A 72,089-nucleotide genomic window follows, 5' to 3' on the forward strand; every position below is an offset into this window, starting at 1 on the left:
TGGAATGCTGATTTGGAGCTTAAAAAGATCCTCAAAAATCCATATAAAATCAACAAAAATCAACTAAATATCCACAAAAAATCTCAAGAGTCACCTTCCTCAAATTTTAGAGCATGGCTGTCCCATTTAGTCGAACCGACCCGACATAAAAATGTTAAAAAAAACTATATAAAATCAACAAAAAATAGCCGAAAAATCCAAAAAAAAACCACACTTATTACACAGTAATCCACCTTTAAAGAAAAATAAATAAATAAATAAGTGAATAAATAAATAAATAAAAGTACCTGGTTAGATAAGTGGAGGAAGTTTTCATCAAAAGAGAGGATAGATAAGTGGAATTCCTTCGGGAAGAGGCTTTGAAACAATTGAGTATAAACGAGGAATAAACAAAGAAAAGAGAAAGGATTTCGACCTTGGGGTTTGGAGTGAAAATAAAATAAGAAACCTAGGGGTTTGAAGTGACGGTTCCTCTCATAAAAATGCCACAAAAAAAATCCCTATGTGAAATAGAGAAAGTGGAATGCTGATTTGGAGCTTAAAAAGATCCTCAAAAATCCATATAAAATCAACAAAAATCAACTAAATATCCACAAAAAATCTCAAGAGTCACCTTCCTCAAATTTTAAAGCATGGCGTTTATATATATATATATATATATATATATATATATATATATATATATATATATACACACACACACGTGGGTAAAGTGAATATACCTAACAACCTTATATAAGCTTAGATACCTAATCACATTATACTACATTTTTTTGCATTATATTTCCATTGCAATCATTTAAGGTTTTTAAACTTCAACCCATAACTTGATTTACTTCCAAGATTTGTATACATTCACCATTATATTCCTCCTACACCATTTGATTTGTAAGGGTAGTATATGAAGCCCACCAGGAGGTCTCCGATAGAAAGACGTCATTTGAATGAAGATAATGATGAAAATCTAAAGATTTTGGAAGCAATTAAGTTATGAGGTTGAATTTTAAGAACTTTGGATGATTACAATGCAAATATAATACAAAATTACGTAGTATGATGTGGTTAGGTACCTAAGCTTATATAAGGTTATTAGGTATATTCACTTTACCTTATATATATATACATACATATATATATATATATATATATATATATATATATATATATATATATATATATATATATATATATAGGGTGAGGTTCAATAGAGAACCATAATTAACAAATGAATCAATCGTGAGCGTCAGAAATCATAACGATCAACGGTGAAGGAAATAGATATACACTTTTACATTGGACGCACCCACACCGGATCATACCAAAAAATTCACCTTTTACAAAAAACTCATCACTTTTTTTCGTTTAAATTTTTTTTAGACCATGTTTTTTATTGAAAAAAAACTGAATATACCGTTGTTCACGATTTTTCGTCCTCTTTCCATAGAGATCCATGATGATATATAAAAAACGAACTTCTTTTTTTCGAAAAAAACCCACTTTTTTTCTTTGATGAAAAAAAGTTAAGGTCTATTTTTTTATAGAAAAAAAATTAATAAATATATCAAAATTCATATTTTTGTACTTTTTAAACATAGATTCATATTCATGTTTTAAAAAAAACGATATTTTAGTTAAGATTCACATTGTGAACCTGTTCAGATTTATAATGTAAACCTGTTCAGAATCATATTGTGAACCTCCTCAGATTCACGATGTGCGTAATAATAAGTCAGATTCACAGTGTGAATCTGAACTAATCAGAGTTTTTTCATATTGTGAATGTTAAAATTTGAAATATTTACAGTTTAGATTCACAGTGTCAATCTACACTAAACGAGGTTTTTTTAACGAACCTTATCAGAACTGTTTGAGATTTTTCATATTGTGAATGTTAAAAAAATGAAATATTTATAGTCTAGATTCACAGTGTGAATCTACACTGTTCGAGGTTTTTTTTAATCGATGTTAATGTTTATTAATAGATTACAAAAAAATAATATTTTTGGTATAATTAGTTTTTCTTATATAAATAAACTTAAATATTGAAAAAACTAAGAAAATTAAGTAGGTTTTTTTCGGAAAAAAAAGTTCGTTTTTTATATATCATCATTGATCTCTATGGAAAGATGACGAAAAATCGTGAACAACGATATATTCGGTTTTTTTTCGATAAAAAACTTGGCCTAAAAAAAATTTAAATGAAAAAATGAAGAGAGTTTTGTTATAATCAGATACATTTGCGTCCATTATAAAAGTTTACAACCCTTCCTTTTGCCGTTGATCGTTTTAAATTACGATGTTTTGGATTGGTTCCTTGGTTCCTTGATCAATAATGGTTCTCTATTAAACTTATATATATATATATATATATATATATATATATATATATATATATATATATATATATATATAAGGTTCAATAGAGAACCATAATTAACCACAGAACCAATCGTGAGCGTCAGAAATCATAACGATCAACGGCCAAGGAAATAGATGTACACTTTTACATTGGACGCACACACCGTATTATACCAAAAAATCCACCAGTTTTTTTTTTCTTTTAAAGTTTTTTTTAGACTATGTTTTTTATCGTAAAAAAAACCGAATATACCGTTGTTCACGATTTTTCGTCTTTTTTCCATAGAGATCAATGATGATATATAAAAAACAAATTTTTTTTTTCAAAAAAAAACTCACTTCATTTCTTTGATGAAAAAAAAAGTTAAGGTCTATTTTTTTATAGAAAAAAATTAATAAATATATAAAATTCATATTTTTGTACTTTTTAAATATAGATTTATATTGATGTTAAAAAAACGATATTTTAGTTCAGATTTACATTGTGAACCTGTTCAAATTCATATTGTAAATTTGTTCAGATTTATATTGTTAACCCCTCAGATTCACGATGTGCATAATAATAAGTCAGATTCACAGTGTGAATCTGAACTGATCGGAGCTATTTCACATTATGAATGTTAAAATTTGAAATATTTACAGTTTAGATTCATAATGTGAATCTACACTAAACGAGGTTTTTTTTTAATGAATCTTCTCAGATTCACATTGTTAATCTGAACTGTTCGAGATTTTTCATATTGTGAATGTTAAAAATTGAAATATTTACAGTCTAGATTCACAGTGTGAATCTAAACAGTTCGAGGTTTATTTTTATTTTTATTTTTATTTTTTTTAAATCGGTGTTGATGTTTATTAATAGAGTACAAAAAATTAATATTTTTGGTATAATTAGTTTTTTTTCATAATAATAAACTTAATAATTGAAAAAACTAAGAAAATTAAGTGGGTTTTTTTTGAAAAAAAAAAGTTCGTTTTTTATATATCATCATGGATCTCTATGGAAAGAGGACGAAAAACTGTGATCAACGGTATATTCGGTTTTTTGTTTTGATAAAAAACTTGGCTTAAAAAAATTTTAAATGAAAAAAAGGAAGTGACTTTTTTTATAATTCGGTACATGTGCGTCCATTATAAAAGTTTACAAACCTTCTTTTTGCCGTTGATCGTTTTAAATTACAACGCTTTGGATTGGTTCCTTGGTTCCTTGATTAATAATGGTTCTCTATTGAACTTTTTCATATATATATATATATATATATATATATATATATATATATATATATATATATATATATATATATATATATATACTTTCATTGATGATTTTACTTGGTTTTGCTTTATATATTTGTTTCATTCTACCGAAGAAGTTATATATATATATATATATATATATATATATATATATATATATATATATATATATATATATATATATATATATATATATATATATATATACCAGTAGCAGGTGAAGATTGAAAATCCCGAAGGTTACTATGAATTAAATCCGAAATTCCAGAATTTCGATTAGCATTAGGAAACAGTTGTTTTGTAATTTTCGTTAACAAACAAGTTTTATATTTTTCAACATTAATCTCAATAGTTGCAATTAACCCATCTTTTGATATTTCATCAATTTTACTAAAACTTACAATACCTAAACGAGTTTGTCATAACATGAAGTCTTCAATTCTGTAAGATGTAAACAAAGAAGATTATATTGAAATAGGATTTCTAATATCAACCACAGTTAAACAAAACATTGCAATAATATCTAAAACCAACAAGCATGCCAAATCAAGATAGGATATACCTATCTGATTCATAAACTTGTTTCAAAACAATCAAAATTTAAACAACCGCCAATAACAAGTTTCTTACGAAGCTTAGGAACAAACAAAGCATCATACAACTTAATAGTTTTCCTAGAAGTAAACTTAAGTTTAAGAATTCCAAAACCTTAGATTGATTAACTCCATTCATCACCATCTATCTTTGGATCCATCATCAATTGGTGTCAATTTCTCGAACCATCGAGGGTCCTTGCATATATTGCTTGTAGCACCCGAGTCAACCAATCATGCATAGTCATCATCATGCATATAAAACAACTTAGGAATTACTGAACATAATGTTGAATAGAATTATTAAGGTTATAAATATTCTAGCATCTAATCCTTTTGGTACAACCGAGTCATTGGACCTACTATTTCGACCATCGTTACTATTTCTAGCACCATAATTTCCAACACTATTTATCTTAAGACTCACCCGGTAGTACTTCTTAACATGACCATTCATTTGACATCCCCAACCAACCCGCTCAATTGGTCCTCTATCGGGTCTTGCATTAAATATTTGGAAAACCGGTTTTTTGGCCTTTAATTAAAAACAGGAAGCTAAGGGTAGGTGTATTTCATGTTGACATTAGGAGGCCTTCATTGGGGGTGAAACTTCTTCAAGGGGTTACTAGTAGGCACGACAGTTTTATTAGCGAGTAGGTTTTGAGGAGAGATACTGTAACATCTGGATTCCAGGTACAAGTGTAACATCTTAAAAATCACGACCAAATATTTCATTTTTAACTTACTAATTATAAAACCAAGTGTATGAAATCAACCATAGTAACAACTCATGATGAAACCAAGTATCCATAATCAAAACATGTCATGATAAAACAATGTCAGAGTATAAATCCCGAGGAACATAAGTGCAGAAATCATGGTATGATGTGCTGAAGACAAACCGACTTCTTTCCCTTCGAAGAGGAAGTACTTGATACCAAAACTAAAAACCGTAAGCACGAAGCTTAGTGAGTTCCCTCATCATACCACATAACATACAATAACATACTGCTAAGCATATCCGGGTGCTGGCCTAATCCTTCTGTATCTTTCAACTGGTAACCACCAAGCATATCTGGGTGCCGGTCTACCCCTTCGGTATCTTTCAACTGATAACTGACTAACGTACCTAGTTATTGTCCTACCCCTTCGGTCTCTTTTAACCACTAACTGCCTAGCATATCTGGGTGCTGGCCTACCTCTTCGGTCCTTTCGGCCGGATCCGGAGACTATTTCACCACTTACCACTACCACATAACATACTAGCATATAAAACGTAAATCACATACTGCCTAGCATATCTGGGTGCTAGCCTAACCCTTCGGTCCTATCGACCGGATACAAGACTATTCCCCTAATATCACTATTACATAATATCAAACCATGCTAGCACATAAAACATAACAGATAGTCGCATACCAGACAATTATCACAAAGACAATCATCTAACAAACAACTCCTACTAGTGGGCCGACATTGTGGCCTTAGACCCACATTTACTGGAAGGAAACTCACCTCAATCTCTAGAAGTAGTTGTGAAAACTCCGTCTCTAAACTCACGTAAAGTTTCTAACTTTACGTTCATGCACATATTATTTAGCTCATAAGGCTCTATAAATTGGTTTACAAGATGCATGGGACTCCCATGGCCATAAAGTTGGCACTATTATGCCATGGAGTCCCTCACAGGCTCTGGATCTGAAGTTACAACTTCATCATACACTCAAATATCGTCCAAAATGTAGCTTGAACTCTAGATCTACTGACTTTCTCTTAAATCTCCAAGCCTTTCCTCCCTTCTTTAAGCTTCATATCACAAAGAATGGCACAAAATAACTCAAAACACTCAAAAGTTTATTAGAGTTTCGTGGCTAAGGTTTGGGACAAAGGAGACTGAAGGTGATGCCAAGTTATGGGTGTTAAGGAGATTAAATAAGGTGCCAAACCCTTAAAATTAGGGTTTCATTCTGGCAGTCCTACTCGTCGAATCGGGGCTCCCCAACTCGTCGAGTAGACTTCATCACCCGCGTCCACATCCATTATCTACTCGACGAGTTTGGGGCCTCCAACTCGTCGAGTACCCGCACAAAAATGAGTAAATTTTTAATTAAATACATACCAGGAACTAGGCGTTACAAATCTACCCCACTTATTTTAGACTTCATCCTCGAAGTTTGTTGCGACTGAAAATAGCTCAGGGTAGTGCTCTCTCATCTCATCATCCGACTCCCATGTCCACTCCGAGCTCTTGCGGTCTTACCATTGCACCTTCACCAGCTCAACCCTCTTATTCCTCAGTTCCTTTGTCTTCTTGTCGAGAATAGCTACCGGTCTCTCGATGTAGCTCATGCTGTCATCCACGTGAATATCCTCTAAAGGCATTACTGCGAAGTCATCTACCAAACAATTCTGTAGCTGGGAGACGTGAAAGGTGCTGTGGATCTAACTAAGCTCGACTGGCAGATCCAGCCGATAGGCAACCTTGCCCACCCGGGCTACAATCCTGAAGGTTCGATGTATCTGGGGACCAACTTGCCCCGCTTGCTAAACCTGATGACACCTTTCCAAGGTAAAACTTTCAGGAGGACCATATCTCCTACCTGAAACTCCAGGTCCAATCGGCGTCTGTCGGCATAGCTCTTTTGCCGACTCTGAGCAGTCTAGAGCTTGCTTCTGACCTGTTGGATCATCTCAGTAGTCTTGAGTACCACTTCGGTACTCCCCATGACTCTCTGTCCAACCTCTCCCCAATATATCAGGGCTTGCACTTCCTCCCATAAAGCATCTCGAAGGGTGGACGGTCGATGCTGGCGTAGTAGCTATTATTGTAGGAAAACTCTGCCAGGGGAAGGTAGGTATCCGACTTACCACCAAAGTCAAAGATAGACGCCCACAACATATCCTCCAAGGTTTGGATGGTCCGCTCGCTTTGATCGTCCATCTGTGGGTGAAACGTCGTGCTAAAATACAGACGGGTACCTAACTCGTCATTAAAATTCTTCCAGAATCTAGAAGTAAACCGTACATCTCGGTCCAAAATCACTGAAACTGGAACTCCATGCCGAGCTACTACCTCCCTGACGTACATTTCTGCCAACTTCTCAGCCGAAATGCTCTCCTGAAACGGAATGAAATGGGCACTCTTGGTCAATCGATCCACGATGACCCAAATCGAATCCACTCCCTGTGCGGTCCTAGGAAGCTTCTTGATGAAATCCATAGTAATATCCTCCCATTTCCACACCGGGATACTCAATGGTTGCGTATTGTCGCGGGGTCTCTGGTCCTTGGCCTTGACCTTCCTGCAGGTCAAGCAACTCTCCACGTACCAGGCAACGTCCCCCTTCATGCAGGGCACCAGTAATCAGGACGAAGATCTCTATACATCTTCATAGCCCCAGGATGGATGGGAAACCTGGATTTATGCGTCTCCTCCATCAGAACCTGGCGTACGCCACCCGCGTACAGAACCCACACCCTGTGATGGAGTGTCAACAATCCGCGGCTATCATAGTCAAAGGAGGAAATCTGGCCCATGATACTCTCACTTTTCCGGTGTTCCCCCTTCATAGCCTCCTGCTGGGCCTCTCAGATCCACTCCAAAAGCGGATTCACTATTGTCGTCTTCAGGCAGATGTCTCTGATCGGGGCTGTGAAAGCCTTGTGGCTAAGTGCATCGGCCACAATATTGGCCCTCCCCGGGTGGTAGAGGATCTCACCGTCGTAATCCTTCACCACGTCCAACCATTGTCGCTGCCTCATGTTCAAATTTGGGTATTGTCCTACCCCTTTGGTCTCTTTCAACCACTAACTGCCTAGCATATCTGGGTGCTGGCCTACCTCTTCGGTCCTTTCGGCCGAATCCGGAGACTATTTCACCACCTACCACTACCATATAACATACTAGCATATAAAACATAAATCACATACTGCCTAGCATATCTAGGTGCTGGCCTAACCCTTCGGTACTATCCACCGGATACAAGACTATTCCCCTAATATCACTATTACATAATATCAAACCATGCTACCACATAAAACATAAAAGATAGTCGCATACCAGAAAATTATAACAAAGACAATCATCTAACAAACAACTCCTACTAGTGGGCCGAAATTGTGGCCTTAGACCCACATTTACTGGAAGGCAACTCACCTCAATCTCTGGAAGTAGTTGCGAAAACTTCGGCTCTAAACTTATGTAAAGTTTCTAACTTTACATTAATGCACATATTATTTAGCTCATAAGGCTCTATAAAGTAGTTTACAAGATGCATGGGACTCCCATGGCCATAAAGATGGCACTATTATGCCATGGAGTCCCTCACAGGCTCTGGATCTGAAGTTACAACTTCATCATACACTCAAATATCGAAAATGACTTTAATATGGCCTAAAAAGGGTAAAATACAACCCTAAACGAAGATCTAAATAATAGAAAGCAACGGTATAAGCTTTATACCTCAAAATTAGTCCAAAATGTATCTTGGACTCTAGATCTACTGACTTTCTGTTAAATCTCCAAGCCTTTCCTCCCTTCTTAAAGCTTGATATCACAAAGAATGGCACAAAATAACTCAAAACACTCAAAAGTTGATTAGAGTTTCGTGGCTAGGGTTTGGGACAAAGGAGACTGAAGGTGAGGCCAAGTTATGGGTGTTAAGGAGATTAAATAAGGTGCCAAACCCTTAAAATTAGGGTTTCATTCTGCCAGTCCTACTCGTCGAATCGGGGCTCCCCAACTCGTCGAGTAAACTTCATCACCCGCGCCCAAATCCATTAACTACTCGACGAGTTTGGGGCCTCCAACTCGTCGAGTCTCGACACAAAAATGAGTAAATTTTTAATTAAATACATACCAGGAACTGGGCGTTACAAATCTCCCCCACTTATTTTAGACTTCATCCTCGAAGTCTGTTGCGCCTGAAAATAGCTCAGGGTAGTGCTCTCTCATCTCATCCTCTGACTCCCATGTCTACTCTGAGCTCTTGCGGTCCTACCATTGCACCTTTACCAGCTCAACCCTCTTATTCCTCAGATCCTTTGTCTTATTGTCGAGAATAGCTACCGGTCTCTCGATGTAGTTCATTTTGTCATCCACGTGAATATCATCTAAAGGCATTACTGCGGAGTTATCTACCAAAAAATTCTGTAGTTGGGAGACGTGAAATGTGTTGTGGATCTGACTAAGCTCGGCTAACAGATCCAGTCGATACGCAACCTTGCCCACCCGGGCTACAACCCTGAAGGTTCGATGTATCTGGGTCCCAACTTGCCCCTCTTGCTGAACCTAATGACACCTTTCCAAGGTAAAACCTTTAGGAGGACCATATCTCCTACCCGAAACTCCAGGTCCAATCGGCGTCTGTCGGCGTAGCTCTTTTGCCGACTCTGAGAAGTCTGGAGCCTGCTTCTGACCTGCTGGATCATCTCACTAGTCTTGAGTACCACTTCGGTACTCCCCATGACTCTCTGTACAACCTCTCCCCAATGTAATAGGGCCTTGCACTTCCTCCCATAAAGCATCTCGAAGGGAGGACGGTCGATGCTGGCGTAGTAGCTATTCTTGTAAGAAAACTCTGCCAGGGGAAGGTAGGTATCCGACTTACCACCAAAGTCTAAGATAGATGCCCACAACATATCCTCCAAGTTTTGGATGGTGCGCTCGCTTTTATCATCCATCTGTGGGTGAAACGTTGTGCTAAAATACAGATGAGTACCGAACTCGTCATGTAACTTCTTCTAGAATCTAGAAGTAAACCGTACATCTCGGTCCAAAATCACTGAAACTGGAACTCCATGTCGAGCTACTACCTCCCTGACGTAGATGTCGGCCAACTTCTCGGCCGAAATGCTCTCCTGAAACGGAATGAAATGAGCACTCTTGGTCAATCGATCCACGATGACCCAAATCGAAACCACTCCCCGTGCGGGCCTGGGAAGCTTCTTGATGAAATCCATAGTAATATCCTCCCATTTCCACATCGGGTTACTCAATGGTTGCGTATTGCTGCGGGGTCTTTGGTGCTCGGCCATGACCTTCCTGTAGGTCAAGCACCTCTCCACGTACCAGGCTACGTCCTGCTTCATGCAGGGCCACCAGTAATTAGGAAAAAGATCTCTATACATCTTCCTAGCCCCGGGATGGATAGGAAACGTGGATTTGTGCGTCTCCTCCATCAGAACCTGGCGTATGCCACCCGCGTACAGAACCCACACCATGCGATGGACTGTCAACAATCTGCGGCTATCATAGTCAAAGGAGGAAATCTGACCCATGATACTCTCACTTTTCCGGTGTTCCCCCTTCATAGTCTCCTGCTGGGCCTCTCGGATCCGCTCCAAAAGCGAAGTCACTACTGTCGTCCTCAAACAAATGCTTCTGATCGGGTCTGTGAAAGCCTTGTGGCTAAGTGCATCGGCCACAATATTGGCCTTCCTCGGGTGGTAGAGAATCTCACAGTCGTAATCCTTCACCACGTCCAACCATTGTCGCTGCCTCATGTTCAGATTTGGATAATCCATCAGATACCTCAGGCTCTTGTGGTCCGTGTAAATGGTACAACGGACCCTATAGAGGTAGTGACACCAAATCTTGAGGGCGAATTTTTTTTGATTAGGTGTCTAAGCCTATAACTATTTTGGTATGTACATGACCCGATTATGAGCATGGTCCTTTTGGGTTGCCTTCACCATAGAAACTGATAGGATGAATTAAGGAGAAAGAGGATTAATTATGATTTATTAATATATTATGTGAATAATATATTAAAATAGAAATCATATTGTTTAATTAATATTAGTCTAGAATTAATTATTAATTAATTTTGTGGCTAAAAGAGATTAATTAAATAAAGGGGACTGATATTGTAATTATATGATAGCTACAAAGTTGGGCTTAGGATCCATAAAGGAAGCATGGACGAATTCAATATGTAAGTCCATATAGAAATTGTCCAACAGCCTTCTGGAAGGATCCTATGAGCTGCTTAAGGCCTAACGTGGCTAAGCTTTCTCTAGGATCCATAAGGAACCCTTTAGGCTCCAAAAATGTGGCTAAGCTTTCTCTAGAAGATCTTGGACATTTTTGGAGCTCGTCCTCCCTCTCCTAAGTCATCTTGTTGCTTATGGTGTTTGTGATTCCATTAGAGGTGCAACACTTGAGGCACTAAGCTTTCAGAATTCAAGATCAAGAAGGTTTATGATTGTTATTGCTACATAACAATCAAAGCTAAGATCTAAACCCTAAATCATATGTGATTTTCAGATTTGTATGCTAGATCCAGGGTTATTGCTTTGGTATTCAATGTTGTTGTGTTCATAGTAGAAAAACTTAGATCAAAGCAATTAGGGTTGCATTAACACCATAGGAATGATGTTATGCTCATAACCAGACAAAAACAACCTCCCCCAGCTCCAGATCATGCATCGAGTAATTCGCCTCGTGAGGCTTCAGCCGCCTCGAGGCGTAGGCGATGACGTGCCCCCTCTTTATAATTACTGCTCCCAAACCCAATATAGACGCATCACAGTATAATACAAATTCCTCAACACCCTCTAGAAGGGATAAGATCGACTCCTTGCACAACCTCTGTCTCAATGTCTAGAATGTTGCCTGCTACTCAGGCCCCCGATGGAAAGTCACCGACTTCTTGGTTAGTCGGGTCAATGGGACAGCTATCTTGGAGAAATCTTGGATGAATCTCCGATAGTATCTCGCTAAACCAAGTAAACTCCGAATCTCAGATGGAGAACTCGGAACCTCTCATCTTATCACGACCTCCATCTTGGCCGGGTTGACCAGAATACCATTCTGGTTAACAAGGTGCCCCGTAAAGTGCACCTCGCGTAACCAGAAATTGTACTTGGAGAACTTGGTGTACAAGCTCTCCCTCCTCAGGGTATCCAACACCTCTCGCAAGTGCTCCTCGTGCTGCTCATGCGTCTTACAATAAACCAAGATGTTGTCGATGAAGACTATCATAGACCTATCCAAGATCAGTCTACATATGTGGTTCATGAGGGCAAGGAACGCGACAGGAGCATTGGTGAGCCCAAACGGAATCACCACGAACTCGTAATGACCATAGCGATTTCGGAAAGCAGTCTTCTATACATCACCTTCTCTGAGCCTTATCTGGTGGTAGCCTGAACGCAAGTCAATCTTGGAAAACCAAGATGCACTCTGTAGCTAGTCAAACATATCATCAATCCTCGGGAGGGGGTAACGGTTCTACACCGTTATCTTGTTCAACTCTCGGTAGTCCATACACATCCGATAGGACCCGTCCTTCTTCTTCACAAACAGGATCGGGGCTCCTCAGGGTGAACTGCTCGCTCTAATAAATTCCTTTTCTAACAGCTCCTGCAGCTGTGTAGACAACTCCTACATCTCGGGAGGAGCCAACCAATACGGTGCCTTAGCTATCGGAGCCACACCAGGAACCAAATAAATCTAAAACTCCACCTATCTCTCCGGAGGTATCCTAGGCAAATCCTCTAGAAATACATCCAGGTACACCCGCACAACTGGCACATCACTCACGGTCATCTTACCCGCCTCCCGAGTATCCATAACGTAGACGACATAACCGGCACAACCCTACTGAAGGTTACGCCTAGCCCTCGCTGTTGAGCACAAAGTTGGTCCATGCTGCGGTCTCTTGCCCTGAATTACTAGCTCTCACCCTCTTAGGGTCATGGCACGCACCAGCTGCTGCACACAGTTGATCACCGCCCCATTAGGGCTCAACTAATCCATGTCGATGATGACCTTGTTCCCCCACAACAGAATAGGGACCAAATCCATGAGATATCGCTCATCGTACATCCTTAGAACACAATACCTATAAACCTTTGATGCCCGAACGGACCGATCGTCTGTAATCTCGACCTCCAAAGGACGATCTATCATGCTCGTAGGCTCGTCAAACCTCTTACAGAGCGCAAGGGAATCGAAAGATCAGGTAGCCCCCGAGTCAAATAACACCAATACTAGGATACCGTTCATGTGGAACAATCCTATAACAGAGTACATGAAACATGAAACATAAGTATCCAGACTGACAATATCATGAAATAAGGAGAAGAAACATACTCGTCACCACATCGGGTGTAGCGCGTGCCTCCTCAGTAGTCAACTAGAAGACTCGATTCCTCACCACTGGATTTCCCTATCAGCCATCTGTGATCCGCAGGGTCGATTGAGCTGGCGCCGCCACTGGCACTGCCGGTACCAATCTCGGGCAATTGGCGTTTTTATGGTCCTTCTGATTGTAATGGAAGAAAATCAGGTCTGATGGATGAACAATGGGGGTAGGAGTAGTACAATCACTGCCATAGTGTCCTAACTTTCTGCATTTATAGCAGCCCGATCCCCCCACATTGCACGCTCCCTCGTGTGTGTTGTTGAATTTCCCACAGCGGCTCTATCCCTACATGCCCTTCAACCTTGAGTCAAATCCCCTGGGCTTCTTCACAGAAACCCCAGTCACCTGCCCCGTCTCCGGGTTCCTCTTCCTGAGGTGCTCTATATCAATCTCCTTCTCCCTCGTCCTCACTATCATGTCATCCACAGTCGGGCATGCCAAATAGCTGACATACTTCTGAATTTCAGCCCTCAACATGTCGTGCTACCGAGTGTTCTTCATCTCCTCAACCCCCACGTACCAAGGCACCAACAAGGCCCTCTCCCTAAACTTGGCGTTAATCTCCATCACCATCTCCGTAGTCTGTCTCATGTTCAAAAATTCCCTGGCCAGCTGCCGAACCTCGACAGCTGGCACAAACTCAGCCCGAAACCTGGACACAAAGTCCGTCTAGGTCATATCCTCAATGGCTGGAGCTCCCAATGAGTCACTGACTTCCTCCCACCAGTCTCTAGCCCTCTCTTTGAAACATCCAGCTGCAAACCTGAACTTCGACTCCTTCGAGCAGAAGCTTGTCACCTGCACAGACTCAATGTCTGCGATCCACTGTCTCACCACAATGGGGTCCTTCACCTCGCAAAAATCTGGCGCCCCGCATCCCCTGAAATCCTTGAAGGAGAGAGTGTGCGAACCTGACTGGATGGATGCCATGTCGCTACTGAATGCCCTGAAACACTCCTCCATCAGCTCAATGATCCCTTCCTTGATCGACGGGAAAATCACCGAGGTCACCTCAAGGATGCCTCTCGTAATCTCGGATGCGATTAACTCACGCAATCCATCATCGAATGGCTTGGAACTCGCACCCAAACCTGAACCAGACCCTGAACCTGGACCTCTTATTCCAAGACGTGTCACCACCATTCTGAAACAAAACTCACAATCATCAGAGTCATACATAACATCGAGAGGTCTCACATTCTGCCACTCTTGGTTCCCCGCAGCTCCCCAAGATTCAAGTATGGATCCTCTTCTTTCAGTATTACGAGCCCATACTACCTTCCACATCTATCCGTATTGTCCCCTTGGTTTTCCTTGGTTTCCCAAAGCCGCTTCCTATCCATTCATACGATTCTCAATCAAATATCATCTGATACTAATCTCATCCTAGGTTTTCCCTAGGGAAATCTCCAACATACTCTACACCATCAGCTACATAAGAAATACCTGCTACCCTTCCCTAACTAGCTCGTGAATACAATTACATATTACTCAGACCAGATAATTCTTTGAATGAGAGGTCTCTCCCTACAACGCTTAAGACCCAGAAGAGAGCTGCGCAATAGGGCTAAACCTAACCTTCTGAAATTATTTAGTACTTGTGATATGTAACTTTAACATATTCGTTTACTAGTTAGCTAAGGATAGCTAGAACTCCAATAAGCACAAAGCAAGCAACATTGGTGAATTGAGTAACTATAACCAGACATGACCTAATCAGGCTATCATACCACTGAATAATTAGTCCTAGCATACAGTTCAATAAGCTCATACAACTGACATATAAGGCATCCTTCCTAGATCCCTAGCCCTATCTAGCATGCAGTTCTGATAATCATATCATATAACATAACATAACATAACATGTATGGGTATCTTGGGGAAAACTTACTTGAGCTCGGTCGATTGCACGCATCACACACCTTGTTCTTTCTCGAAAACCCTTTATTTTAAAGTTTTAGAAAATTATTTTCTTGTGAAAACTGTTCAAATCTTTGATTTGAGTTCAGACACCCCCGAAGGTGTATCTGAATCCCTCAAACCAGGGCCCTGATACCAACCTGTAACATCCCAAAAATCACGACCAAAAATTTCATTTTTAATTTATTAATTATAAAACCAATTGTCTGAAATCAACCATAGTAACAACTCATGATGAAACCAAGTATCCATAATCAAAACATGTCATGATAAAACAATGTCAGAGTATAAATCTCGAGGAACATAAGTACGGAAATCTTCGTGTGCGGCGCTGCAGTCATGCCGACTCCTTTCCCTTCGAAGAGGAAGTACCTGAAACCAAAACTAAAAACCATAAGCAGGAAGCTTAGTGAGTTCCTCCATCATACCATATACCATACAATAACATACTGCCAAGCATATCTGGGTGCTGGCCTACCCCTTCGGTCTCTTTTAACCGGTAACCACCGAGCATATCTAGGTACCGATCTACCCCTTCGGTATCTTTCAACTGGTAACTGCCTAACGTACCCAGGTATTGTCTTACCCCTTTGTTCTCTTCCAACCGGTAACTTCCTAGCATATCTAGGTGCTGGCCTACCTCTTCGGTCCTTTCGGCTGGGTCCATGGACTATTTCACCCCTACCACTACCACACAAAGTACTAGCATATAAAACATAAATCACATACTGCCTAGCGTATCTGGGTGCTGGCCTACCCCTTCGGTCCTATTGACCGGATACGGGACTATTCCCCTACTATCACTATCACATAATATCAAACCATGCTAGCACATAAAACATAAGACATAGTGGCATACCCGACAATTATCACAAAGACAATCATCTAGCAAACAACTCCTACTAGTGGGACGACAATATAACCTTAGACCCACTTCTACTAGAAGGTAACTCACCTCTATATCTGGAAGTAGTTGCGAAAACTCTAGCTATGAACTTGATCCCAGTCAAAAATCCTACACATAAACATTCCTTCAATTATCCTTTCCAGATTCATGACCCTTGAAGGTCAACATTGGTCAAAGTCCAAGTCAATGTAACTCTCTAGTCAAAGTCAACATTCTGGGTTGACTCAACTCGCTAAGTTGGTTCATCAACTCATCGAGTTTCATATATCAGAAAACTCTAAAATTGCAATCCAACTCGACGAGTTCTTTAGCGAATCGTTGAGTTCCTCTTATCAACAACATCAGGACTTTTCCATTCAGCTCGTCGAGTCCTTCTTTGAACTCGTCGACTCCTTCCTTTACAGAATCGTGACATTTTGCTCACAACTTGCCGAGTCACTCTTTGAAATTGTCGAGTTCTTCAATCTCCAAGCCCTAAAATCCATGTCCAACTCGCTGACTCATCTCCCAGACTCAACGAGTTTACGCAGTAACAGGAAAGGTTGTGGGACCACGGCCCAACTTGCCCGAGTCGTATGAACAATTTGGTGAGTCCACCATATTCTAAATCCATACAATCAATTTTAGTTGGGTTCAATGCATGCAAAACATAGATCTGGTTCCCTAGGGTCGATATATCACGTAAAGTTTCTAACTTTACGTTCATGCATGGATTAGTTAGCTCAAAAGGCTCTATAAGTGGTTTACAAGATGCATGGGACTCCCATGGCCATAGAGTTGGCAACTTTATGCCATGGAGTCCCTCAAAGGCTCTGGATCTAAAGTTACAACTTCATGATGCACTCAAATCTTGAAAATGACTTTAATATGACCTAAAAAGGGTAAAATACCACCCTAAACAAAGATCTAAACAATAGAAAGCAAAGGTATAAGCTTTATACCTCAAATGAGTCCAAAATGTAGATTGAACTCTGGATCTTCTGACTTTCTCTTGAATCTCCAAGGCTTTCCTTCCTTCTTCAAGCTTCAAATCACAAAGAATGGCACAAAATAGCTCAAAGCACTCAAATGTTGATTAGGGTTTCGTGGCTAGGGTTTAGGACAAAGGAGCCTGAAGGTGAGACCAAGTTATGGCTGTTAAGGAGATTAAATAGGGTGCCAAACCCTTAAAATTAGGGTTTCATTCTGGCAGTCCTACTCATCAAGTTGGGGCTCCCCAACTCGTCGAGTAGACTTCATCACCCGCGTCCAAATCCACTCTCTACTCGACGAGTTTGGGGCCTCCAACTCGTCGAGTCTCGACACAAAAATAAGTAAATTTTTAATTAAATTCATACCAGGAACCGGGCGTTACAACAAGTTTTAATTAAATTTTGCAATGTTGTGATTTTGGGATTTTCCCTACACCTCGACATGGTAGGCCCTGGACCACAGCGCGATACATGTTATTTAATGAGCACGGCGTAATCATCCCCTCATCACGATACAGTGGCGGCTAGGGTTCAAAACCATAGATCTCGGGCCTTGAGCCCTAACTATTTAAAGGATGTGATGGTTAGGGTTTCGCACACCCTTAACCATAATCACCTTCGAGAGCATAATACCAAACCCTTGCCTCATCTTGATGTTTTTGAGCTAATTTTGCTTACTTGGTGTCCATTGAAGGGAGAAGGGATCCTTTGTAGTTAATCGAGCCTTCTATCAAGCTCAAGCAATTCTCTCCAGCATCTCCTAGACCATTTTAAGTCTTCAAGGCTCAATCTCTATGATTTAATTCCTTTTGATCTAGACTTTGAGCTAGTTTAGTACATTTGATGAGTTTTGAGTGAGTGGTCGCAATAATGATGCAACTTTATTGATCACTGAGGCCCCAAGAGTATTATATGTTTCAGATCTGGACTCGTATGTTGTCTCGGTGCCATGCGTGAAGTTTTAACCCTATTTTGTCACCAATTTTGACCTAGTTTGGGGAAGGACATGTACTGGACATGCATATCCATAAAGTTACTATTTTTATGGACCATTAAGGTGCCCTGGTGCTTTCTGGAAGGTATTAGTAGTGGACATAATGAATTAAGAGCTTAATATGGTTTTAGATCTGCCAGGTTAACCACAACGTTGTTAAGTGTTGGCAACGACGTAGTGGCCAGATCCATTGCGCTTTTTGTTTATGCAAGACCATAGCGTGGCCAAGGTCTTTCCATGACATGGTAGTATGTGTTAGGATTTTATTGAAAAATTAGTTTCAAAACATAAGATTTAGGTAACAAAATACTTGATAATTTCGAATAACACAAACAATGTTATACTCACCAAGGATCATCTTGCAAGTTGTAGAAAGATTTAAACACCAACCAATGAAGAGATGAAGAAATGGAAATCTTTGTGTTCTTTGGGTCCTCTTGGGAGGCTTGGAAGTTGTTGAAAAATGATGAACTTTAGAGACACTAGCAAGAACTTAACTTGATGCGAATGCTAGTCCATAAAATCTTAACTCTTAAGCTTGAAGTTCAGAACCAATATGAACTTCAAGAGAGCAAAATAATGCAAGTGTTCTTCAAGGAATGAACAAAATAGAGATAAATCTCTTCTCTCTTAGATGTTACGGTTTTGGTACACCTAAAGAAGAACAAAATGAAGGCCTTTGATGCTAGTACTTAAAGCAAGAACAAAGTCCACAAGTCTTTAACCATATAACACTTTATCACTTCAGAAAAACAGGTCCCTATGCTTGTAAGACTAGCCATGCTTTTCATTAAGATAATCAAAAAGCCATACCTTCTTTTTTCTTGCCCAATTTCTAAAATAAGAACAAAGAAGAAGACAAAGTTTATAAAATTTATCAACTTCCTTTATAAAATATAAACTTTAATCTTTTGGTAAAAGCAAATCTCCTTATGTTCTAAAAAGTTATACATGACTAATTAATTCATGCCATATGAATTATGTAATGTTACTTGCTAATGAAATTATTATTTCCAATAAATAAATAATTTCCAATTAGTTATAAGATTTTATTGAATATTTATTAAAAGCACTTTCTAATAAATAATCAATTATATCAATGTTTTGCTAGTGTGACCCATTAGTATCATATTTTAATGAGCAATATAACTTTAATATGATTCTTGAGCATACATTAATCTCCCACCTGCGCAAGATTCATATTAGACTGAGATAGATAGTGGCGAACATCTAGCAACATTTCACTGCCCCCATCAACATACGACTTTGTGCCATTGTGTCAACACCAAATTCTTTAAAATCTCAAAGCTATAATTGGTGTATATAAGGTAGGTTTATTAGTTATCCCTTTGTCACATACGTCATTGATATTGCCATATTTATACTTATTTTTAGGCAGTATTTAAGTACATTTTTATTAATAAATTGATAATATGTTTAGAATAATGATACTTATGAGTTTAAATTGTTAATTTCAGTCAATACAAAGGATTTTCGAAGAAAGGGACCAAAGGTGACGAAATGGGGAACATGGGAGGCTTGGAAGACAAGAAAATAGTAAATTCACGATAAGAGCTAAATTCACGACGTGGCGATGAAGCCCACGACGTGGCATGGGTGTTCCAGAAGATAAGCATCGCGACGCGGAGGATTTCCTTGAAGGATACGGATTTCTTAAAGCCCACGACGTGGCGCAACCTGGCCACGATGTGGCGCGAGGTTTTGAGTATTATATAAGTTCTTATGATTATTACGAAGAGGAGGACTTTTGGCAGAAGAAAAAGAGTTCCAGGAGACGAATAAGAACGAAAGAAAGGTTCTGGAAGAGGGTTTTCAACACCAAAAGAAGTAAAGGTTTATTTTTAAGAACATGTCTTTCATTAGTTTTAGCTGTGTTAGTTTAATTACTATGATGAGCAGTTGAATCTAGCTACTCTTGTTTAGCTAGATGAAGCTTTGAACTTATGAATAGTTATATGATTATGGATTGAGCTTAGTTGGTAAAAATTGCTTATGTTTGATTTGTATAACCTAGCATGCTTATGTTTGTTTCTCTAATTGCTTGATTGCATGTTCTGTGTAGCTTAGTGACCATTAAACTGCATGAATTTGTTTACCTAATGATTTAGTGAACATTGAATTGTTAGAGCTAGGATTGACCAATCTTAGTTAGTAATTAGAGTAAATAAGCTTAGTTGTGCTAGAGAACGTGTATTGTGACCATAATTGCGTTTATATTACAAATCTTACATAGCATATTTACATTCATAATTAATTCTGTGTTTAATTATGTGTGAACATACATGGTTTGACATGAATTAGTTAGTTATTGGTAAAGTTAGAACTAAATTACTAATACAACTAAAACCAACTTAATAATTCGTAATCATTAGCTAGACATAAGGAAGAAGTGGATTCAAACTAAACAAGAGTGTGTGTTTTTACTTATTGAATTTGATTTAAGTTCATCTGATCTTGTAAAATTAGATAAAACCCCTTTTAAATTTGCTAATAAATTAGGTTAATTTAATAGTAAGTAAATTAATTAGAACACCGTTCCCTGTGATCGACACCCGACTTACCCAAGCTATACTGTAATCTGACTAGGTACACTGCCTATAAGTGCATAAATAGTTAAGTTTGTTAGGTTATTAATATTAAAATTAGTGGGTATTTTTGTGCACATCAAGTTTTTGGTGCCGTTGCCGGGGAACGGCTTAGTTTTTAGCTTATTTATTTACATTAAATAAATCGATCCTTCTTGTGGAGTCACAGCCAAAAGAAAAAAAAAATCTGTTAATCACAGAGTCCACGACGTGGCCACATATTTGCCACGACGTGGACAGACAAAATTTTTAAAATTTTAGTTTGTAGTTAGTTTTACTTATTTTAGTTCAGTTTTACGTTTTAGTTTAGCAAGTTGCAGGAGTTCATGACCAGAAGCTCAAACACACACTTGGTGCCACCACTAGAAGACCCTGAGTCTGCACTTCACAAGAAAAAGACGCCCTTACAAGAATTGAAGTCAGCCTTCTCTAGGAAATCGGGAAAGAAGACAGGAGAGTCAAGTTCATCAGCGAAGCACAAGAGCAATCTTGAGCATTTGGATCATACACCCGTGCAAACCGAGTCCGAAAGCGACACCGAGCCAGAATTTGAAGAACACACAAGTGAACCCGAGAACGATCCAAGGAACGAGATGGCAGCAATTGAAGAAATGTCCATGGGAGCATACAAGAAGCGTATCCGAGAAGATATGGGCCCTGGTTTAGTCCAACCCGCAATACCTGCCACTGCCACATTCGAGCTGAAGGGACACATATTGACAGCACTGAAGGACATCCCGTTTTTCGGGAAGGATCATGAGGATGCTTTTAAGCATCTAGACGAAGTCAACGACATTGCGGATTACTTCAATGTCCCAAATGTCACCAGAAATACAGTCTTGCTTAGGATGCTTCCCATCACCTTCAAAGGAGCTGCTAAGGAGTGGTTAAAAGCACTCCCACCGGGTACAATCACCACATGGGCTCAAATGCGTGAGCAACCTGGACCAGTTCTGCCCGCCATCCAAGATAGCCAAACTCAAGAAGGCGATAGCCAACTTTGAGCAACAACCGGGGGAGTCACTATACAAAGCATGGGAGCGGTACAAGGGCTTACTCAGAAATTGCCCTCAACGTGACCTAAATGTGCAACAAGAGATGTCAATCTTTTATGATGGGGTTAATGTGATGACAAGACAACTCCTTGATTCTCAAGGACCGTTGACAAAGAAAAATCCAAGGGAGGTCAAGGAGCTAATTGAAGAATTCGCGAAACACTCCCGTGAATACCATAACCCGAGGCGAGACGGAAGTAAAGGCGGAGGAGGGGCCCAAACTGAAGAAATTGCAGCTGTCATGGCCATGCTAAATAACATGGATCGCCGGATAACACAAATGGACCAGTCGATACATGCCATAAGAGTGGGGTGCGAGCGATGCAGTGGTCCACACTTGACCAAGGACTGCAATATGGATGAGTTTGGGAACAGAAAAGCTCAAGTGTGCTACTCTAGTGGGGATAAGTTTGGTGACGACTGGAGGAAACCGAAGAAGGAGTGGCTGCCATATGAAGAGTATAAAAAGCAAAAAGAAGAGAAGTATAGGCAGACAGGTCGAGGCTTTTACCAAAAGGAGCAGCCACCAATCGAGAAGAAAACCGACCTAGAGACCATTTTGATGAAGTTCATGGAGGCTTCGGAAAAGAGACATGATGCCACAGATTCCGCTATCATGGAACAACAAACATTGATAAAGAACCAGCAAGCCTCCATCCATAACCTTGAAGTACAATTTGGTCAACTAGCCACTTTAGTTCATGAAAAATTGTCCCCGAAGAATTCCGAAGTAAAAGCCCAATCTCACGTAATGGCCATCGATACTGAAAAAGATACAATATCTGAATTCCTGGAGGCGTTGGAAGAAGAACAGCAGCAGCCCAAGAAATCAAGGATCGAAGATGGAGAAAATGCTGAACCAGGCTCGCCACGACGTGGCACGCCTCTGGCCACGACGTGGCGCAAGTCTGAGAAAAAATCTTTTGAGCCTATTCCAGATTATCATCCACCTATGCCATTTCCCACCCGTGCAACACTTAGTCAACTAGAGAAGGAACATTTAGAGTTTGTGAAGCATGTGAAAGGGATTCCAATTAATACTCCTTTTGTTGAGTCCTTATCCAAAGCTTCCGAGAACCAGAAACTACTGCAAGACTTGATAGATACGCGAAGGCAATTAAAGAAGCAGTCTACAGTGATTCTAAGTGAGCAAATTTCAAAAGTTGTGTTGGGAGAAACACCAGAAAAGATGGGGGATCCTGGACGCCTCACTCTTCCATGCGAGTTTGGGAATAAAATGAAGGTTAATGCTTTAGCCGATTCCGGGGCTAGCATTAATCTAATGCCTTTTTCATTGTATCAAAAATTGGAGATTCAGAAGATGAAGGCTACAAAAATGAAGATTCACATGGCGAACCGTTCGGTGACACAACCCCGAGGCATAGTGGAGGATATTTTGGTGAAAATTGGAAAATTTGTTTTTCCAATAGATTTTGTAGTCTTGGACATGAAAGAAGACACTGATGTTCCGATAATCCTTGGTCGGCCATTGCTTAACACTGCTGGTGCCCTGGTTGATATCCGCGAGTCCAAGATCACTTTGAGGGTTGGGGATGAACAAGAAGTCTTCGGGATAAGAAATGACTTTCAAGAAGATAAAGAAGAGGTGTTCACGATTAATGAGGAGAATGAACTAGAAGAATTGGAAAAGCTTATGGAAGAAGAGATAAAGGCAGTTCATCAAGACAAAAGGACAAAACCAAGGGCATCTGTTTCGTATTTGATTGAAGTCATAGCTTACAAGAACCCGCCTTCTTAGGTGAGCAAAGAGGACGAGGAAATGACAAGTGATGAAGAGGAAGTCACTTCAACAGTAACAAGGCCGGTGGTGAAAGAAGAGGGGAAGACTATGGAGTGCAAGGAACACACAAAGGGCACAAAACGCAAGCATGAAGAAGATGGAAAAGCTAAAAAGGAAAATTCAAAGAAGGCGTATAAAAGGAGAGTTCAAGCTTATAAACGGCGGTTCAAGGAACAAAAGATCCTGGTGGTAGGCTCTTCCGAAGAGTCAACGTAGAAGGCACGTAGTCCAGCTCAAGACTCCAAGAAAAAGAAGCGCTTCTCGGGAGGCAACCCGAGTTTGGTTTGCAATTTTTTTTATTTTCTTTTTAATTAGGAAAGACATCAATTCATCATCTAAAAACCCGGTAATAAGTAGAGAAATAGCTGTAGGGAACTTTAAATAATGAATGATTTGCAAATAAATTAGTTAATAAGATGAATATTATTAAAATTTGGCATCTGACAGCTCCCACGACGTGGGCATAGCCAGCCACGTCGTGGGTTAAAATATAATGCGCGATCTTAAGAACTTTAAGGTCCACGACGTGGGCATAGCCTGCCACGTCGTGGCCTTTAAAAATCAGGGGGGGACCAATCGCTTAAAACCCTTTGACCGAGAAACCCCTTACCCCCACTTGGAGACTGCCGCACTCACGGGAACATCACAACCCCACTGCCAATTTCTTATTATACTTCCAAATTCCTTGCAAGAACTTGCTAATTACTCCATTTGGTATGTGTTTATGCAATTATTTCTTCCAATTCCAAGTTTTCGTGATTAGGGTTTGAATGATTCACGAAATTGGTTGAATCTAGTGTCTGATTTTAGATTGCATGTTATTTAAAAGTTCATAGGAACAAACCCCAAGAACTATTTTTATGGAAATCGCACGTAAACATGACCGATTCAGAATCTGGGTTCGACGTGACCCACGACGTGGCGCATCCTGGCCACGTCGTGACTTCTGGCAGACCATTTATATATGTTTTAATGTGTTATTTGTTTGCTGCTTTGCTTTGCTTTTGTTTGCAGAAATGGGACCACGACGAGATGTCCAGCAGGAAGGAGACCCGATAGATGTAGCAAGCATACATCCTCTATACCAGTTTCCTCAAAACATCCCCCGACCGTTGCTAACAACCTACGAGAATCGGCTTGGATGGTTATACAATAGGGAGTTTGCAATAGCCCCAATTATTGATTGGGGATGGCTTGGTAGAGTGGGAATGGTAGTGGAGCTGGACCGTTATTGGTCGAAGACTTATGTTGGAGATCAATTTTCGTTCACTTTTCACGGGTGGAGGAATTTATTCACCATTCAAGAACCCGTGTACCGGGAATTGTCGGTAGAATTTTTCTCTACCGTATGTTTTGAAGAGCGCACCCTTGATGTCACCTACAATAGGGCACTTGTGTTTCGTCTGGGGGGTGTATATCGTGAGTGTAGTCTTCGGGAGTTTGCTTGGCGTATGGGGCTCTATACGGAAGTGGAGACGCAATCTCCGTTTTTTATTCCTTTCTTGCTTGGATGTGTGCGGGATTTTACTCCGGGTACTTTGGATGTGCAGTTTTGGCGGGGCATTTCTAACCATGAGTACAACACTCGTGACTCGAGTGAGTCACAAATACGGAATCCTGTTTTCCGATTTTTGCACCGCCTTATCACGTTTTCAATCAATCACAAGCATCATGGTGATAAGGTCCCCATCCAGAATCTATTTTATTTATGCACACTTATTACCTCGGGGGTTTGCTGTGATTTGCCTTATATGTTGGCGAGGTTTATGGGGAAGAAAGCGGCCAATTCTAGGACTGGGAGCTCGATTACTGGGGGACATTTGGTTACTCGCCTGGCTAGGTCATATCAAATTTTGACCCATGACTTTGTGAGGAATCTCACTCGATTCCCGGACACAGAATTGACCATTCAAGTCTTGGGGGTGATGCGAGCGGTGGTGAATATCGGGGGTCGTTTTGTTATACCACCGATCGATGACGAGCAGGAGGAGGTGCAGCCGGGACAGCAGCCACCAGCCAGGCCGAGGCGTCGGAATGTACGGGCTAGAGGTGAGGGCGAACGAGAGCGTGCTGCTTCGCAGTATGTGCAGGGATTGCCCACCGACCCCTTTCAGAGTCGGGTGGGAATGTATTTGGATAATCTACGAGGTCATGCTATTTACCATACCCAGCTTACTGAGGGTATTTATTCACATTTGGGTGTGACCCGACCACCCTCTATGCCACCACAGTATCCCTATTTTCCGACATGGGAGGAGCTATGGCGTCCGCAAGATGATGGAGCAGGGCCGAGTGGAGCACAAGATCAAGATGATGATTGATTTTGTTCTGTTTTTGAGTAGTTTTTTTGTTAAATTTAGTGTGTGATGTAAAACTTTATTAAGACTATTATGTTACTTTATTTTTCTTTTGGGTTGATCTAATTTTTCAGATTAGCGTTGGAATTCTAAGGAGCATAGAAGGTTACCTTTCGAGTCGTGTTTGTCTAGTCAAGGAAGCTTAGAGTCGTGAGTTGGAACCACAATTCAAGATAAGTGTGGGGTCTATTAGGAGAGAAGGTTATAGATGGGAAATATATATGCATAGAAGCGTTGGAAACCAGTTAGCCATTGGTCAAAGCTGCTAGAGTAAATAAAGCAAACAAGTCATTTTTTTGCTAAGGTTCAGTTTCCACGACGTGGACTCCTTGTGCCACGTCGTGGCGCTCTTGCAGTTTATAGTAGTTTAGCTTTTTGGTGTTCGCTGATTCAACCCATATCACGACGTGATCCAGTTTATCATTGCCACATTTTTCCTTACAAATACCCACTTTGACGAATTGAAGTTTCGAGTCCGGTTCGTGGTTTATTTACGTATTCAACCAGTTCTACACCGAGTTTCTCTTTTTGGAAGTCCAATTGTACATTGTCCACGCTTTTGGAGATGCTTACGCCACTAGCCCAGGGGAGTCTGTTCCTTTTTCTCCCTTTTCTTTAATTTTGATGTGTTTTTATACATACAATGAGGGCATTGTATGAAATAAGTGTGGGGTAGGGGTAGAAAAAGTAAATTGCTAGAAAATTTTGAAATTACAATTTTTATTAATTGAATCTAGTAGTAAAATGTGAGCTATAATTGCTAGTATTATGCGGGATGATCTGATGAAAGTTCAAATGTTTAGTTGAGCCAATACACGTTATAGTGCATTTGTGGCCTCCCTTATTTTAGTGAAATCATGGAACAGAAACACAACCCCGCTTGGTTTGAGGGATGCAATATGTTTAGCAGCCTAAACCTGAAATGTATCCAGGAAAATTATTATCGTTAACCAATAAAGGTTGAGGTTGAGCGCCTCTGCTTAAGCATGTAGGTTTTGAGTGAAAAAAGTGAGGTACATGTAAAAACAAGAAGAAAGAGAATTACAAGAAAAAGTTTGAAGAATTTTTGGAGCATCAAAGTTAAAGTGAAGATCAAAAGATCAAAATTCCAAGAAATTCAAAAAGTTGAAGATACCAGAAATCAAATCAACAAAGGTGGTGAATTCAAAGAAATTAAAGATCAAATGTAAAAGAATTGAAGAATTCCAAAAAGAGCTCCATAGTGGTATCGAAAAAAATTGTAATTCTAGTTTATGTATGCTTAGGTTGCTCAACTAAAAATACCTTGAGGTTAGGAGGTTTTCTGCGGATGGATTCGGAGGGTTGCATAAAATGAGCATCGTTCGGGAAAAGTGGGCGAGTGTTTATGAAGATTGTGAGTATTTAAAGTATGGGGGGGTACTTTAGGAGAATTTTAGACACAAATGCATGCGTTGAGGTTTTGGCATAATGGCTGAACTAGAGTCGGATTGTTCTGTGTAGTTTTAGTAATTAAGAATTAAGTTGAAATTTGCTTGAGGGCAAGCAAAACCTAAGTGTGGGGTATTTTGATATTGCCATATTTATACTTATTTTTAGGCAGTATTTAAGTACATTTTTATTAATAAATTGATAATATGTTTAGAATAATGATACTTATGAGTTTAAATTGTTAATTTCAGTCAATACAAAGGATTTTCGAAGAAAGGGACCAAAGGTGACGAAATGGGGAACATGGGAGGCTTGGAAGACAAGAAAATAGTAAATTCACGATAAGAGCTAAATTCACGACATGGCGATGAAGCCCACGACGTGGCATGGGTGTTCCAGAAGATAAGCATCGCGACGCGGAGGATTTCCTTGAAGGATACGTATTTCTTAAAGGCCACGACGTGGCGCAACCTGGCCAAGACGTGGTGCGAGTTTTTGAGTATTATATAAGTTCTTATGATTATTACGAAGAGGAGGACTTTTGGCAGAAGAAAAAGAGTTCCAGGAGACGAAAAAGAACGAAAGAAAGGTTCTGGAAGAGGGTTTTCAACACCAAAAGAGGTAAAGGTTTATTTTTAAGAACATGTCTTTCATTAGTTTTAGCTGTGTTAGTTTAATTACTATGATGAGCAGCTGAATCTAGCTACTCTTGTTTAGCTAGATGAAGCTTTGAACTTATGAATAGTTATATGATTATGGATTGAGCTTAGTTGGTAAAAATTGCTTGTGTTTGATTTGTATAACCTAGCATGCTTATGTTTGTTTCTCTAATTGCTTGATTGCATGTTCTGTGTAGCTTAGTGACCATTAAACTGCATGAATTTGTTTACCTAATGATTTAGTGAACATTGAATTGTTAGAGCTAGGTTTGACCAATCTTAGTTAGTAATTAGAGTAAATAAGCTTAGCTGTGCTAGAGAACGTGTATTGTGACCATAATTGCGTTTATATTACAAATCTTACATAGCATATTTACATTCATAATTAATTATGTGTTTAATTATGTGTGAACATACATGGTTTGACATGAATTAGTTAATTATTGGTAAAGTTAGAACTAAATTACTAATACAACTAAAACCAACTTAATAATCCGTAATCATTAGCTAGACATAAGGAAGAAGTGGATTCAAACTAAACAAGAGTGTGTGTTTTTACTTATTGAATTTGATTTAAGTTCATCTGATCTTGTAAAATCAGATAAAACCCCTTTTAAATTTGTTAATAAATTAGGTTAATTTAATAGTAAGTAAATTAATTAGAACACCGTTCCCTGTGATCGACACCCGACTTACCCAAGCTATACTGTAATCTGACTAGGTACACTGCCTATAAGTGCATAGATAGTTAAGTTTGTTAGGTTATAAATATTAAAATTAGTGGGTACTTTTGTGCACAGCAGTCATGTTGAATATGAGATATGGATCGCAATCAACCTCATATGGTGTTCAACTTTTGTTAAGGCACCTTAGATGTCTAACTCTCAACACATAAGAGAAGCAAATCCCATTTTGACTACATAAGCCTCTAACATAGTGCACACCATATTTGAAAATGGATTTTATAACTACCCAATTAAGGATCAACATTTGACCATATCTAAGCACAATACTCCCTATACTTAAGTCGCACTATGTATCTCAGGTGTTAAGGATACTAAGATTGTACCTTTTAATCAAGTATCATTCATGATAGCGGTCCATGAGATGATCTTGATGCATATCTAGTTCAATACCAGTTCACTTATAAGTAACTATGAAACTTGGTTACAACCTATTACCTACCTTCATCAAGTGAAAGTCAACCAATCCAATTCATATTATTCTTATTTTATAATTGCACCCATAGTTATAACTGGCTATGAACTTTTAGAATTATAAGATTATTCATGGATTAAAAATGTTAATAAAGAAGACAACAAGTATTGATACTATGATCATATCATAATATATCAAAACATTATATAATATTTGTTGTCACAGTGTTACAATATCCATATACTAAATCCAAATCAAAATCCTATTTCTAGAAGAATAAACTCTTACAGCTGAAGTGTGACCATTCATACTTAGCTTAAAAGAAGGACTTTATTAATGGGTCCTTCTAAACTTAATTTTTGTGAATTATGAGAATACTATCATATCCATATTTGACTTTACTCTAGGTATATTTAAATATCTTGGAGTATATGATTGGTATTCTTTCGTTACGTAGAGTCTCTTAGCTCGATTAAGTAAACTCTCGAAGACAAAAAGATTTCTATGTGATCCTTAAATAGCAGAGATTAAAAAACTTTTTCGATTAGCTTATTCATCCAATCATATCAGATTTAAACTTCGAAAGTAGTGTACTCTTATTTTGTAGTTATTGTGTCATTATGTTTTGGTTGGACCATATTCCAGCTAAACTTACTCTTCATAGACAATGAAGTCATAATCCAATTATAATTCATAATTATCTATTTTTTCTTAGAAATCAGAATCTTATTTAGCTCTTTACATGAAGAGTTTATTCTAAAATAATTGTCTCATATACATTCTCTTAGTTCTTCAAAAGTACTCTTAGAATGTTACTATAGTCATCCGATGACTTAACCACGTATTCAATTGGTATATTGTGATATGCTCATAGCATGATCATATGACAGGTCTTACACACAATAGGGCATAAATGACGGATTCATTTGCCATTGAAATCGAATATAAATCATTTCAACTAGTTCAAACCTATGAGCTAGGTTCATTTTGATGTTGGCTCAAAACTTAATGTCATGTGAAAACGTCAAGATTCCTCTAAAAGAATTTAATATATTGGTCTCTTTCAAGATATTGTCAATATATGCATAAAGATATGAATGCTTTTAATATTCATTTGATCTATTCCTATAAATTTATCATTCCATGAATGTATCTTGTTCTTCCTAAGTCTTTCATTTTAGAAGCACATTCTGAGTCATGGTGAAAAAGCTTGGCATGGTAAGAATGTAATTTCTCATGATTAAGTATGTCTCATTTATACAAGATTAGGAATGTCACTATGTTCCCACTAGTTCTTACTAAACACACATGTTATATTGATATTTATATAAAAACATACCTTGTGGTTTTATATTAAAATGATGATTAAAACATTTAGATGTTTGGTTTATATTCACAAGTGGATCTCACACTTTACACATTGTGTTATAATAACATGGATTAAGAAAACCTCTAGGCTAATCTATATAGATATCTTCTAGTAGATGTCTTTTAAGAAAAACAGTATTTCTTGAAATCTATTTGCTATATTTCTTATTAAGAATATGAGTTTATAGTAAATATATCCTTATTGATCTAATCATAGCTACTTGTGAAAAAGGTTTGATCATAGTTAATGTCATGAGTATGATAAGGACCATAGTCAATGACATGAGTATGAGAAAATCCTTTTATAAAAAGTCTTAAATGTGTATGGTTATCCATGTAATGTATTCTTTCATGAAGAATCACTTACTCCTTGTAGCCTAGCTATAGGGATGAAGTTTAATCAATACCATACTTGATTGTTATACGTGGATTACATCTCCTTTTCATGACTCTAATTCATTAATCAGGTTTGAGATGTGACACTGCATTTTGGTGTTTGATTCCATATTTCTCAAGTTATAGATGATTTCTACCAATAAAGCAGAAAATTTGTGTTTGTTAATTGCTATTATTCAAGTTTAACAATCCTTGTTAAAACTAGTGCCATCAACTTCTACATTAGGCTATGGTCCTTGAGCTGCTTCAGGTTCCATGTACCTCCCACTTGCTTTGTCATTAGATGCTTGGTTTATACTTACTTAAATTTCACAAGAATAAGAGAACTTATTCTTAGTGAGTTTGCATATAATAATCTAAGGGACATTTAGAGAATTATACAAATATGTATTTTGTAGATTTTGGGTTTAGAAGCTTTAGTCCAAAATAGGCTTCAAAACCATAAAACATTTAATAAGATATGGATGAAGCCTTTCCATACAAAATCTTATGAAAAAAATATTATATCTACTTATTAGTTTATATTTGTGCTCAAGGTACAATTGATAGTGTTCTAGATGTCATCCAAAGGAAATAAGAGGAGGATATTTCTACTGATTAAAAAGTAAATCATACAACGTAAGATTTAATTCATCCTTGGTTATCATTAAGGCCTTAGATAATTCTTACCAGTTTGTATTTCAACTTTATATTTGAAACCTTCAACAAAGATTTCACAGTTATGTTTTACCGTGTAAAATGTTAGACTTTCATTAGAAAGGAAGTCATACAACATAGTGCATAGTTCCTTAATAATTATTTTCTTTACTACTTATCTTTACTACTTAGTGAAAATATCATTAGGAATCTTTTATATATAAATAAGATTTACATATGCCAAATAAACAACATTATTTGCCTTTAAAGATCCCTTTCTCGAAGTTGGAATACATGAATGCCATTTATGTAATAAAGATAACAATGTCGAAAATGGGTTTGATTTAAAACAAGTTTAAGTCAAAAGTGTTTTGCATATAGAACTTGTTATTTATCAAATATTAATATTTACTTTATGATTCTTATTAAGAGATCTAGTCTCATAAAAAGAATTTGAATCATTTCTGTATATGAAGTTGATCATTATGAAAAAATGGTTTAAGTAAATAATCAATCATTTATAAATCAAACTGAGACATATATTTAGGCAAGCTAAATTAAAAAATACATTGCTTCAAAACAAATATTGTTTCATAATACAAGTTCATTATTTTCCTTGCATAATTAATAAGCTAGACTCATAGAGTGTAGTTTCAACTTGATTACGCTCAGCTGGTTACTCTTCTATAAATATCTGCAAGTCATTTAAAAATATTAGATTAAAATTTAATTATCAAGTACCTAAGTTTTATATGAGAAGTATGAGTTCTTTCTTGTTGATACCTGAAGTACTAGTCTCTTCAAGACTTTCTTTCCAAATAAGAGGAGCAGATCCTTTTCCAATGTCTAGTTTCTCCACAAAAGAAACAAGATCCATCTATGTGGGCCTTATTGGATTTATTGGGTTTAAAGGTGTTCAGTCCATAAAATGTGGGCCTCCTAGATCACATAAGGTGACTCATTTTAGCCTTCTACTATTCCTAGTTTGATGTAGAAACATCTTAAGCATTACAATGATGCCTTTACTGGGTATCATGTTCAGGTTTATTGCTCAAAGAAAATAGTTAAGACTAGGACCTTTAAGTGTATAAAATTTCATATCTCTCACAAAATTGTCTCTTAAGATATGAACCCATTCATTGACGTTGTATCTAGTGGATGTTACTGTTTCATTAAGTCATTAAACAAAATGATAAATCATGGTAATGAGAATATATTATTTAACTACAAAATGCTAACAAAATTCATTTAGTATTTTCAATATTTATTCTCTTTAATAATTAATAGCCTTTTCGTTTTTAAAAACATTAATTATTATAGTCTAGGTTCCAAGTTGCAAAACCAATAAATAGTTAGGTGACCTTTACCTGAAGTACTAGTCTCTTCCAGACTTTTTTTCCACATAAGAGGAGCAGATCCTTTTCCAGTATCTAGTTTCTCCACAAAAGAAACAAGATCTATCTATGTGGGCCTTATTGGATTTATTAGGCATAAAAGTGTTCAGTCCATAAAACATGGACCTCCTAGATCACACAAGGTGACTCATTTTAGCCTTTTACTATTCCTAGTTTGATGTTAGAAACATCTTAAGCATAATAATGATGCCTTTACTAGGTATCGTCTTCAGGTTTATTTCTCAAAGCAAATAGTTTAGGACTAGGACCTTTAAATGTATAAAATTTCACATCTCTCATGAAGTTATCTCTTAAGATATGAACCCATTCATTAACGTTGTATCTAGTGAATGTTAATATTTTATTAAGTCATTAAAGAAAATGACAATTCATGGTAATGAGAAAGAATTATTTAACTACAAAATTTTAACAAAATTCAATTAGTATTTTCAGTATTTGTTATCTGTAATAATTAATACCCTTTTAGTTTCTAATAACATTAATTATTATAGTCTAGGATCCAAGTCGCAAAACCAGTAAATGGTTAGGTGAAATTTATCCCATTTATTTGAATCTAACCTGGTAGATATCAATTATCAGTTATGTCATACTATATAATTCATAGATTTATGGGATTGCTAATAACAAATTTAATTAGGCATGTTTGATTCTATCTATTCCTCAAAACTCTCTTGCTCAAATGACCTTTATCACAAGAGATTTCCAATCAAATAATCCAATTTTAAAAACATGAGTAATCAGCCTATAACTTGGTTATAGAAATCGCGAAAACACCATGGCCATCAAAAGATAATAGTAAGCGGTTATGTGACTTTTATCCCACTAGTGCGTACAAGAGATGTGCGAGTCTTCCTCCAGTTGGATTGCATCGATTTGAGGCTTGAAAGGGTCTTTTATATGTTTTATAACTCTAGTTTAAAAACATATGATATCATGGTTATTACACGCATATAATAAACAATTATACCAATTTTTAAAAGAAATCACTTTTAAAGGTTCTATATAAAAACCTAGTTTTTATACAATTTTAATGCGATTCAATTTTAATAACCGGTATTAAGTTTGAGTGCATTTGAAAGTTTTATAACTTTAATCAAACTCCATTTTATTACTTATATATTTAGAGTTTGTATATATAATACAAACAAACATTTTAAAATTTACAACTGAGTATTTCAAAATTTTCCATTATTAACATTTTTATAAAAACATATTTTGTTTTAAAACAATAACTTGTTACATCAAACGTTCACAATGCGAATTTTGAAAACCAAACTCCATGTGATGTTTATTTTGTCCAAAATTATTTTAGCATGTGAAAAACTAATTTATGAATCACACATAATAATTGCATAAAATAAATAGCACAAACATGCATAAAAATATATGTGCATAAACATAACCACCTAATGACATTTTTGTGAGCCAACACAAAAATGTCAAATCTATTAGTAAAGGGACATTTTAAGTGACCAAAAATATCTTCTTGTAATATTGTTGTAAAAGCTCTCACTTGAGAAAACACTCATTGCTTACAAAAGATTGGAAAAACTTCTTTAGAGGAATATTTTAACAATATGCAACACTTTTCAGAAAATGCTACAGAAAAGGTTGCATCAGGTCCAACAACTCTAAGGGAAGCTGCCAACAGCACCACCTTTTGCAACAAACTGCTTAAAAGGTTGCCTTTGTCCCTGCTCACTTGAAAACCTCGAAAATTTCCTTATTGTCTTCAAAAATGGTTCAAACTTCATTTCTTATTACATATTTGTACAAATAAATTATTTCTAACAAGTAATTTATTATTTACAACAATAAACCAAGAAAACTAACATATTTAATTTATTACATACCATATGAATAAATAATTATTACAACCATTCTTATAAAAAAAACAACAGTCACAACAACATAACAAACACAATGGTCATTGGCTAGTTTATGCACATAATACATATCAACATACACATTAAACAACCTTTGTTTTTCTAAGACTACTTTAAATGAAAAAAGATGTATAAAACTTTTGTCACATAAAAATTACAATTAAAAAAGTCTACAAAGAAAATATCCATGAACTTATTTTTAAACAAAAAAAAGTTTTCCATATTCTCCAAAATCTAAGATTTCCAAAAATCAAAAAATCTAACCAAACATGCTACGTGATGCTCTAATACCAATTGTTGGGATTTTATTCAAAAATTAGTTTCAAAAACATATGATTTGGGAAACAGAAGACTTGATAATTTCAAATAACGTAAAAAATTTATACTCATTAAGGATCATCTTGCAAGTTGTAGAAGTATTTAAAAACCAACCAAAGAAGAGATGAAGACATGACAACCTTTGATGTTCTTTGGGTCCTCTTGGGAAGCTTGCAAGTTGATGAAGAATGATGAACTTTATAAACACCAACAACAACTCAACTTGAGGTGGATGCTAGTCCATAAAATCTTAATTCTGAATCTTAAAGTTCATAACCAATTTCAACTTCAAGAGAGAAAAATAATTCAAGTTTTCCTCAAGGAATGAAGAAAATAGAGAGAACTCTCTTCTCTTTTAGATGTTACGTTTTTGGTACACCAAAAGAAAAAACGAAAGCCTTTGATGTTAGTATTTAAAGTAAGAACAAAGTCCATAAGTCTTTAACCATATAACACTTTATCACTTTAGACAAACATGTCCCCCATCCTTGTAAGATTAGCCATGCTTTTCATGAAGATAATTAAAAAGCCATACCTTCTTTTGTCTTGCCCAATTTCTAAAATAGGCACAAAGAAGAAGACAAAGTTTATAAATTTTATAAACTTCCTTTGTAAAATATAAAATTTAACCTTTTGGTAAAAGTGAAAAGTATTTGTTGTCTAAAAAGTTATACATAACTTATTAATTCGTACCATATGAATTATAGAATGTTACTTTCTAATGAATATTATTATTTCCAAGAAATAAATAATTTCTAATTATTTATAAGAGTTTATTGAATATTTATTAAAATCAATTTCTAATAAATAATCAATTATATCAGGTTGTTGTTAGTGGAACCCATTAGTATCATATGTTATTTAGCAATACCAGCTTAATATGTCTCTTGACCATAAATGATCCTTCAGTATGTATGGTTGACTTTTTGACCATCTTGACTTTTTGTCCGATTGAGGGTTCTAGGTTGTAGATTGATGTTTGACTTCAAATTAATGTTTAGGTGGTGTGTAGTACCACACTTTACATCTCTTGCAAGTTGTTGTGTTGTGTACTTTGACTGTAAGGTGAGTCTTCTCATTATATCATGTAGGAGACATTATTTAATGTATGTTTGGTTGTCTTTCTGACATCCATGATAGATCAAGATCTAGTGCAGGGCATTCGTATGAAAGACCATGATTTATCTCATGCCATTGTATAAAATACTACGATTTGGCCCATGGCAGGAATTGATTGTAGGACTATGATCTCTCTCTATCTCTCTCTCTCCCTCTCTCACACACACACACAGACACACACACATACATATATATATATATATATATATATATATATGTGTGTGTATGTGTGTGTATTATATATATATATATATATATATATATATATATATATATATATATATATATATGGTTGTATGTGGTATCTTGAGAAGCTCAGTAGCTTTGTGCTTACAGTTCTATGTTTAATGGTTTCAGGTACTTCTGTTAGAAAGGGGAAGAGTTTGGTCTAATTGCATTGCATCCACTAGAGATCCTCAATATTTGTTTTATGATTACTCTGATGTTCTTTTGAAACTAAATTGTATACATTGATGATCTTTTGATGAAATATGCTTTAGATGGTTTTGTTTTATTTAAAAATGAAATTTTTTGTCTATGATGTTGGGGACATTACAAGTTGGTATCAAAGCCTTGGTTTGAGGGATTCAAGCTAGCACAAGGTGCATCCAAACTCACAATGAGAACTAATAAAACCTTTTTATAAGAAAAAGTATTTCTAAATAGGTGTTATACAAAAAGGGGTGTGATGCATGAAGTTAGCCGAAGATCAACTAAATTATTACCAGGATACCAATATATGAGTGTTATAGCAGTATGTTATGTTATGAGTTGCACGATAGATGTTAAGCTAAGGAATATGCTCAGGTTTGCATACTAAAAAGCCTGTTTAGTAGAGATGCCTTACTAAGCTTGATATGTGTTACTATGTGTAGCTAAGGTATGTGCTAGTAATGATACATTGTTTAATGAATGATCTAAGGTGATACATGCTTAGGATTATACAGCCTTAGAATCTTCGATTCATCCTGATTGCATATTCTTGTTTAATAAAGGACTTATTATAGATACATTTATTTAAATAAATGTTTTATCCTGAATATGTATGAATTGCATTCATTAGATGGTTTCTCATCACTGGAAGTGACCTTACTAGTACGGGAGTGGTAGAGGGAAGTACTAAGACTAGCTAGGAAGAATCTTATTGTAGTGATAAATTGTTTTGAGAGAGAGTTAGTTGTGTTAGTGGGTAGTGAATTACGAGTTTTGTGATGATCCTTGACGAAAGTACTGTGGAAGATAGTATGGTCCCACACTACTAAAAACACAAGATATTTATTTAAATCAAGGAAAGCCTAAGAAATTCTAAGCAGCTTGTAGTATAGTTAGTACTAGGTGCACGTTTTAACCTTTCTGTTGTACTTGCAGAATGGTGATTGTTTTTGTCAAAAATTCATAAACTAATTTCGTAACCAAATTAGTAAGTGTGGTTTGATGTTAATACTAAAATATTAAAAACTAGAGTGATTAAGATCTTAAAATATGTTGAAGATCTTAGTCGTGGCCATGATCATGCAATGGAAATAGTAATATTTAGGATACTATTTAGCAAAATTGATTCAATTTAAAATGTAAATAAGTGTTTTTGAAATATTTAGGACGAAAATGGTTAATATGTAATTTTGTTTAAGAAAGTTTTAAGATACTCGAAGAGGTGTCAAGATACCACATAATACCCTGATAAGTTGATATGTAACCAGATCAACAATAAAATACATATGCAAAAAGTGTTGTAACCTAATAAACAATTATTAGCCATTAAAATCAAAGCAAGAACACAGTGATGTATGAGAAAACAACTTAATCCTTAAAACCTCGGGAGGTGATAAACTCACCTACCGTTGAACTTTTATCAAATCCTAAGTAAAAGATGCTATCTAATCTTAAAAAGAATGTGTTTGTGCTTAAGTGTCGAAAGGTTAAAAAAAAAAGAAGATTTGAAAGTGGCTATGTTTGCATCGATCGACTAGTCTTTTATACATAACAATAATGACTAAAACTCCGACATTCTTGGGATTCTCCTTGATCTTTGATTCACCATTCTTTCTCGAAGGTATTCAATGTTAATGAGCCATTGACCATGTGTAGATGACTTTTTCTTATCTCTTTTTCATTAAGCCTTAAGTCCATGCATATGACATCACAAGAAGACGGTGGTAGTCCAAGATACTTAATAAATCCAAGATCTTGGACTTTTACGGGATGTTAGTGCAAGTTTAAGATATAAATGGTAATTAAAATTTTCTACCCGCAACACTAATGACCCATCATGGTGGTGGTTCTGCTCTTGGTACATACTCTAGGTCTAGGTCAGATGATGTTGGTTCATGTGATTTGGTCGCCGCACAAGTTTCAAGGGTTGTCCTTGAGGAGTTGCCCTAGTCTGTTTGGTACAACCATGTTGGAGATGATAGAAATGATGGATAATCTTCTGCAGACCTTGCGGGTTGAGCTGTTAGCTGGTCTCGTTGGAGGCGGATTGAAGATATTGAGAGTGCTTTTCAGACTAGCTTTTCCCCAAAGGGGTCAAAGGCTATATTGGTTCTTGTCTTCTATGTGATTGGCCATTTGAATAGTTGGAAGAGGTGGTTCATGCTCTAGGAGCAGAGGCAAGCAAGGTTTTTACTTGGGATGACTTTGTCACCAATCTCATGAAAAACTTTGTACTTGTGGTCGAGGTGTAAAAGTTGGACCAAGAGTTTCAGGCTCTCGAGTAGAGATTACTGCCAATTTCAGGGAGATGACATTATTGGTTCTACAATATGTGGGAGACGAGTACATGAGGATAAGAAGGTATCACTACTTGTTGAGGACAAACATCAGAGAGTTCATCAATGTGGTAACCTAAAAGACACTTGAGGATATGATTGAGTCAGCCTAGACTCGGGAGATTGTATTAGAGCTTCACGTGAAGTTGAAGGAATCATAGGTTCAGGTTTTAGGTGTTTCACTGAAGAAATTCAAGACTTGTGATACTCATTCTAGGGTCTAGTAGAGTCGTAGCCGCTGTGGTAATTGAGGCAATATGCATGATCGGGTTTGTCGTGCTTCGGGATTGGGCTGTTACAAGTATGGAAAGACGAAGCAGATTAGCAGCGATTACACTTAGGGGTCAAGACTAATACGTTTTCACTAAACCAAATTGGGTGCAAGAAGGCCGATTTTCCGACTTTAGCTGGTGGGACAATGAGGGCACCTGCTCTGGTCTCCTTGAGGATTACTGATGGCCGCCTAAGTAATGCGAAAGGTCCTGTGGTGACAAGCCGAGTGTTCCAGTTGACGATTACAGATAATAAAGAAACACTAGACGTGGTTATTGATATGCACCTTGTATTTATTTTATTTGTCACAACTAGCACTTTTGGCTAGGAAATTATGTCCTCATGTGAGCCCCAACCATTGTGAGGCTTGAACTTAAACGTTAAGATTTGCATTATGACTCCTAAGGAACCATGTATGGTATTACAAGGAATACCTTCCTCTATGGAAAATCTCTCCAAGTATATGAAGTCTCTCCCAAATCTCTCATAGTATGTGAAATCTCTCCCAAATCTCTCTAAGTATGTGAAATCTCTCCCAAATATCTCCAAGTATGTGAAATCTCTCCCAAATCTCTCAAAGTATGTGAAATCTCTCCCAAATCTCTCCAAGTATGTGAAATCTCTCCCAAATCTCTCCAAGTATGTGATATCTCTCCCAAATCTCTCTACGTACCTTCCTCAGTCGAAAACTGCTCAAAACCGGAGTACATAACCCAAAATGGGCCCTCTTGGTCCGGAACCCTCTTGCTCCGGAACCCTCTTGGTCAAGAACCCTCTATCTCCTGGACCCTCTTGGTCCGGAACCCTCTTGGTCTGGATACCTTCTAAGGAGCTAATAAGGTTCCCACTTTGGATTTCAGCATGTTTCGGAACTCCTCACAGCTCCGGAAGGTTGATTTCGGAATGAGTTCGCTTAAGCCTAGCTTCGGAATTGCCTAGTCAATCTCGCACCTCGGTTTGGACCGGCCAATTTCGCACCTGACTCCGGAACTTGAGAATTTCCATCGAAATTCATTCAGCGCCTCCATAACTCCCTTGTATCAGCTTCGGAACCTCGCAGACCCTCCCCTCCCCTCCGGAATGCAAGTTAGAGCTTCGGAAATTACTCTATGGCTCTAGAATTCACCTTATGACTCCGAATTTTGGACTATTTCGGACATTTTCTCCATTTTGGGGTATTTTGACATCGAGAATCCCACCAAACTCATATTTTTCGTAACTTAGACCCCTAAGACCTCCGTTTTATGCTAAATTTGATTATCTAAATCATATTTCCATAAAATAAAAGTTTAGGATTTAGGAAAACCTTATCCTAAATCAAGAAAAGGATAAGGAAGTTTGACCTTGTGATTTGATGTAATCTTCCATTTCCCTATGCAAATCACAATATTCAATGCTTTACCCACCAAATAACAATGCATGGACCATCAGATACCCATGCACCAAAGATTCCCTCCCTTTTCTTATACTCTTAAACACGACAGTAGAAGGAAATTGGACTTTTCACATTTTCTCTCACTTTTCCCCATTTTCTCTCAAATCTCAACTCCAAGGCAAGAACAAGGATCTTGCTGAAAGGGAAAATTTCTCAACTCCTTCCTGGAAAATTTAAAGTAAGTTCTCCACTAACCTAATATTTTATATAAATTTCTAGATGAATCCACATTATTTTATTCATAATAATATGTGATGATCACCTTTAGGATAACTTTCTCCCAAGGAAGTTCCTCATCTCAGCCAAAGATTTGGGCTTGCAACCTTCACTCCTTTACTCCAAATAACTCATCCGCTAACTCAAGGTGAGTTTTATACCCCACCTTTTTCCAAGTTTTTATTTGTTTTTGGGGGAGAATACAAGTCAAAAGTCTTGAAAAAAAGTCTAGTATAATTATTTGATTATGCATGTATGTTATGATTTATATGCTTAAGATTTCGATATATATATATATATATATATATATATATATATATATATATATATATATATAGATATATGTATGTATGCTTAAGAATTCGAGATTTCTAGTAAATCTTAAAGTTTAAACTATATATATGTATATATCATAAAGTAAATGCTAGACACAAAAGCTAATATGTTTATGAAATGTGAATCATAAATTGTACATCAAAGAACCGTGAATTTACTCCAAAGTTTTGTCTAAAACAAAAGCTGGACAAAATATTTTAAATATGGCTAAACTGCAAAAACAATAATATCTTGAGAAATATTTTGGACCTAGAAACATATAAGGGCCAAAAGGAAATTTTTTGGATAAACAAAGACCTTTCAAACGATGTCTTAAATATAGGCCTAAAATGTGCATTTAAGAAGAAATGGGCCATTTTCAACGATTCACCAAGTTTCGAGCCACTAATGACACTTTTTACAAATATGGACCTTGTTTTGATACTTTATGAAAAGAAGGACCATCCTTACCAATATCGGATAAATTTGGATCACTCTTTATAAAAAAGATTTAATACGAGTTATTCTCAATTAAAGGAAACGAGAACGATACGAATACGAAGCACAAAAATTAACAAACACAATAAACAATACGAAACGAAAATGATATTTTCCCTCCAGTAAGCACGAGAATCATTAATTATCTAGCAGATAATGGATCTCGATGATTGCTCAAAAGGGTTGTTCGTATTCTAGTCTGAAAAATCTCAAAAGTACCTAAATATAAAATATTAGTGTACATTTAAAGTCGTGTAAGGAGTTATAGCCAGAGTCTGCTGGAGGGAAAGCGGGAATTTGTGTATAGATCTGTACGGGGTTGACACCCCGCACCTTCACTGTTCGCTACAGCTAGACCGTCCAACCTAGGGTGAAATGTCTTTGAACAAAACAAGGGCGCCTGAGAAACGCCAAAACAGGTCTCGGTCAAATTAGTATGGTTATAACGACTCACTAGAATACGTTATGTCATCTAGAAATTCATGCATGGAAAAACCTCATAAACACACTTGGCACGTTGTCTTGACTGCCCTGTTCATGATAGTGATGGTCCGCATCTGATGTGTTGACTGTCCTTTTTCATCGCGTAGAATGTCCACAATCGCCATGTTAACCTCATTCATCTAACGAGTATTAGGGTCTTAAGTATACTATTTTTCCAATAAAAAAACATAGGATTTTCTAGAGAAAAATGATTATAAACAATTTTTGAAAAAGATAGTCTAACACCCACATAATCAAGGATACACAGAAAGATACCGAACTTACGAATATTTTATAGCAGAAAATATAGGATTTTTTGGGGAAAAAGTTGTAAACAATTTGAAAACGACAAACTACACACATATACAAGTATACTCGAATGAAAACAGAACTTACGACTATTTATTAGAAGAAAATATGAGATTTTCTGGAATGAACGATTTTATACGATTTAGAAACGATAAACTAAAAACAAGATTTTGAACTTTATTCTTTTAGAAAACAAGGGATTTTCTAGAAACTATTTGTTTTCACTATTCAAAAGAACCATTCCCAAATACAGTTTGCCTTTATAGATTTTGAGACTTTCCACAAATCACTTTTGGCAAATGAAAAGTAATGACATGCATGCATATATTTCATGATTTCCAAACAAGACTCCAAACGATTTTATAGAAAATATCGGATTTTCTGTTGGTACAACAAGAGTGATTGTAAACAAGCGCAAAGCTATATTTTCATACAAAAATTGTTATGAACTCACCAACTTTTTAGTTGACGCTTTTCAAAATGACTTGTATTCTCAGGAATCTAGTAAGCAGATAAGCACCACAAGCAAGGACAGGCATTGCTGCTTTATGTTATTTCTACTTTTGTTATTTCATCTTTAACTTCGGAGCAGAACATGTATTGTAAACAATGTAAGATTTATATTAATGTATGATGTTTGGATTTTGCTATGTTTGATTTATATTCAATTGTTATGATACTGCACAATGAAGTCACCCACCTCTGGACGTTCCCGCAGTCTGGTCCGGGGGTGTGACATTATTCAACTTGCTTTTGTTTTGCTCATTATTTTTTGTTGTGATTAGGAATGTTCCTAGTCAATGATACTCCTGCTCTTTTACTTTTCGATTCAGGGGCTACTTGGTCGATTGTATCTCTTGCATTTAGTAAGAAATTCGATGTTACTCAAGGAGTGTTGTCTCATTCTTTGGTTATGGAGATTGTTGATGACCACACAGTGTGTGCATCGAGGTTTTACCATGATTGTGTGTTGGAGATGTTTCGAGTACGATTTCCTGTTAATCTTGTTCATATTCCTTTGAAAGGGATGAGGATCATTATGGGTATGGATTGGCTGAGCCGAAATGGGCATATTATTGACTATGAGCGTCATCTGGTGCGAGTTCGAACCCCAAATGTGTTTCTTGAGGAATTTTTGGGGTTGCCTCCTGAGAGATAGGTTGAGTTCAGGATTGGCTAAGTTTCAGGTGCAACTCCAATATCCAAAGCACCCTACTGCTATCCGCTTCCAAGGATCTATTGTTTATTTAATCAGCTACAAGGTGCATCATGGTTTTCCAAGATTGATTTTAGGTTGGGGTATCACCAAATGCGGGGCAGTGGTGAGGACATTCATAATATGACTTTTAAGACTCGTTATGGACATTATGAGTTTTTGGTTATGCCTTTCGGTCTCACCAATACACCGACAACATTCTTGGACCTCATGAACGGGTGTGGAGACCAATGTTGGACCGTTCGGTGATTGTGTTTATAGGTGATATCTTGGTCTATTCTAAGATCAAGGAGGACCACGATTAGCAATTGTAGGAGATTCTAGAGACCTTGATGAGCGAGAGGCTCTATTCAAAATTATCTGAATATGATTTCTAGCTGTGTGAGGCTTAGTTTTTGGGTAACTTATTTAACGAGAATGGTATCTTGGTTGATCCAACCAAGATTGACACAATTATTTAGTGGTAGATTTCGAGGTCTCCATCTTAAGACTTTTCATGGTGTCAACACTATTTTGGTGATAGTTTATGTTTAGGGAAGAATTTTCAACCTACTGTTCTTATATCTTGAACTTAAATAACATCGCAGGAAAACCCAGGATCTTGGATTGATTCAATATCTTAGAATGGCATCGTTTCTCTTGTGAATCCAATGTACAGACTTAATACTTAACCAAAAAGAATTTTACCAAGTCATTAGCACGTGTTTGGTGGTTGTGGAGGACAAAAAGATAAATATCCTAAAGATTGCACACAAATTAGCATATAATGGTAAATGGATTGTATCCATGGAGATTGGTTAAAGTTTTTGATCTATAAAAATGTTGTTGTACAAACACTTGTAAAATGAAAATAAAAGTAAAAATGGGGATTTTGTTTTTTGTTATTAATATAATTATAACTAGCATAAAAGAAACACACATTAAACTAGTAAAGTTGATATAAATTAATATGGAAGAAATGGTTGGCATTTGAATACCATCATTTGAACATTTGCTAATTAGATCACTATAATTCAAGGTGCAATACTAGTAATGAACTTCAAATTTTGCTATGGTAATCCAAGAAGGTTGTAATTAATTACCTAGATTCTTCTTTGATAATATAATGGCTAGAGAAGCTCATCACATACTTTCTTATTTAAAGTCACAAATCAATGAAGCATATAATATGAGAAAATCAACTAGCATTAAGGTCTAAGATTCACTAAATCCAAAAGATAATCAACATGCTTGCATTATCATTATGGAGGAAATACTTTCTTGACTCAAATGGAATGAACACAAACACTTAAATCAATTGTTTCTTGTTAATTTGAAGATACATTACTTAACCAAGATATATACCAACTAAAAAGACATTCACATGTCTAAACTCATGATTAAAGATATATGAACACATAGTATGTTTTAATAGAACATACTCCAATAGAGATTCACCATAATTTCTTGAAGTTCTTTAAAATAAACCAAACATTCAAAGATTTCTTCTAATATCAATGTTAGATGCCATTTTATGCATATTTTAGGGTAGTTTTTATCATAATTTAGGATAATATTTTGTACATTTTCATGTCATTTATTTAGATAATGTTCAGCTCATGTCTTTTGTTAGAATTCCCGTACTGCTCATGTTTTTATGTCGATTTCAGATAGTTCGAGTGGAGCAGTGCTTTGGGAGCAGTTAGATGCGTGTTTGGAGCTTAAAATGGAGCTTGGAACTTACGGAGGATTACGAGGAATAATTACAAGATGTTTTGGTCAAGAAACATTCGATTGAATTGGTCACACTAAGATAGAATATGCAATCTCAAAGTTAAAGGATGTTGCTGGCAGCTTTGACCCCCTGTCAGGATTTTGACCATATCTTGAGAACCGTCACTCCGATTGACGCGATTCAAAATGATCCAGAAAGCAGACAAAATTTTGGACATCATAGGCACAACCTGCGATCGCAGGTTCTCTCCTTGCGATCGCAGGTGACCCTTTTTGCAATCGCAGGTTGCCTTCGAGGTTCTTTTATGCCCAAAATTCATCCGGAAGTGAAAACTCAATACCTGCGATCGCAGGTTGTGTACATGCGATCGCAGGTTGGCCAAAAAGTGTCAAAATAGCATCATACTTCATTAAAAAGGCACCAAACGTGTTTATTTCAAAACCTGCGATCGCAGGTTGTCCTTTTGCCATCGCAGGTGCGCCGTTTTTGCTGTTGGACATATAAATAGACCCTTATAACCTTCCAGTAACCTAAGTTGGCGATTCCAGAGGTTCCAAACGGTGAAAATATGATTTTGGAGGTGTTTCTTCTCCGATTTCAACGATTTCTGAAGATCTGAAGACTATGGATCATCTCCTTTAAGTAGATTAGTAAGATTAGTAGTTTGATCTCGCTTTTCATTTGTTTTTATTAGATTTTAGCCATGTTTGGCTAAAACCCTATTTTTCAGTTTTGCAAAGACGGTTACTTTTCATGTGATTGGTCATTAGATCTGGTTTTTGATTTGTGTTTCTATCTAGATTCTTCAGTTTTGAGCTTAACGAATGTTTGATTTGAATTCTTGTTAGTCTGATCACCTAGCTAGGGTTTTATCATTCCAGTTAATCAATTAATAGAATCCATAATTGTTATATTAAATTGGTAAAAGTAACAAGTATCAGATTGGTTCCGTTTTGGGATTTAACTCTGGTGTAAACTGTAAAAATCATATCTTTACGCTTCCGAGCTTGAGAGAAGTATTGGATATTGCTAGGAATTTTACATAGAACTTAATGCAACTTTTCTGCTCTTAATTAAGAGCTTATTTGATTAGACAGTAAAAAGTTAGGGTTAATTGAAGAGCTTGTTTTGGTTAACTAAATAAGGTAAAAGAGAAATTACTAGAGCTTGTTAGTTTTTCTCAGTACCAGCTTAGATTGAACGCATCTCAAATAACCAGGTCAACGTTGATTGCATGATTAGGAAAGTCGCAGCAGAGCTGAAATCGTTTTTATTATTGATTTTCATTTAGTTTAATATCACTGCAATTTTAGTTTTTAGTTTAATTCAAATCCCCCTTTTATATTTTCTGTTTCTTGACCAGATGTGCCTGATGCAAAAAGGCATTGACCATTAGGCTGTGTCCCTGAGGATTCGACCCTACTTCCCTATGCTAAATTTTTAATGCAACCAGCAGTGATAATTTATTTGCTTAATACGTGCGCGACAACGTGTTAACAAATTGGCGCCATTGCCGGGGACACGGTGCTTTCTAATAGTTTTATGCCAAGAATTTTTCATTCAGGTACATCTTTAGTTTTTTATCCAGAATTTGAGCGAACTGCAAGGAGACTGAAAAAAGAGGCAACAAGAAAGAAACAATCAACTGGTCTTTTATTTCATCATCTTTCCTTCCTCCAGAAACCTCCACACCACAAGGCACACCCTTGTGAAACGAATTAGATTTGTTTTTTCCAAAAGTACCCCCATCATCACCTCAAAACAGCCTATATAAAACTTATTCCCCACCCTCTTCCATTAAAACTGAAATCACAGACTCTTCAGAAACCGAATCTGAAGACTTAGTTATGAGTGGAGATGAAGCAGAAAAGACCCTTAGAGAGTGGGCCACTCAAGAGGTCAATCAGCAGCCCCTCTGTATTACGTTTCCAGAAGCCCAAAACTTCGAACTCAAATCTGGGCTGATTTATCTTCTTCCCACATTTCACGGTCTAGAAAACGAAGACCCACATAAATTCCTCAAGGAATTTCATGTGGTTTGTTCAGGAATGAAGCCTCATGCTGTCACAGAAGAGCAGATAAAGTTAAGGGCATTCCCTTTTTCGCTTCAAGATTTTGCAAGAGAATGGTTGTATGAACTCCCATCTGGTTCCATCACCACTTGGACATAACTCGCAAAGCTGTTTTTAGAGAAATATTTTCCAGAAACGCGAGTTTCCATCCTTAGAAGACAAATCCTTGGGATCAAACAAGGAAGACAAGAAGCTTTACATATCTACTGGGAGAGAATCAAGAAGCTTCTGGTACGGTGCCCACAACATGGGATTAGCGATTATCAACTCTACAATTGTTTTTGTGAAGGCCTGACACACATGGAGAGGCGCCTGATAAATGCTTCCGGTGGTGGTTCTTTGGGTGACATGACCCCAACTGAAATCAGAGATCTAATCGAAAAGCTGGCGATCGAGTCTAAAGATTCTGGGAATGAAGACGAGTGTTATCCAGATCAGCCCAGAGGGATCAAGGAAGTCAGCAACGTTCATCTGGAAGCTCAGATATCTGAATTGACAAAAGCTGTTATGTTGTTGACTAAAGAAAAAGCAGCTGCAAAGAAACAATGTGGGATTTGCTTAAAGATTGATCACCCTACAGATATGTGCCCAATATTGCAAGAGGATAGAGTTGCGGTCAAAGCTGTCGGGGGCTACCAACAGAATTTTCAAAATAATTATTAGCAGAAACAACAGAGTCAGCCTCCACCCGGATTTCAGCAACAACGAAATTTTCAGCAGTCGGGTTTTCAGCAAAATTTTCAAAATCAGCGGAATTTTCAGCACCAAAATTTCCAGCAGCCTTTGCAACAACATTCTGGCAGCTCTAGCATGACCTTGGAGGATATTGTGAAAAGTCTGGCCACAAGCACCAAAGCATTCCAGACAGAAACCAGAGCCTGTATCAAGAACCTAGAGCAATAGGTGTCTCAACTTGCCACTTCTGTGGGTCGTCTGGAGTCTCAAGGAAAGTTACCAGGTCATACAGAAAACAATCCAAAGCATAATGTGAGTGCTATTTCCTTGAGAAACAGAAAGACATATGAAGGCCCAAGCTCATCTGAACCAGAAAATAAAGATGAAGAAGAGTTTGAAGAGGTTCTGATAGAAGAAGGAGATGTGGAAGAGACAGAAAAAGAAACTAAAGCTGAAAAGTTTGAAGAGCTGTTGGTTGAAGAAGAATCTGAAAAGATGGAAGAAAAGGAAACTCCAACAGTATCCAAGCCAATTCTGAAGGAGTACAAGCCATTACCTCCATTCCCATCAAGACTTAAGAGTACGAAGCGCGGAAGAGATGATGAAGATATTATGGAAATTCTTCGAAAGGTTGAGGTAAATATCCCACTTTTAGATATTATCCAACATATCCCTCGCTATTCTAAGTTACTTAAAAATTTATGCAACTCAAAGACAAAAAAATGAAATTTAATGAGATTGTAAAAGCTGGTGAAAATATCTCGTCTATTTTACAAAAAGGTTTACCTCCAAAGTGCAAGGATCTGAGGATTTTCTCAGTTCCTTGTAAATCGGGGAAACTTAATTTTACGAAAGCCATGCTTGATTTAGGAACTTCGGTTAATGTCCTTCCCTATTCTATTTTTGAAAAATTAAAATTGGGATCTTTGCAAAAGACTAGGACAATTATACAGTTGGCTGACCACTCAACAGTACACCCAAAAGGTGTACTGGAGGATGTTCTTGTTCAAGTGGATAATTTGATTTTTCCCACTAATTTTTTCATTTTGGACATGGGAAACTTGGACACTTCAGATGCAAACTCAATTATTTTGGGAAGACCTTTTTTGAAAACTGCTAAAACTAAGATTGATGTTTTTGCTGGTACTATTTCTATGGAGTTTGATGGTGATATTGTGTACACTAAAATAAAGATGTTGAAATTCTAATTGATAAATTTTCTATTAATTATCTGGGTATCAGCAGTCCTTTTTCTAAGGACTGCTGTGATTTTTCAAAAATGGTTTTGTGCAAGATTTATTTTTAATAGGAACTAGATAATTATACATTAAAGGAGCTGAACATAGCTATGCTTGAGGAGATGAAAGATAATGTGAATTCTGCTGGAGGAACTGGTACAAAGCTGATTGAAAAAGCTGAGCTTGGGGAAGATGAGAAAAAGGTAATTTCTAACATGAAGCTAAAGAAGAAAAAGAAGAAGATGGGTGCTGTCAAGAAGAATGGAAAAAGAAAACGGCTCAAAAATCTAAAATTTGAGTGATTTGATAAAAATCTGGAGTCTTTCCAGTTTGCTAAACAAGTTCCAGATCCACCCATATTGCCATATTTGAAGGGATCCGGAGTGACAAGGAAAAGAGTTGAGCTTCAGAGAAGTCCCAACCACACCAGTTAATAATCTGGTTGGGCGAAGTCCAGCCAAAGACCTTAAAAAGGGTGGCTTTCCGGGAGGCAACCCGATGAGTAGTTTTTAGTTTTTATGCTTTCAATAAAGAGTTGGTTGCCGTTCCATGCAAGCTTGGGGAAATCAGAGGATCTTCAAAGTCGCTGAAATTCAGATTTTTCGCCACATTGTCGTCAAAATCAGACTTCAACCAACTTATCAGGTACATTCATTCCTAGCTGCACCTTTTTGCCCTTATATTCTTTATTGAGCTGTTCATTCCCCTCTGAGCATTGAGGACAATGCATCATTTTAAGCTTGGGGAGGGGGTTAGTGTAAAATGTCAATTTTTGTTAGGTTAAAATTTTCAAAATTTTCTTTGTGCATTTTATATTCTGCATTGCATTTGCATATAAAAAATTAAAAAAAAAGTCCAAAAAATATTTTATTTTTCTGCATTCATAAATAAGACAACAAAAAAAACCCAAAAAGATTTTATTTCTAGTTATTTTTATTTTTATTTTCTGCATATTAAAAAAAAATTCTTTTAAATCTTTAAAAACTAATTTTACATGAGATCATGATATCTTTTTACGTTCGATAGCTCTGTTAAGATGAAGTGTGATAGTTACCGAAAGTGAGGTCTCATTACAATCAATTTTAAGAATTATCTTTTCAAGTGCTTTAAATGTTTTTAATATGAACCAACATAAGAGTTAGAGAATTTTTACAATGGAAGTGTGAGATGGAGAAATGAACAGTGTTTTGAAAATAATTTCCTTGAATTCCTTAAAAAGAACCTAGATTGGATAACCCTTATCATTCCATGAAGTACTAAACCCTATAGTTTCAGCGCCTTTTGACGTTGGGAGGGAACTCTCGTTGTACCCACAAATAGTTATCATTTTTGAAGTATTGAAGATATGGTGGGCCTCAAAGTAAAATTCGCGCCCGTTCAATATATATGTTAGAAATGGTACATCAAGCAACTTGAAGAAATCTGCAATTCAAAGTCAAATCCAAGTCAAGTTCAAGTCGAAATCAAGAAGCAAGTTAAATCTGAAGAGTTGATCAAGACAAAGAAGACGTGTGGTATAATGAGATTGATCCCTCGATAGTGGAATCATAAGGGTAAGCTTGGGTTTTCTGTCCATAATGGAGCTTACCGCGTTTACTGGTCGAGTTCAGAAAAAAAGGAGGGGTTAGTCAAGCTAAGTTTTTATAAATGAATTTTCGTGAAATTATTTTTAAAAATACACTGTTTTCACAAATTTAATTCGGCGAAAAAATTATTTGCTCAAGCTTGGTTTAACTCTTTAAATATAACTGTGAATCGTTAATATAAAGTATTGAGACTATTGTCTAGGTAGTGTTTTCATTGGAGCATCCTCGTTGTGAAATCTGATCATGTGAACAAAAAAAGAGTAAAGTACTTTAGATTATGTTTATAGTCTTTATTCTAAATTCTTTTTATGACATCTACATCTTTCCATTTCTTTATAATGTTTTATCTTCTTCTTACTGGAGGGCAAGTAAGGTTTAAGCTTGGGGAGATTTATTAGATGCCATTTTATGCATATTTTAGGGTAGTTTTTATCATCATTTAGGATCATATTTTGTACATATTCATATGCTTTATTTAGATAATGTTCAGCTCATGTCTTTTGTTAGAATTCCCATACTGCTCATGTTTTATGTCGATTTCAGATAGTTCGAGGGGAGCAGTGCTTTGGGAGCAGTTAGATGCGCGTTTGGAGCTTATAATGGAGCTTGGAACTTACAGAGGATTACGAGGAATGATTAGAAGATGTTTTGGTCAAGAAACATTCGATTGAATTGGTCACACTAAGATAGAATATGCAATCTCAAAGTTAAAGGATGTTGCTGGCAGCTTTGACCCCCTGTCAGGATTTTGACCATATCTTGAGAACCGTCACTCCGATTGATGCGATTCAAAATGATCCAGAAAGCAGACAAAATTTCGGACATCATAGGCACAACCTGTGATCGCAGGTTGTCTCCTTGCGATCGCAGGTGACCCTTTTTGCGATCGCAGGTTGCCTTCGAGGTTCTATTATGCCGAAAATTCATCGGGAAGTGAAAACTCAATACCTGCGATCGCAGGTTGTGTACATACGATCGCAGGTTGGCCAAAAAGTGTCAAAATAGCATCCTACTTCATTAAAAAGGCACCAAACGTGTTTATTTCAAAACCCGCGATCGCAGGCTGTCCTTTCGCGATCGCAGGTGCGCCGTTTTTGCTGCTGGACATATAAATAGACCCTTATAACCTTCCAGTAACCTAAGTTGGTGATTCCAGAGCTTCCAGACGGCGAAAATACGATTTTGGAGGTGTTTCTTCTCCGATTTCAACGATTTCTGAAGATCTGAAGACTGTGGATCATCTCCTTCAAGTAGATTAGTAAGATTAGTAGTTTGATGTCGCTTTTCATTTGTTTTTATCAGATTTTAGCCATGTATGGCTAAAACCCTAGTTTTCAGTTTTGCAAAGACGATTACTTTTCATGTGATTGATCATTATATCTAGTTTTTGATTTGTGTTTCTATTTAGATTCTTCAGTTTTGAGCTTAATGAATGTTTGATTTGAATTCTTGTTAGTCTGATCACCTAGCTAGGTTTTTATCGTTGCAGTTAATCAATTAATAGAATCCATAATTGTTCTAATAAATTGGTAAAAGTAACAAGTATAAAATTGGTTCCGTTTTGGGATTTAACTCTGGTATAAACTATAAAAATCATATCTTTACGCTTCTGAGCTTTTGAGAAGTATTGGATATTACTGGGAATTTTACATAGAACATAATGCAACTTTTCTAATCTTAATTAAGAGCTTGTTTGATTAGACAGTAAAAAGTTAGGGTTAATTAAAGAGCTTTTTTGGTTTACTAAATAAGGTAAAAGAGAAATTACTAGAGCTTGTTACTTTTTCTCAGTACCAGCTTAGATTGAACGCATCTCAAATAACCAAGTCAACGTTGATTGCATGATTATGAAAGTCACAGCAAAGCTAAAATCATTTTTATTATTGATTTTCATTTAGTTTAATATCACTGCAATTTTAGTTTTTAGTTTAATTCAAATCCCCCTTTTATATTTTCTGTTTCTTTACTAGATGTGCCTGATGCAAAAATGCATTGACCATTAGGCTGTGTCCCTGAGGATTCGACCTTGCTTCCCTGTGCTATATTTTTAGTGCAACCAACAGTGATAATTTATTTGCTTAATACGTGCGCGACAGCGTGTTAACAATCAACCAAGATTAACTTAGCCTAACCTGACTAAGTTTAAACAAAAGGAGAAGTAGCTAGAAATACCATGCATTCACAAGATGAAAAAGATGAAAATCAAAATCTTCCAAGTGTTCTTGAGAACAAAAGTAGTAGTTCTCCAAGTGTGTTTTTTCTCCTATCTAGCTCCAAAAGTCTAGTTAAAGATTTAAAAAATTGGATGCCCAAGTTCTCCCAAAAGTGTCCCATTTACCTTCCCTAAATAGAGGCAAAAGGCAAAAATCCAGTTTCTTCACTAAATGAACCGTATAGAATGTCTGGGCTCCTCACATGGACTGCGTAATTGTTGTTGAATAGGTAATTAAGCCCATTCAAATTGGACTTCTCATTCGACTTCTTCTTGTCTTGGTCTAGCCCACATACAAGACTTCTAGTTAGCTTCATTATTGTCTTCTAATCATCTCCAAATTAGCCCAATTCATCTTGATCGTTTAAAGCTCCAATTATCATCACATCATCATCCATTCTTCATCCACGATTAAGCAAAAATCAAATTATCTTTTTTTTTTTTGTAATCAAGACAAATTGTTCCGTGCTCGAGTCTACAAATACCCACAAGCTTCCAGCTTCAAGGTCCCACATTCTCGCAATCCTTCATGTTGAAAAGTCTTTGAGAAATCCTGTAATTATGCTTAAAAGACTAGAAAGTACCTGATAAAGATGAAAAATCATAAAATGGGAAATATGCATGAAGACTATCTAAAATGAGATGAAATATGCTAAAATAAACTATAAAAAGAGGTAAATAAAATGAATCTATCAAATTTCCCCAAGCTTGAACCTTACTTGTCGTCAAGTAAGAGAAGACAAAAATGAACTCTAGATGAACTAAGCTAAAATGAAAATGAAGGGTTGGAACCATAGAACCTGATCAACATTTGTCAACATGGTTTGAGTTGATTTGTTGGTATCCCAAATAAATTTCATCCGGTTGAGATTGGACCCGTAAATCACAACCCAAAGAAACTACTTCGGGTGAGTAAGGACGGAAGGTCTATCACATCCCCAATGGAACATGCATACAATGAAGAACCTTTGTAGTAGGGAAACACTAGATGGATGGACCCTCTTGGAGCTCTTTTTAAGTGTATACTTTTATCATGAAAGTTGTGTGATCTCACGCCTGACGGCTGTTGTCTACGTGCGACTGGGTTTCATCACTCATGCACCATTGTAGGAATCAATTCACTTAGTGTTAGCCCAAACCTACCGTATCATCCGATTCGTCAAGCTCCCTTGCATCACCATAGTTACGAAAAATTACAACACAATATATATTCAATAAAACCTACTTATCTAACATAAATATCAATCGATGGATGATGAAAAAAATGTAAGAAAACATGACCAATAAATGAACTGGTCACCATCTAAAATAAGTGCAGCTTTAAATTACTTATTTGTGCTTTCACTTTTCTGATTTGAACAACGTTTTTTTCATAGAACTTGAAGGTAGTTTTTCTAACATAGTGAAATTCATATAAAAAAATTTGACTCAAAATTTGCTTCAAAAAATACGTGTGTGGAACCGAAAGATATTAATCCGATTTGTCTAAGTGTGAAAATGACCAAGGTATGAAGCATAAGGTTGTAGGATCCTTTTAAAACATTTGATTTCAACAGCTAATAAAAAAATTCTAAATATAAACTAAAATACTTTTGAAAAAAACGTAAAAAACGAAAAAATGATTATGTAAAATGGCCATATATGGATTACTAGTCAAGGACAATCACTACTGTTTTATCCTAATGATTCAAACATGATCAAATACGATCCTCTCAGTAGCATGGACCACAGGGTATAAACATTCATTGCTATTGTATATCCTATAGTTGTTAGTATTGCATGCATGATTCTTGAAGAAAACAGCCCTAAAAATCATCACATACCTATTTGAGCACAAACAGTTGATCCCAAGTATGAAGTCCAAAACTGCGGCCTAGTGGTCTCGATTCGATTTGAGAGATAACAAACAACATCCTGTACTATTAGTGATACTATAATTATGTCTTGGTTCCATGGCACCTAAGAGGTGAGATGAAAATAAATAACAAAAAGCACGAGAATGAACCTTAAATAAATGATATGCTAAAAAGAGAAGAAGAAAACAAGAAAAGTAAATCTTTTTGAAGTTTTAAATGTAAATAAAAAATGTATGCAAGTTAACTAAAATGCAACCTACTTATAATGCATAAAAAAGAAAAAGAAAAAGGAAATACCCCACCTCAAGCTTAAAAGTAAGCATTGTTCTTAATGCTTATAGGAATAAGTGTATGGTAGTTAATGGTAAGGATAAAGTGGTGGAGTGTATGGTTTAGTAGGAGGGGGATATGGGTAAGAAAGTGGAAGCGATATGTTCTCGAAGTGGTTTTGAGAATGGTACCAGCCTCACATATGATGTATTTGTTGTGCCATGATTGTATTGGAGACACAAAGAGCATCAAATATTTTACCAATACTGTGTGGTAGTTGATAGTATCCTTACGATGGATCTGGCTATGGTGCTCGTTGTGGGGCTTCGATACGCTCAAACTCATGCTCATCTTTAATGTGCATCTCATCCTGTTGAAGAATTGATTCTTCATTTACTTCTTGGGTGATCGTTCTTACTATTTTCCATTTACTTCAATTTTGATGCATGAAGTTGGAGACTCAAGGGTCGGGAAGGATGAGATAGGGAATGCCTTGGGGACTGAACCATTTGATATGCCCATCATAATGCTTGCTAATGTGGTGCATGTTCGTTAAAGCACAGTTATCCAAAAGAATCTTGTTATCCACGGGATCAAAAGCATCCAAAAATTCAATATCAATTGTACATGTAAAAAGAGTAACAAATCCTCTGATGCAGATATTGCCAGCCGTTTAGTCTCGCATGTTGGAGCACTTTAGGAAAACGAAAGAGCGTTGTCCGATATGGGTCGAGGAGTGTGACGCCTAGTCATGCATTACAGGAAACAGAGTTCATTCTTGGTGATTTGGCCGACTTATTTTCAGGAAAAAACAGTGCATACGAGGATTCAGTGGGCGATTTGGAGGCATGGATGAATGATGGATGTTACCTTGTCTTGACCGACACAGGAAAATATTTGATCAATGATTTCTGTCTAAAAGGTTTCATGGGTGAACTCACTAGGAAGTTCATCGCAAGTCAAATGGTTGCTCGCCGATGTTAAGAAAATAATTTCATTCAACTTCTCGTGACTAAGTTAATACAGTTCACCCATACAATGTTATGAAACAATTGGAACTCTCTAGTCGAAATTTTATAAGTGTTGGCTGTGAGGTTAAGGAAATTTTCCCATCTAATGTTACGAAACAATTGGCAACTCTGTTAAGGACCCTTAGTTCATCGAGTGTTCTCTTGAAGATGAACTTTGTTGAAGCAACATTCCTTGGTAGACACTTTTGCATTTTAACCCCGTCTCTTTGTCATGGAACCTTGGGATGTTAGGCTTCTTGCATCCTCCCTTAGCTGGAGCTTTCCCTTTATCAGTGGTCGGGCGTTTTTGTGGGGTGGGCATAACAAACCTACAACAACATTACCAAAGCAACCAAGCAGACAATCCAAATAATCCAATTCAAACCAAATCGAATCCCTATGGACCACTAAATAAAATAACAAACCATTTCAAAGCATGTATCCTTGACTTATTTCGGTGCAATATCATACAATAAACAATCAATACATGCATGAAATGTAAATCATTGTGCTCGCAGAGGATTCGTTCCATAACTCTTCTAACTCTTGAAGTTAGATTTTCCTACGTCCTCCCGCCTCATCAATGTTAAAGTTACACTTCTTGACCCCCCAAATATCATGGTACTCTAATTCTACGAAAAGATGACATGGCTTTCCAAAAAACAATCTAAACGGAGACATGCCTATCGGGATCTTGTAAACGGTTATGTATGCCCATAAGGCATCATCAAGCCTTAGAATCCAATCCTTTCTTATAGGATTCATTGTTTTCTCAAGGATGGAATTGACTTCCCGATTTGAAACCTCTGCTTGACCATTTATTTTGGGGTGATTGGCGGTAGAGACACAATGGTTCAGGTTGTACTTCTTTAATAAAACCTACATCATCTGGTACCAAAAATGCACCCCTCAGTTAATAATCAAGGCCCTAGGCACACCAAATGTCACAAACATATTAGAACTTAAAAACTCTATACCTTTTTTGGCATCATATGATCTTGTGGTTTTGGGCTCTACCAATTTAGAAACATAATCGACCGCAAGCAAGATGTAAACATTGCCAAATGAGACAGGAAATGGACCCATAAAGTCGACCCCCCCATATGTCAAAAAACTTCACAAACAAGGATTAAATTTTGTGGGATTTGGTTCTTTTGAGAAATATCCTTACAAGGAAGTTCATGATACAACTTTAAAAGATATTCATACACTTGTTGGGGTATACATCTCCTAATGATTTAATCAGGAGAATGTTTCCTCAAATATAACTCATCTCACACATAGTATTTTGCATATTTTTTCAATTTACCTTTTTGAGCAAGTGTGAATGTGTCGAGATACCTTTTTGTGACCAAAAAGTTAACGATATTAGCATACTAAGGAATAGATTGAGTAAGGGAAAATAGATGCTCATCCGAAAACTCGTCCCACATTGGGAGAGGAGTTTCATTTGAAATGATCGGACTCAGATGATTGACAACAAGGTTTTTGCATCCGCTCTTGTCCCGAATCTCCAAATTAAATTATTGTAATAGTATGATCCACTGGATGAGTCTTGGCTTTACATCTTTCTTTTTCATCAAGTACTTGAGATCCGCATGATGAGATTACATAATAAGTTTGGTACCATGTAGATATTGTCGCAACTTCCCCAAGGCGAACACTATGGACAAAAGCTCATTCTCCATGGTAGAGTAGTTACTTTGTGCATTTTCTAGTATCCTTGATGTGTTGTAGATCACATTGAAACATCTTCCATTCTTTTTATCCAAAACGGCGTCTATATTATAGTTGCTTGCATCAGACATGATCTCAAAGGGGAGATCCCAATTGGGTACTTATATGGTGTGACACACTGGAATTTAGGTCAAAGACTTTGAACGGTTAATTTACAATAAATCTATTTGATATTTAACTCATTGAGTTTTAGTGCATCTAACGTAAAATAAATGAGTTCATTTCAACTATTATAAGATATCAGATTGTGTCTTGATTCCAAATATATAACTGGCAAATGAATCAAACAACTCAAACTACAACCCTAGTTAATGCGTCTAAAAAATTGGAATTTCATATTAAGTAATTGTGAGCAAAGTAAACACCCTAATCTTGTAGTCCACATTCCCCTGTTTCTGAAAATATAAAGTGCAACGACCCAAAAATCACAAGGTAAAAATTTCATTTTTAAAACAATCAAACACCCATTTATTATTTAAACCAATCATTAAATATATTTCATAATAAAACAATTATCAGAGATAAATCCCAAAATCTCAAGTTGTCACACCCCAAAATCAAGAATGGCTGAAACGTTCTGGGGCGGAGGACGTCATGTATAGTATCACAACATAGAATAATAGTAAACAAGTAAAAACAACATCATCCATTGCATTAAATAATGTATTTTAATACAAGTGTGTTCTGTAGTATATAAGACACCAAAATATGAATAAAAATAAAAGATGAGTCTTTATGTGCTCCATCTTCTCAAAAGCTGGCCTCGGTACCTGTCTACTGATGACCTGAGAATACAAGTTATTTTGAAAGAGTTTATCAGCATCAAAGCTGGTGAGTTCATAAGCATTTTAGTGTCATTATTTATATGAAATTGTTTGTAAGTGTTTGATTGTAAGAGCTTGTAGATGTTTACAGTAAAGTTGTAAGTGTTTGCTAGTAGTAAAATGTTCGTTGTAAATGTTTGTAAAGCTGTTTGTAAAATCTTCGTATTTCCATCGAAAAAATCCCATATTTTCTACTAAACTGTAGTCTTCTACCAAGACCCTATGTTCGGTTTGTTTGTATGTAAAAGTATGTATATTTCCTAAATTTAACTATCATTATCAAAATATAATTTGTACATTATCGTTTATCTAGAAAACGTTTCAAAGCAAATGTATTAGGGAAAATATTATAGTACTGTAGTTTTGTATGTATAAACTTCCTTAATACTGCTTACCTTAAAGCCAATAAATTATACGGTAAGGTGAGATTTGTAACCATACTGATTGACGGTTGAATAAACACGACGATGAAAGCCGTCGAAAACAAATATGACATTTCTCACCCCGTTGGCTTGGTCGGCCTAGGACTGTAGCTGACAGTCAGGGTGCGGGATAGTCTTTCCCGTATAGATCTATACACAAAATGCTCGCTCTCCCTCCAGGAGACTCTGGTTACTAGCATGACAATGGTGGAATCCGCGTCACGTAGAAGTAAATCTCATATTCTAATTGTTATGTTCGTGTATGTTCCTTCTATTTACTGGTAAATGTATATGTATATGTCCTCTTCTTTGTATATATATATATATATATATATATATATATATATATATATGTGTGTGTGTGTATGTTCTCTTCTTTGTATATGTTCTTTTTCATTCTTCTCAACAGTATGTTCTGACTCATGTATGAACTGACTCATTATAAGTTTCATAGTATTTAGAATTATTGAGTAGTATCTTCCTAACCTATACCTATTATAGTTTAATAGTAGACTCGTTTGTATAACTGAATGTATTGAACTGAGATAAAAGCTATTATGTATTATACCTATATACATAATATATAACTTGGGATCAAATGACACTCGGACAAATAATAGGGTACTCCAAGTCCACAACCAAACAAGGAACATAAAATAGAGCGTATTATCAGTCCTAAGTCCTTCAAACCTTACTTATATAACTATATATGTATTGGACAAGATTTGGCATTATATAAGTTTAAAGAGTTTTGAAAGTACAGATTTGGAAACTAAAACTAAGTTTATAATGAGTTCAATATGTAAAAGTGTTTGGAAAACATTTTGAGGTAGTTTTGTTGACAAGACAGTTTAAAGCATAGTAAATTCATTTGTGTACTACTTATTAATCACATGTGACTGATATAATAACTAGTATGATTCAACTTGTATTCTCCCCCATGAAAGCATTTAAAAACATTTAAAAGATTAATTTAGGGGTATGAACTCACCTGTAGTGAGTGGTTTGGATGAACGGATTGTATAGGATGTTAAGTGTCAAGTAAAGACTTGAGTACACACAAGGATCTTATATAACATATAATAACACATATATGTAACCAATTAATCATTTAACAATTAATTAACCAAGTTAAGACACCCTAGGACATGGAAAAAACTTTGATTCAAGTGTTAGAAGTACCAAGGGTTGCATCTAAGAGTTGTATAGCTACCAAATGGAGCTTTCGGTCCAAGTGGTATTCGGTCCTAATACCCTTTCAGTCATGGAGGTATTCGGTCCAAATGACCTTTCGGTCATGGGGGGTTTTGGTCTAAGGAGATTCAACCGAAAGCTCCTCCAATGTTGTAAAAATGATGTTCTTCAAAGAGCCATGCTCAATGGGCTCGGTTTCTAGCGTTCATGCTTAGCCTTAGGAAAGGTTTAAGGCCATTTTGCACCCTTCATGAGGGTTTTCAGTCTAAGGAGATACACTAGACCGAAAACTTCTCTTTTTCATGGATCTTGATGATTTCTAGGCGTTTAAACACGTGATTGAACTAAATAACAAGTATAAGCAAGTGATACTTACACTTTGGAAGCTAGAAGAGTTGATTTTCGGCCAAAACACAAGTGTGTGTTCTTGGTGTTCTTGGTGAAACTAAGAACACTTGAAGATCTACACAAATGGAATGATTTCATGGACGGAATCATGTAAAAACACTTGAATATGGAAGGAATCAACTAGATAGGGTAAGAAACACTTACATTTTGAAGATTTAGAAGGAAATATCGGATGATACTTGAGAGGATTTCGGTTTTTGTTCTTGAAAGAGTGAAAAGTGATAAATATGGCTAAGTGTCATATATATATATATATATATATATATATATATATATATATATATATATATATATATATATATATATATATACTCATGGGGGTTTTCAGTCCAAACACTATTTGGGCCGAAAACTTCTAACTCTTGGAGTTTTTGCGAAAATGATGCACAATGAACATAGGGCATCCTCTCTCCTGTTATTCCTTGGAGTACTAAGCTTTAAAAACACTTAAACTGACTCCAAAAATGCTTAATAGATAGCAGGAACAGTTCTGATTTCTATTGAAGTGAATGATTGTTCTGAATAGAAATTTCGGGTTGTCACATCATCCCCCTGTTAAAAGGAATTTCGTCCCGAAATTAGAGTTTAAGCAAATAAGTAGTTACAAATAACTAAGCAAATAGATGAGGATATATCAGTTTCATCTGATCCTCTCGCTCCCAAGTGAATTCAGGTCCTCGCTTTGCTTCGTCTGCTTGACCTCACGGTCCATGATTGTCACACCCCCAAACCAGAATGCCGGAAACATTCGGGGGTGGATGACTTCACGTAGTACCACAACAATTGAATATTGTAAAGAAAGTAACACAAGCATCATATATATAATAAAAACGTACATAGTTGTGTTATACATGTTACCAAAAGAATATTACAATATGATGATTTAAAATGTTCGATAATAAACGCCTTAGTGTTCCTCCTTCAAAAGCTGGTAGTTACCTGTATTACTGATTCCCTGAGAAATACAAGTGGTTTCGAAAAAGTGTCAACAATAAAGTTGGTGAGTTCATATGTGTTTTTGTACTGAAAAAGTAGGTCTTTTGGAAGAAAGTAGATGAACGTAGTTTCCAGAAAATCCAATATTTTCCACATATAGTTTGAAAAGTTCCCATAGTTGGAGGGTGTTAGTATCTTTCGTACTTAAATGTTAAAGATAAATATTGTACTCAAAATAATGTAAATACTGAATGCATATAATTTTGTGTGAGTCTTATAACCATACTATTGACACAGACTGCCTGCAACAACATTCTTCAGGTGTTGTAGTGTAATGACATTTGTCACCCCAGACCTGTCGGTCTAACTGTAGCTAACAATTTAGGTGAGGGGTTGTCAATCCTGTATAGATCTCTACACAAGTATCACGCTCTCCCTCTAAGAGATTATGGCTTATAACACAGGACTTGAAATGCATACTTAAGAGTACGTTGAAGTTGAATATCTCACATCACTTAGTATAAACAGATTTATGATAAGAAAGTCTTTGTTACACTTTAGGTGAAAGTATTTCGTTTTCAAGATGTATACGTAAGAATGTATGAATAACTCGCAAACTATACCCATTTTAGTTTTTCAGAAAATATGTTCCATTTGGTGAAAATAACTTGGTGAAATACTATATTTTATACATAGAGTAAGATGTTGGTATCGAAAAATAACCAGATGTATGTTGCATTTATATTTATATAAAACGATACGTTTTCTTGTATTGTACTTGTATTCCCCCACCCCTAAAACATGAAAAGACTTGAAAGGTAGGGGTATGAACTCACTTGTTCGGTTTGAAGAGAGTGAGACTAGAGTCGAGCAAAACTTTAACTGCGGAAAGCTGCTTCTTCGAGCTTTTCGAGGATCTCGGTAGCGTAGAACCTTCGTCGGGGGCTCGGGGGTGGAACTGAGGGTGTCGGGATGGCCTCTGGTGCTTAAAAGTGTGTGAAAGTGAGTGAGAGTTTGAGAGAAGTGTGCCAAAATCCGGAGTTGATGCCCTCTATTTATAGGGTTGAAAGTGTGAGTACGCTGGGCGTACCACCGGAGTACGCTAAGCGTACGCGTTACGCTGGGCGTAACTTTGCGTCATGACTTACGACTCGAGTCTAGCTAGGCGTAGAGCCTGCAGCCGATGGGACTCGACCCTGCACCTGAGTACGCTGGGCGTACGCTTGAATTACGCTGGGCGTATTTCTGGCTTCAATCTTCTAAATTCCGTAACTTTCACATACGGGCTCTGTTTTTCGCGTTCTTTATATCCATGCGTAGGTGAGATTATGCTCTACAACTTTACTTTAGACTCCGTCGGCTAGTTTTGAATTTATTTTTAATACTATGTTTTTAATAGGCCGGGACTGCTAAAGTCCGTTAAGAATTCGTAACTTCTTCATACGAGGTCCAATCTAGGCGATCTTTTTATGTACATTTACGTTTTAACGAACTCTATGACTTTCGTTTAGATACCTAAGGCTAAAATGCATTTTATTGGAATTTCACTTTTTACGTTAAATAATGCTTTACCGGTGTGTCGTGAATATTGGGGTGGACATAATTTCTCCATTATAGTCCGGTTTCGAATGTTCTTTATGTTTTTAGAAATCTTGGCACGATATCTAACATTTGATGCATCCCAAATTTAGATCTTTGAATACTTTATTTTTGAGGTTAATTTCGTTGATTCCAAATAGTTTCGTTGTATTTGACTTTTGAGTGTTACAAAGCGTTGAAAAAATATAGGGTTGTCATATCATCCCCCCGTTATGGGAATTTTTTCCCGAAATTTAATCTAAGACAGAGTTTACGAGTTAGGAAAAAGATACGGGTACTTTTGTTTCATCTGATCCTCGCGTTCCCAGGTATACTCAGGTCCTCGCTTGGCGTTCCAGCGGACCATTACAATAGGTATGCGGCTTTTTTTAGTTCTTTTAATTTCCCGATTCATGATCTCTACTGGTTCTTCTACGAATTGGAGATTCTCTTTTATTGCAATTTCTTCCAGAGGGACGACGAGGGTCTCGTCGGACAAGCACTTCTTTAGGTTTGATATGTGAATGGTAGGGTGTACGTTATGGAGTTCCTGAGGTAATCGAAGCTTGTAAGCCACCGAACCAATCCTGGCAAGGATCTCGAATGGTCCGATGTACCTTGGGTTCAGTTTTCCACGCTTTCCAAAACATATTAATCCTTTCCAGGGTGAGACTTTTAGCAGGACACGGTCTCCAACCTGGAATTCCAAGGGTTTCTGTCTTTTATCCGCATAACTCTTTTGTCTGTCCCTTGATGCCTTAAGTCGTTCCCGGATCTGAACAATCTTCTTCGTAGTTTCCCTTATGATTTCTGGCCGAGTAAGAGTGTTGTCTGTTGCTTGTCCTCTCGCTAGGTGTGTGTCACCCATTTCAGCCCAACACAGAGGTGATCTACACTTATGGCCATAAAGAGCTTTGAACGGGGCAACTTTGATGCTAGTGTGGCAGCTGCTGTTGTACGAAAACTTGACCAAGGGCAAATGGGTGTCCCATGCCTTGCCAAAATCGATTACGCAAGGTCTCGACATATCTTCTAGGGTTTGTATGGTTCTCTCACTCTGGCCGTTGGTTTGTGGGTGATAAGCAGTACTCATATCTAGTCTCGTTCCTAGAGAACTTTGCAGCGACTGCCAGAACCTTGAGGTGAATCTACTATCTCGGTCCGAGATAATGGATATTGGCACACCATGCAATCGTACAATCTCCCTGAGGTAAGTTCTAGTTAGCTTCTCCAACTTATCTGTTTCTTTGATTGGTAGGAAGTGCACGGATTTAGTTAATCTGTTGACGATCACGCAGATGGTGTCGAGTCCGCTTGCCGTCTTGGGTAATTTGGTTATGAAATCCATGGTTATCTGCTCCCACTTCCATTCATGTATTTCTGGTTGTTGTAACAATCCTGAGGGCTTTTGGTATTCCACCTTAACTTTGGTGCACGTTAGGCATTTGCTCACGTAGGTAGCAATTTCGGCTTTCATGTTCGGCCACCAATATAGTTTCTTGAGGTCCAAATACATTTTATCGGAGCCGGGATGTATGGAGTATCGTGTCTTATGGGTTTCGTTCATGACAACTTCTCTGAATCCGCCAAACTTCGGTGTCCAGATCCAATCCATGAAGTAACGAACTTCATCATTCTTGACTTCAAGATTCTTATCCATTCCCCTTAAGGCTTCCCCTGTTACATTTTCGGACTTCAAGGCTTCAATTTGGGCTCCCTTGATTTGCGTAGACAGGTGCAAATGGATTGTCATAGTTAGAGACTTCACTCCGCGGCCCGAGTATTCCTTTCGGCTGAGTGCATCGGCCCACACGTTAGCCTTTCCGGGATGATATCGAATCTCTCATTCATAATCGTTTAGTAGTTCTACCCATCGCCTTTGCCTCATGTTGAGTTCCTTTTGGTTGAGGATATGTTGGAGGCTTTTATGACCAGTGAAGACTGTTCATTTCGTGTCGTAGAGATAGTGCCTCCATATCTTTAGAGCGAAAACGACTGCTCCTAGCTCGAGATCTTCCGTTGTGTAGTTTACTTCGTGTGTCTTTAGTTTCCTTGAGGCGTAGGTGATGACTTTCCCTCGCTGCATCAGAACACACCCAAGTCCTTGGTTTGACGCATCACAATAGACCACGAAGTCTTCTGTTCCTTCTGGTAAGGTTAAGATGGGCGCACTACATAAGGCTCGCTTTAGTGTTTGAAATGCGATGTCTTGTTTTTCTCCCCAGTCGAAGGTAACACTCTTTTGAGTTAGGGTGGCAAGAGGCTTAGCAATCTTCGAGAAGTTTTGTATGAACCTTCGGTAATAACCGGCGAGTCCCAAGAATTGTCGGATTTCCATTGGGGTCCATGGAGCTGTCCAATTCTCTATTGCTTTGATCTTGGAAGGATCCACATGTATTCCTTCTTTTCTTAATACGTGGCCTAGGAAATCTACTTCCCGAATCCAAAATTCGCACTTTGAAAATTTTGCATATAGTTTCTCTACCCTCAATGTTTCCAAAACTTGGCGGAGGTGTTGGCTGTGTTCTTCCTTGCTCCTTGAATAGATGAGTATATCATCTATGAACACGATCACAAATTTATCCAGGAAGGGGCGACATACACGATTCATCAAGTCCATGAACACCGCTGGTGCATTTGTCAATCCAAAGCGCATCACTACAAACTCGTAGTAACCATAGCGTGTTCGAAATGCCGTTTTGGGGATGTCTCCTTCCAATACTCGTAGTTGGTGATAACCAGATCTTAGATCGATCTTTGAGAAGTAGCTCGTTCCTTGTAGTTGATCGAATAAATTGTCTATGCGCGGTAGGGGATATCGGTTCTTGATCGTGAGTTTGTTCAGTTCTCGATAATCAATGCACATGCGAAAGGATCCGTCTTTCTTCTTTACAAATAGGACCGATGCTCCCCATGGTGAGAAGCTCGGTCTGATGAAGCCTTTGCTCAACAGCTCGTTTAGTTGACTGGACAGTTCCTGCATCTCGGCTGGGGCTAGACGGTATGGCGATTTTGCTACTGGGGTAGCTCTGGGAATTAGGTCGATCCTGAACTCAACTTGGCGTTCTGGTGGGACTCTTGGAAGATCTTCTGGGAAGACGTCTGGGAAGTTGCAGACTTCCGGAATTTCCTTAATGTCCTTCGATTCGCGTTTCTTGTCTACTACGTGGGCTAGAAAGGCATGATATTCCTTGCGAAGATATTTTTGGGCTTTGACGCAGGAGATGATTTGTAAATTTGTACTGGGTTTTTCACCATAAATGACAAGAGTTTCGCCGTTTTGCAGATTGAGGCGAACGACCCTTTCGTGACAATGTATATCGGCATGGTGAAGGCTTAACCAGTCCATACCGATGATGATTTCAAAACTTCTTATTGAAATGGGCATAAGATTGATTTGAAACAAGTACTCGTTTAAATTTAATGTCCACCCTACGTACATATCGCTTGCGCTTTCCGTTTTACCGTTTGCCATTTCTACAGTGAATGTTTTATCGAGTGATTGGGGTTTTAGATTAAGTAGGTGTTTGAATTTATGACTCACAAAACTTCTCTCCGCACCGCAGTCAAAGAGTATGCATGCATAAATGTTGCCGAGGAGAAACGTACCTGTAACCACCGTGGGATCAACTATTGCTTCATTCTGTCCTATTGCCAGCACTCTTCCTACGCCGCTATTATTCCTTGCCTTGGGTAAATCCCTCTTGAAATGCCCCTTTTCTCCACACCCATAACATGCCTGGCTTACTCCAGCACCAGGAACCTGAGTGATTGGTCGCGCCGATGCCTTACAGAAACAGGCAGTGTGCCCTTTTCTGTCGCAGTTTTTCACAGGGCATTTCACGGAAATTACCGTGGTGATGGTAATTTCATTTGTTGCACTTTGGTAGGTTCCCAGCATATTGTTTCGATGGTGTCGGGGTAGTAGGAGTTGTAGTGGGGGTAGTAGCCACATGGACCGCCACCATCTATTTCTTTGAAGGTTCTTGTGAAGTTTGACCTTTTCTTTTGTTCCATAACTTCTCCTTCTTCTTCTTCTTCTTCTTCTTCTTCTTGGCATTGTTGTCTTTGTTGTTGCTTCCTCTGGTTGGTTCGGTGACGATGGTTGTGACACTTTGACAGACCCCATGATCAACGAGAGATTGCGCCAGTTCCTTGGCACTGTCGAATGTTGTGGGTTTGGAGAGTAACACACTCCCTCGAAGTTGGGGTGATACTACTTAGATATACCTTTCCACCTTTTGGCTTTCCAGAATCATCATTCCTGCGCACAATATTATCAAGCCGCTGAATCTGTTTGTATAGCCTGCGATGTCCGAGCCTACCATCGTAAGGCCCCACAGCTCCTGTTTGAGCTTCTGAATCTCGCCTCTTGGGCAGTACTCTCGTAGAAGCATTCGTTTCAGATTTTCCCAACCCATGGAGTTTGCCACTACCAAGGTTAGTGTCTTGACCTGGCCGTTCCACCACGTTAGGGCTCGTTCGGAGAAAGTAAAGGCGGCAAATTTTACTTTGCTTTCTTCAGGGCATGCACATATTTCGAACACAGCTTCCGTTTTCTCTATCCATTGGGATAGAGGCAGTACTCCCTCAGTCCAATTAAAGGGAATGGGTTTGCGGTTGGTGAAGTCTTTGTAAGTACGTTCTCTAGAACGGCCTTGGTTTTGGCCATTTGTAAAGCTGTTCGTTCCTCCTCCTGACCCGTTGTTACTCATTTTTGCCATCGCTGCTGTTACAGCGGCCGTTATAACAGCTTGGAACATAGTGGTATCCATAATTGGAGGGGGTGGTGGAGGTGGTGTTGGAGTTGAGTTTCTGCGTGATGATATGCGAGGAGGCATGTTCTGGTAGGGAAAAAATGAAGATTATAAGTTTCTAATGTTTTGATAATTGTGCACTCGAGGGTTAGTTATATCTTGTAATTTTTTTGCCTTTAGTTAATGGTTTCGAAGTAGACATAGTAATTTAGATAATCCTATAAGTTTGGAGAGGGATGTAAAGAAATACTTCATATATATATATATATATATATATATATATATATATATATATATATGTATGTATGTATGTATGTCACACCTACGGTGCGTTACATTATGCTTCGCGTTTAGCAAAAATTTGACCTATCTAAAGGTCTCCGATTACAAGTTCAAGAAGGTAAGAAAAACTTTATCCGAGTTCCTATTCTATATCAAAATTGTAGGGGTTGGGAAAGTCCTACTTGTGGCGTGTTGTGCGTTTGGAGCTAGACTCTGCATCCGATTATTTGACTCCCATTAAACGCCTCTCAAGGACCGCTTGTTGTTCCTTCATCTCTCTTATTTCTGCAAGTGCTGCTTCCATTTGGTTTTGAAGCGTCCCTGTGTGGAGTTGGGTATCTTCGTGTAGTCCGTCCAGACGACGGATGTCTGCGGCGTTACCCTGTGTAGTAGCATTGATCTCTTGAATTCTTGCCGCTTGCATGTCCGAATGGTAGTTCTGGGTGGCTATTGTGCCCACAAGAACGGGAAGCGCTCGATCGGCTGAGCCTCCTCCACTGACATTGTAAAACTCCCGACACATGCCGAAGGGAGGGCGTACACCTAGTTGACAGCTCCAATGGTAGAGATGGCTTCCCCAAATGGGAATGGGACCTTGGTAACCCATTCTAACTTCGGGAGGACGAGGAACGGGAGGGTTGATTATTTCCGGCTCGGAGTCTGTTCCATCCGTAACTTCCTCTTCTTCCTCTATAGGCTCTTCTTCCTCTTCGACTTCCTCGTCGACTTCGAACTCTTCTTCGACTTCCACTTCGATTTCCTCGGAGTCTTCTTCCGGATCTTCTTCTATCCATCCACCGTTACCTTGGTTTGGGTAGTAGGGATCTCTTGGTATATGGAATCCAGCCATTTTGTATGTACTAGGATAGAAGTATAAGAATTTTATAAGAAACAAAATTTCTATTTGACGACATCCTAAGTTTAACCATATCTTGAGGCGTGCATGATTTTTATCGTCCTATATATTTTATAAAATACTTCTATAGTATTTCGAATTTGCAAGTTCAGAAATTTTATTTGGTAAGTTTTTGACTTGTTGCCCACTATGACCATTCCTCGATGTACGTTGGTCAAATCCAAGATAAATATAGTTGATCAGGCTATATTTATTCTCGATTCGATTACATACCTCGAGGACCAATCACAGTGTCACAACTTGCCTTAATACTTGTTAGGTCCAGTTAGTGTTGCGTCTTGGGCTCGTTAGCTAGTCCAATTTAGTCTCCGGTATGGTCCTGTCCATCCGTGAGTTATTTTGTAGGGTTTATTATTTATAGATGCTTGCATGCATTCTTGAACGTGAGATTTGATAGAGTTTTTCATAGTGTTCATAGTTCTTATCTTTTGTAACCCTAATATCCTCTACAGCGGAAGTTCTTCATCGAGCTCTGCTGAGGATTGAGTTAATTGAATCATTCGACTCTTTTAGATCCATTCTTGTGTTTTTATCTTACTGTTATTACTTTCTTGATTCGCCTGTTATAAGATCTAATCGATCAAAAGTTTAATAAACTTATCAATTGGTATCAGAGCAAGAGGCTGTGTAATTCATACACATCTCTTCTGTGAAAGAATTGATTAGGGTTTGTTCCACATTAACTGATATTTATTGAGTCGTCACTCCATAATTGACGTATCTCATTATTTATTCGTTTTACTCTAATATTACATATTACAAGTCTGATCTTGCAACATGTTAAACGATCAAGCATGGATGATTCTCAATCTAATCCTATCAACATCTCAAACAGTATTGGATCTACAACAAAAATTCCAATTCTTTACACTCAAGATTACGAGGTTTGGGCGCATCATTTCGAAGACTATGTCATCGGATCTGAAGATAATGGGTATCTAATATGGGAAGCCATTGTGTCTAGACCATTTGCTCATTCAGGAACATCCAGAATTATTAAAACTCAGAAAGAGTATAATGATCTGTTAAAAGATGTGAAAGACGTTGCTCAAGACGAAAAGGAGAAGTTTCAGTTCAACATTAAAGCATTGAGACTGATCCGATTCCCTCTTCAGTCTGACACGTTTAGGTTGGTGAGTTCCTGCAGTACAGCTAAAGAAATCTGGGATCGGCTGCGAGAGCTGTATTCTACAGATGAAGATTTGGAACACTCAATTCAAACCTTGCTTTTGTCTGAGTTTGGTGAGTTCAAGAAAAACTCCGATGAGTCTGTTACACAGACGTTTGATCGCTTCAATCATCTTCTCAGCAAGATGATCAAACATGATATCGAAAGGAAGCTGATTGAACAGAACGTCACCTTTCTGAATGGCTTAAGATCCGAATGGAGAGCTGTTGTGTCTACAGTTAAAGCTCACGAGCAGTTCAAGTCATATTCGCTGGCGAAACTGGTGGGAATTCTGAAATCCCAAGAAAAGATAGTGATGCAAGAGAAGAGTGTGGTGTCAAATTTGGGGTCCTTGGCCCTCCTGTCTAAAAGCAAGAATGTAGTAGAATATGAAGATCTGAACATGGAGGACTACGATCTAACTTCAGAAGATTATGCTATGATGGTGTCCAATCCCAAGAGATTCATCAAGAAGAAGTTTCCTACCAATAAAAACAGAAATTGGCAGGGAAGCTACAGTTCAGAAAAAGTAAGGGAGGAGCCGAAGAATGAAGAACCAAAGAAAGAGGTGAAAGTTGAAGCAAATTCTCGTGTCAGCTGCTATTACTGTGGAGGAAAGAATCATTATGCCAAATATTGTGTTTTGAAGAAAATGGCAGAGAAAGATGAGGAGAAAGATGAAGAAGCAATCCTGATGAAAAAGCTAGAAGAGATTAAGAGAAAGAAAGCTGCTACTAATCCTTCTATGAATGCTCTTATTGTATAGGGTTCGGCAGAGGATGACGAGTTTGGTGGCGTACAAGTGTGGTCGACCGACTCAGAAGATGATGAGAAAGCCTTCTCATGGAAAAGCGTATGTAGCAAGAAGTGGTGAAAGTAGTGGAAAGTGTCTGATGGTGACTGACGTATCTCACATGAGGGGATACAATACAAATGGTGGAAATGAGGACACCAAGGAGCGAGAGGACTTATGCTTCACAGAAAAACCTCTCATTGTGTAGATCAATGAACTTGATGAATTGATCAAGAAGGTACAATCTCTTTTTATTTCGTTCAAAATTCCACAGAAATCATATGAAAAGGAATTAAATAACTTAAATTCAAGAATCTCAAATCTGGATAGTTGTTTAACTCAAACACGGGTCACCAATTCTAACCTAACTGACCAAATAAGCAGGGTGTCATCCAAGAGTGAGGAGCGAAGGATGTGGATTGAGCAGAAGGAGTCGGAGCTGATTAAGTCTAAGGATGAAAACATTTATATGCAAAGAGACAATTTGAAACTTTTAAAAAAAAGAAATGTTTTTTGTTTGATTTGCTAAAAGACTTTATGCTAACATTACTCAACTGCATCTGAACTGTGAAATAGGGCAGAAAATACATCGCAT

The 72,089-nt window shown here is 37.3% G+C and overlaps 1 protein-coding gene and 1 non-coding gene across 2 annotated transcripts; one reads left to right on the forward strand and one right to left on the reverse strand.

Annotated features, from left to right (window-relative positions):
• Positions 1–21,730: 21,730 nt before the first annotated feature.
• On the reverse strand, positions 21,731–21,837 carry LOC145096660 (small nucleolar RNA R71). The gene has a single exon (XR_013704032.1). It is a non-coding gene; the product is annotated as a small nucleolar RNA R71 (small nucleolar RNA).
• Positions 21,838–47,407: 25,570 nt separating this feature from the next.
• LOC145095970 (uncharacterized) lies at positions 47,408–47,731 on the forward strand. The gene has a single exon (XM_079033769.1). The coding sequence runs from the start codon at positions 47,408–47,410 to the stop codon at positions 47,729–47,731; it is 324 nt and encodes a 107-aa protein (XP_078889895.1).
• Positions 47,732–72,089: the final 24,358 nt, after the last annotated feature.

Source organism: Lactuca serriola, chromosome 3 (assembly GCF_051521515.1).
Source record: "Lactuca serriola cultivar US96UC23 chromosome 3, Lser_US96UC23_V15, whole genome shotgun sequence".
In the NCBI taxonomy this organism is placed as follows: Eukaryota; Viridiplantae; Streptophyta; class Magnoliopsida; order Asterales; family Asteraceae; genus Lactuca; species Lactuca serriola.

What these genes read in the sequence shown, in the direction of transcription:
- LOC145095970 (XM_079033769.1), top strand. Translation starts at nt 47,408, where the DNA reads ATGAGTGGAGATGAAGCAGAAAAGACCCTTAGAGAGTGGGCCACTCAA.